The 72,089-nt window shown below is 40.9% G+C and overlaps 2 protein-coding genes and 2 long non-coding RNA genes across 4 annotated transcripts; 2 read left to right on the top strand and 2 right to left on the bottom strand.

The window, feature by feature from the left end:
- The first annotated feature begins 26,827 nt into the window (after positions 1 to 26,827).
- On the top strand, positions 26,828 to 27,778 carry LOC143140290 (uncharacterized). The gene is made up of 3 exons (XR_012990628.1): positions 26,828 to 26,894; positions 27,514 to 27,582; positions 27,703 to 27,778. It is a non-coding gene; the product is annotated as an uncharacterized LOC143140290 (long non-coding RNA).
- Positions 27,779 to 35,095: 7,317 nt separating this feature from the next.
- LOC143141130 (uncharacterized) lies at positions 35,096 to 46,345 on the top strand. The gene is made up of 3 exons (XR_012990741.1): positions 35,096 to 35,529; positions 42,669 to 42,764; positions 46,261 to 46,345. It is a non-coding gene; the product is annotated as an uncharacterized LOC143141130 (long non-coding RNA).
- On the bottom strand, positions 43,565 to 45,820 carry LOC143141129 (uncharacterized). Its single transcript, XM_076302393.1, has 3 exons — positions 45,786 to 45,820; positions 44,936 to 45,595; positions 43,565 to 44,757 (listed from the first exon to the last, which is right to left on the bottom strand). The coding sequence occupies exons 2-3, from the start codon at positions 45,518 to 45,520 to the stop codon at positions 44,620 to 44,622; spliced, it is 723 nt and encodes a 240-aa protein (XP_076158508.1). The 5' UTR covers positions 45,521 to 45,595; positions 45,786 to 45,820; the 3' UTR covers positions 43,565 to 44,619.
- Positions 45,580 to 47,663, bottom strand: LOC143141128 (uncharacterized). Its single transcript, XM_076302392.1, has 3 exons — positions 47,071 to 47,663; positions 46,259 to 46,975; positions 45,580 to 46,145 (listed from the first exon to the last, which is right to left on the bottom strand). Exons 1-3 carry the CDS (start codon positions 47,353 to 47,355, stop codon positions 45,762 to 45,764), a joined length of 1,386 nt encoding a protein of 461 aa, XP_076158507.1. The 5' UTR covers positions 47,356 to 47,663; the 3' UTR covers positions 45,580 to 45,761.
- Between the last annotated feature and the right edge of the window lie 24,426 nt (positions 47,664 to 72,089).

The following is a 72,089-nucleotide window of genomic DNA, read 5'->3' as shown; positions in this document are numbered from 1 at the left end:
AAAGTGAGTAGAATTTAAACATGGCTGCATGTGACATTTTTTACAAATCAAAATGACATAATCCTAACAGCTGTTTTGAGTCAAGGCTATAGCCTATGCTTAGCCTATTGAATAACTTGATGATAGAGAAAACAAACCATTTTGTGGAATGATGCATCATATGGAATTTGTAACGGTGTGACTCAAAAACAGTCTCTGGTGGCCTATAAGTGACATCACACTCCGTCTGCCACTCATTGCTTGTCGCTGGTTATGCTTTGCATGTGTGGCATTCTGAGACGTTCTTTAATTCGGGACCATTATCGCTCGTTTCAATTTAGGACCTTGCAGTTGGAATTTTCGTGTGCTTATTCAAAGTCTAAAGACAGTCCAAAGTAGCCTGATCCATCATGTAGGCCTAAGTGACATCTCACACTGTCTGCCACTCGTTGCTTGTCGCTGGTTTTGCTTTGCATATGTGGCATTCTGAGATGTTCTTTACTTCAGGACCATTGTCGCTCTTTTTAATTTAGGACTTTGCAGTCCGTGGAGTTATCTTGCACTCGCTTAAGTTTTTGTGTAACCTACACTGATCCAGTTCTGCCAAAGCCCTTCTTCTATCCTCACTGGTAGCTTACAGTACAGTGCTGTGTGGGAGGGGGAGTGGCTACAGCGAAAGCCAATGTGCTTCTTTTACCGATATATTTAACAATTTCTTTTGCATTTGTTATTCAAACAATGTCAAATTTGGCACTGCACTTACTCATGCCCGTAGCAAGACACCCGCCAAGTTTGAAATCAGTCTGACAAACGGTCAGCGAGATATGCGTGCTACAGACATCCGGACACAGACACTTCTTGCTTTATAGATAGATGTATTGTATTATTTTATTTACTCCCCTTTACATTGGTTTTTGTAACATGATGGACATACATTGTTTGACACTGGTTTACAAAACCACTTTTGTGGAAACAACTTTGTCCACTTCTTTAATCTTGCCAAGAGATTCTCCATATTTCTGATGAACACAACTTCAAAAAACACTGAAGAAAACATTATGGAAAACAAGCTGGAGTCTGGATCCAGCTTACAGCTCGGGCCTACCGCCCATCGCTGCCAAGTGTCCTGCTAGCTAATGTATCTGGAAAGAAGCTGGTTGAAATGTAGGCAAGATTAAATTATCAGAGGAATAGGTGACTAATGACTCGTTTGAACTCAGTCAGTGCCAGACCATGCCGTTCAGCCTGCTTAAACTCTGTTCACTGAGTGGATGGAATGGTGGATTCTGGCTAAACCAGAAAAGGGTGTGTGCGTTATGATTACGATGTCCTGACATCTTGCTATTGAGAGAGAACTCATTACGGTCAAATGCAGACCTTTTACATCAATCATGACCACGGTTTGTATTCCACCCCGAGCAGACCCTTACACAGCACTGATGGAGCTTTACCTCAGTGGTTCCATGTTGGTGGAATGAGTTGCCCAGTGCTCTCTGTTCCAGTTTTTGGTCTTTCAAGAGGGGTCTAAAGGTCTATCTGTTCAACATGCACTTAATTCATTAAGCGCTTCTTATGCGTTATGGTTTGTATCGTATTGTTTATTTTCATTAGGCTGTTGATTGGCTGTTGACAATTTATTGATATTCTCTTTAATGTAGTCTGACCATGCTATTGTTACTGTTAGTACATTATTGATTGAATGGATATTATTGTTTATTATTGCTATTGTCTTTAATGTAGTCTGACCAACCATTTAAATAGTTCCCTGTTAAATTTAAGTATTATATTGTTTTGTATTTGTATGTCGCTTTGGACGTCTGCCAAATCCCATAACTATAACTACCATAACTATTGATAGTAGGGGAGATTATGTGAAAAATGGTTACGCGGTGGATAGAAGCATGACATTTGGTAGATATGTTCCTTGGGTGATCCTAAAACATCCTAGAAGGGGTGCCCAAAAATATCTCAAACAGGAAGTGAGATTTTTAAGAAATTGAAAAATGTTACGCTTCCCACCACAAATTTGGCAGCTAATTCAATCACCACCTAAACAACCTCTTAAAAGCTTGAAATTTGGTATACATGTTCCTTGGGTGATCCTAAGACATCCTAGAAGTGCCCAAAAAAATCTCAAACAGGAAGTGAGATTTTGAAGAAATTTAAAATGGCCACCCATATAATTGACAGCTGATTCAGAGGCCACCTAAGCAACCACCTAAAAGCTTGAAATTTGATATATGTCCCTTGGGTGATCCTAAATTATCCTGGAAGATTACTCCAAAAAATCTCAAACGGGAAGTGAATTTTTAAAGAAATTGAAAAATGGCTGCACTGCCTATCCACAATTGGCAGCTATATCAAAGGCCACCGAAACAACCTCCTAATCTTAAGGATACAATAAACACAGACACTCAAGCACCTCAGGCAGACCTCATAAAAAACATAACATTAAGCACACATGTCCCCTGAAACTTCTTAAGACAGTAAAACACCACACTAGATTACATTAATCCTAGTCTACATACTGCATATTTGCATCTCTTCACTTGCTCTGTGCAAGGCAACCCAGCATCCTGGCATCGGCACTTTTGAGAGCAGAGAGGCTCACCTTTGCAGCCACATTTAAGAGGTTCTCTACATACTTTGGTTGCCTCTGGTAAAAGTGTCCATAAAGGTGTCCAAAAATCACCTAATTTGGTCCATCCATATTTTTCAGGAGAAGGCACCGACTGGGTAGCCTGCAGACCTTTGGACCAAATGCTAGCTTGGTACACTGCTCTATTTGAATGCTGTATCAGTGCAGCCTGTGTGGGAGGGATATTTACCATTGAGAGACATATTTGAGAAAACAAGTCCTTCCTGAGATCATTGACTTTTTTCAAGATCCGTTTTCTTATCGTAAAGAACACAAGTGTACTTCTCCAGAAATGCAAACATGTTTGATTCCTGGCTAAGCAGTTGAAAATGATTTGCAGTCATAGCAATGAAGGCATCCATTACTTCTGAAAATGGTTTCCATGCAGCCCACCCTTTAGTCTGCTGTTCCAGAGGTAGCCACCCCAGCATCACATAGTGCAGTTGTTTAACTACTTCCATCTAAAAGTTATCCGATTGTGTTCCATAGAGCCATCTCTATGTGTATCTAGGTGCTCTGTCAATTGTTTTACAACATTCATGCCATGTCTGACCATGGCAAAGCTGGCAGCTTTTTCATGAAATAGAGGAAAGAGTGAGTTTATAGCAGGTGGGTCAGACAGTTCTGGCTGGAGTGAAGCATCAGTTTGATTGCATTGTCAGCCCACTTTTCCTCCTCTGTTATTGCCCATGCTAAGTTCACCACAGGTATTGGTTTGGTTAACTTTTGGCACTAAAATGGCCTTTGGTTGACAAGTAACAGCTGGAATTGTAGTGTATACTTCTCTGGAAGACAGAGCATATATTTTTGTGCTTTTTGAGCTGGCTGAATGTATATTTGCTCTCTAGCACCTTGGATCGGGAGGCGAGGCTGCTAGTTCTCTCACTAGCACGTCAAGGTAGGGGAGGTTTACTCAATGTACATACTGCACAGCTAAATACTAGCTGGCTACCGTGTAGTACAAATAAAAATTTCGTAGCTTCTAATGTTATTCCTGAAATAATGGTACAATACCCCCCAAGAAGCCCCACAGATTCACAAATATGCACCCCAGGTGATCATGGGGACACAATTAGCCTAGGGATGCCTTTGTTTGCCTAGATTTAGCTTGATAATTGGAACCCAGCTAGTGGTTCTACATTGGCTAACGCTAACACTGGCATAACATTTGGTCAATGAGTTGTGTCCCTATTTAGGGCTTGATCTCTGCTCATGTAGACATTTTAGCAATAAACTGTCTTGAAAATTATTAAGTGATTCTTCCAAAAGTTTTAAAAAATATTTATGTTCTGCATATGTAACGGATGCCAGCTAGCTTAGCTGTGCTTGTGGAACGTTGGTAAACCTCACTCCCCGACGCCTCAAGAGTATTACTGGCATGCGAGCCAGTAGCATGGGCTATTGGCTCAATTGTTAGCGCGCTCGCCTCCCGATCCGAGGTGCTGCTGTTAGCGGGTTCGAGTCCGGGCGTGTGCAGGGCTGAATCGCGCAGGTTCAACACAACGCAGGTTACATTGGTGCCATGACCCGGATCGGGAGTGAGGTTTAGGGGGGTGAGTGTAACGGATGCCAGCTAGCTTAGCTGTGCTTGTGGAACGTTGGTAAACCTCACTCCCCGACGCCTCAAGAATACTGCTGGCATGCGAGCCAGTAGCCTGGGCTATTGGTTCAATTGTTAGCACGCTCGCCTCCCGATCCAAGGTGCTGCTGTTCGCGGGTTCGAGTCCGGGTGTGTGCAGGGCTCAGGGTTGCCAACTTTGGGTGTTTGGCTGGAGTGAGATTTTGTGAAGTCATAGTGCGTGTGCGTTAAATTTTTCCCTAAACCTAATTTTAAAAATGTCTGTCCCCAGACTTTTTTGCTATGTATAGTATAATCCATGATTTAAGTTTCTTCAAAATGTACAATTATTGATTGCACTTGAAAACAAGACCAGTGTTTTAACCCTGTGGCATGGAAGGATTATGAGCCACTGGGCCTCTGGGCACAGACATGAAAAGGGCCCCCCTGCCCACCTGAAAAAGGTAGTAGCTTAGTAGAAAAAAAAATGAAAAATAACCCCTTAAATGATGACTTCTGGCGAGTTTTGTGGAAAGAAATTGACAGATTGAGACTTATGAATGTGTGTATGAGTGTACGTATGTATCAGGGATGCAAATAGCCTAAAATATTTTTTTCCACCTACCATTGTGGCTGGTGGATTCCAAAGTCTACCAGCCACTAGAGATATGAACATTTGATGAAAAATCATGACCAAAATGATCACGGTTATTGGTATTGCAATATGATTAAAATGTGGTGACTTTTCTTCTAAACCTACCATCAATGTTGGACAGAACTCATAACTGGCCTGCCCTTCATGCCCAGTAGCAAAAAATCTAAAGGTCAACAGAACAGCTATAGTGTCATAAAAGTCGTGTGGCTCCTTTAAGACCCAATCCACTGGTGTGAGTTCTGGAGCCATCCAACTTTATCTAACTCTATACTATCCTACATCATCTGATTTTAATATTATGTTTAGGCTACAGTATATTTAACATTTAACATTTATTTTCTATTTGGCCTGTTATGAAATTATGCATTGACCAATATAAGCACACTTTTTAAGACACTTAAATACATGCATGCTTAGCATTTTGTGAAAACAAATCATTATGGCTACATCCACAAACTCTTAGCCATGAGCTATATATCCTCTGATTTTAATATTTACACATATGTAGGTATTTAAGCACAGCTCAGTTTTAAGACGCTTAAAGCCCAAAATTGGAGACCATATAGAAATTTGCTACCATTTCAAAACCGGATTACTCTGGAACGGCTTATTGTACAGGGGATTGCATTACACCTTTGTGTTCGGTAAGGTCTGCTGTTTATGTTTACGGTTTGTCATGTGTGGAACGAAAAGTTTGTGAGATATTCCTCCTATAGGAATTGAAATGAGCGCAGAGCTATAGTAGCCTAATATGATTATTTCTTGAAAGTTAATTTATTTTTCTCGCGAACCGTTTATCGCAGCAAATAGCGGCTATAGCACCTTATAAAAGATGAGAAAAAGTTATTTCATGTGATGTCTGTGAGACATCTGTGATGTTCGCGAGTAGTTCCTATAAGAATGGGCGGCCACAATTTATGTCGGTCTGCCTCATGTCTAAAGCAGCATGTTCCGTGAAGGTGCCGCGGACCGGATTAAAATAGCCTGGTCAGCGAATCAACAATCAGAGAAAACTGCGCTGAGAACGTTGTAGGCGGATATTAGACCTACCTGCTGTTGGTCTAGACATATCTATGCCTTAAACTCGTATCCTGTCATTTAGAAACAATGCTGTGGTCTAGTCTAGTCATCAACAAAAAATAATGAACGGATTGTAAAAAAAAAATATGGATTTGGCGTGACATTTCTTGAGCGTGCGTGAGAGCGTGAGATTGGTGCTGAAAGCGTGAGTGTCACGCCAGATGCGTGAGAGTTGGCAACCCTGAGGGCTGAATCGCGCAGGTTCAACACAACGCAGGTTACACATACATAAATAATTAACTTCTCAGATGAGGATTAATTTGGGGTCATGTCATTCTGACCATTTTAAGCCTGTTTTCCCCCCTTTAAAGATGTATAAAAGGCATGTAAGATTATTTTCATGGGTTATCTTGCACATATTATTTGTTAACCATCTATATGTATATCAAATGTAAAATAATAAAATGATGAGATACATCATAAAGAGTGTCTACCAATTTTGGTGCTTCTATCCACCGCGTAACGATTAGGCCCTTTTTTGTTGATAATCCCCCTTCTCAACGGGGCGGTACCGCCCATCAGGGGGCCGTTCTGACAGTGTTGGGGGGGCGCTGTGAACGAGGTAGGCTAGCAGAAAGGGGGGTACTCAGGTACAAATGGGGGGCGTTAATCAAAGTTATTCATCACAACGTTTAAGCTTGACAGCAACAGACCTGCCAACCTGTATGCATTTTGCATATCCGAGACGCATTTTTACATCAAAATACACTAGTACGATTTGTTATTGGGGAAAATTGATTAGCCTACATGCAGGAGTGAGAAAGAGAGAGAAAGTTATGAGACATAGTGAGAGAAAATGCCAGGCAAATAGGCCTAATAGTGAACCTCTCTGTGCTATTTTGCAGACCTACCTATCAGTTGCTTGTTAGGGCATGGCTTTAGTCTCTCTCTCTCTTTCACTATGCAAAATAGGCCCTACTCATACACTGTAAAATCTAACAGCTATCCTTACTTAAAATGTTTAGTAAGTATAACTCAGTTTTTGTCTTTTGTTGATTATGTTGATTTTGTCTTTTGAGATTACTTGCCTAAAATGAGTGTAATTGTTGTAAGTGGAAAAGTAAACATGATCATTTAAATCAAGTAAACTATACTTGAATTGCTGAAGTTTTGCTACACTGTGACGTTAGTTACTTAACCTTACTTAACTGTTAGTTAACCTTAGTTTAAAAAAAACATGCAAACCGATTGCTTTGAAATTACAGAAAAACTCGCACACCATTGTTTGCCGTTGAAAAATAAATAAACGAACGTATAGGTTTATTATATGTATACGTATACGTTTATTATATGTATACGTATACATGGGGAATACGAACATTCCCCATGATTCTGGACTCCTAGAGTTCTTTCTGAACACACGCACAGAGTGCTGTCCTCCCACGTCTTTCTTGACTGAAATGGCCAGATTGGTATTGACTAAAAATGACTTCTTGTTCAACAATGATTATTTCGTACAGATTCGTGGCACTGCCATGGGTGCCACATTCGCGCCTGATTATGCTAATATGTTCATGGGTTACATTGAGCATCACCACATCCATGCTGACAATACATTTTCTGACAACATACTGCTTTACAGGCGCTATATAGACGATTTATTTTTTATTTGGAAGGGCACAAGCATATCTTCATGAGTTTCATGACTATCTTAATGGTCTCATTGACTCCATTAAATTCAGTCTTGAATTTGATCACAAGCGCATACATTTTCTTGACACCTGGGTAGTGCGAGACACCCTCAATCTACACACCACTTTATACAAGAAACCCACAGACATGAACAGCTATCTACATGCGTCAAGTTTCCATCCTGCACGGAAAGAGAAGGGACTCCCTTATAGTCAGTTTTTACGCATTAGACGCATTTGTCATAGAGATGACTACTTCGAGGTTGAATCCAGAGCACTTTATATGGATTTCAGTGCACGAGGCTATACCTCCGAGGTTCTTGATAGTGCCTTGGAACGAGTACGCAAGCATGTACATCTTGATCGCTCCATATCGAACACCCAGCGTATAGCGATCCACCTTTGATTTGTTGCACAACCTACACACCCTTCAGCTAACAAATTAAACATGTCATTAGACAGCACTGGCATGTTCTTCAGGCTGACTCCAAATGTGCTGAGCTTTTTCCCAACCCACCCCTTTTTACTCACTCCAGATCTGCTAACTTAAAAGACAGGCTGGTCCACTCGGACACCTTCAATCACTCAATGCATCCCCGCGAACGCTTGGGTGATCTGACGGGCTTCTTTCCCTGCCGCAATTGCATGTCCTGTACTTCGATCACTAAGACCAGCCAATTCACTAGCTACTCCACTGGCAAACAGTACAACATCAGAAAATTCATTACATGCAATTCCACTAATGTAATTTACTTGCTATATTGCCCTTGTGGTTTGCAATACACAGGCTGCACAAGGAGACAGTTAAGAGTCCGACTCAATGAACACCGCAGTGCTATTAACAGACAGGACCCTAAATCGCCAGTTGCGCGTCATTTCGCAGAAGCTAACCACTTCGTGTCAGAGCTTAAATTTCTAGGAATAGATAGAGTCTCTTCTACACGTAGGAGGAGCTGTACAGGACAGATGCTCCTTTAGTGTGAAGCGCGCTGGATCTACCTCAAAACATTACATCCACATGGGTTAAATGATGACTTTGATTTGACTTGCTTCCTTTGAGCTGGTTTATCTGAGAATGTTCAATCTGCTGATTATATATCCGAATATCCATCTATTTTTTTTTTTTTGAACTTCTTTTTATTTTGTTTTCATATCAGTCATACAGTGCATCAAAACAAATTCTTATATGACAAAGTTGAATAACACATGTCAGTTTTAGCGGGTTCAGATAGGTAAGTCCATGGTTTAAGGGCATAGCCCTCAAGGATCAAATACTTAAAGACTGATTGACATCATTCAAGTTAATACATTGCTATTCCTAGATCTGCCTTCAGGCTCCAACAGAGAAGACACAAAAACAAAGACTAAAACAAACACAGGTAAAGAGAGAAAAAATGCAAAACAATAGAGGTCCAGTTATTGAGGAATGCTTCTGACTTTAGCTGTAAAACTGCAGTGATATGTTCCATGTGATACACCTCTTGGACTCTATCCCTCCATTGGACTATTGTGGGGGGCTGTGGCTTCAACCAGGAGGCCGTTATGACTTTGTTTGCAATTAGCAGAGGTGTCCTTAACAATTTTGTATGGCTATCCTCCAGGAAGTCCTCAGGTACTATGCCCAATAAAAAATGTATTGGTTCCATCGGCAGGTCTATAAATAAGCATTGCTTTATTTCTCTTTGAATATTTTTCCAGTATTCTAATACTTTTGGACAATCCCAAAATATGTGTGTATGGTCCCCCAGTGAGCCACAGCCTCTCCAACACACAGGTGAAACATTACTCCACTTTGAAGAAACAAGTGGTGTTCTAAAATATCTCATTCTTAGCTTCCAACCATATTCCCTCCAACTGAGGCTATTTGTTACCTTATGCCCTTGTTCAAATGAAGTTTCCCACTGTTTGTCAGATATTACTGTATTCATCTCCAATTCCCATTTTTCTTTAATATCCAAATTGTTCTCTCCAAGATCTTGTAGTGCCTTATATAAATATGATATACATTTTTTTGTCACTGTTCCCTGTATAATTGAAATGAAAAGATGCTCTATTTTAGATGGTAGGGAACAAATCTTTTCCCATTCTTTATGTTTCTTTAAATAGTCTCTTATCTGTAAGAACCTGAAAAAGTCTTTGTTTGCCAAATCGTACTTTTCTTTAATTTGTTCAAATGATTTTAACACCGTTCCCTCAAATAACTGGTCCAAGACTTCTAAACCCTTGTCTTTCCATCTTTCAAAACCCTTATCTAGTCTTGCTGGAATGAACTCTATATTTTTAGCTATGCTTATGGCTCTGGATATGGTCGTAGGTGATTGTATTTTTTTTCTTACAGTAGACCACACTTTCAAAGTATTTTTAACCCATATGTTTGTAAGCTTTTTCATCCTAGCCTTATCTAAGTTGAGGAATGGGAGAGAGTTCAATGGAACATCTAGACATTCAGACTGTTCCATCCCTACCCAAACAGTATCTTTGTCTTGAGTTAACCAGGAAACCATGGATCATAATTGGGCTGCCCAGTAATATTGTTTCAAATTAGGTAAATTCAGGCCTACATTGATCTTTGTACATAGTAATCTTCTGAGTTTAAGTCTAGGGGGTTTGCTTTGCCATATGAATTTAGAAAACCATTTTCCTATAGTGGTGAAAGTAGCTGAGGGGACAGGAATAGGCAAAGATTGGAAAAGAAAAAGCAGTCTGGGGAGGATGTTCATTCGAATAGTCTCCACTCTTCCCATCAAAGAGAGTGGCAATATTTCCCATCTTATAAGATCTGCTTTAATAAAGTTCATCAACTTCCCATAATTGGCTGTGAACAGTTTTGATAGATCTGTAGTTAGAATTATTCCCAAGTATCTGAATCTTTGTGACCAACGAAAATTAAGTCTTCCTGTTAATTGTGTAGGCCACTGCCCCTTTAACATCATAGCTTCTGACTTGGATTCGTTAATCTGATATCCAGAGAGTTCACCATACTCTTTGTGTTCATTAGAGCAGGTACAGAAACAATAGGATCACTTATATAAGTTAAAATGTCGTCAGCATATAGTGATATTTTATGTTCTGTATTTCCCATATCCATTATCCCCTTTATTTTCTCATTCTGTCTAATAAATGCTGCCAAGGGCTCAATGTTTATGGCAAAAAGCAGGGGGCTAAGACAATCTCCCTGTCTCACTCCTCGCTGTAGGCCAAATAACTCTGAGCAGCATCCATTCACTCTGACTCTTGCTTTTGGCTGTTTATAAACAGTTGTTACCCATCTTATAAATTTTGAATGAAAGCCCATCCCAGACAATGTCTTAAACATTAATAAAGTACTTATAAAATTCTCCAGGGAGACCGTCAACTCCTGGGGATTTATTATTTTTTAATCTCTTTATTGCATTTCTTATTTCTTCATCTGTTATGGGTGATATCATTTGTAATGACTCATCCTCTGATAATGTGGGGAGCTCTAGATTTTTAAGGAAGATGTTGGTGTTATCAGTTGTGAAACCTGTTTGTGACTTAGGTTCCATATATAAATTATGATAGAAAGTTGCAAATGCCTCTACCACTTCTTTGGGGTGTGAAACTGTTTTACCATTTGTTGGATGAACTACTTTGGCAACAGTTCAGTTAGCCTGGGCTTTGCGAAGTTGAAAAGCTAAAAGACGGCTAGCTCTGTTTCCATTCTCACCTCTGTTTAGTAAATCTTAGAGCTCCTTCTGCCTTCAGTGATAACAGTTTATCTAAGGCTTTTTTTGCTTCTGTAAGTTCAGTAATAACATTGCTTGAACCTTTGAACCCTTGTGTTGCCTCTCTAACACCTTTATTTTATTTTCTAGCTCCAGCTGTTGTTCCACTCACATTCTCTTCAGTTTGGATGAAACCTGTATGATCTTCCCTCTCATAACTACTTTTGCTCCCTCCCATAGTATTGTAGGGTTGACTTCCCCATTATCATTTGTCTCAAGATATTATTTTAAATGTTGCCTCAACTCCTCAACAATTTCAGTGTTATTCAGTATTGATACATTCATTCTCCAGTACTTGAAGAAAGAGTGCGTTCCTAAGTGTAGTTTCAACATGACTGGAGCATGGTCACTTATGGTTATAGGCTCAATATGACAGGCAATTACCTTATACATATATTGTGGGGGAATATAGAAAAAGTAAATTCTAGAATAACTGTTATGCACATTGGAGAAAAAAACTGGTCTTTCCCCTTGGGGTTTTTAACTCTCCATGGGTCTACAAGGCCCAATTCAGACATGAAATTATTTAACATATGTGTTTTAGGACTTGGAGGCCCCTTTTCCATTGGCGTCCTATCCATCTTTCCATCTTGTACTGCATTAAAGTGTCCTCCTACTATCAACATTCCTCTGGAATTATCTGTTATGATATTTGCCAGCTCTTTGAAAAAATTTGGGTCATGCTCATTTGGAGCATATACATTTAGAATTGAAAATTCAAGTTCTCCCACCACCATTACAAATCTTCCTAATTTGTCCTGTACCACCTTTTCAGTACTGAAAGCCAAAGCTCTGTTTATTAAGATGGCCACCCCTCTTTTCTTTCCATGTGAAGCACTATATACTAGACTAACCCATTCTCTTCTTAGTTTCATATGTTCATTTTCACTTAAATGAGTCTCTTGTAGCAGAGCAATTGAGCAATGTGTTTTTTTCAACTGATTGAATATTTTTTTCCGTTTTATAGGGTGATTTAAACCATGGACATTATAACTGACTATATTTAACTTATTCATAGACAACTGTACCCCTTCATACCTTTTAAAATAAACATCCTTTCTTCAATATAAAATGCACCTTATATGACTGCACAGGTATACCGTTTACATGTAAAATCAAACAATGCAAGAAACAAGAACACACAATCAACAGGAAGAAAGAACTGACTTCCAAAAGCCCGACTGATTTAAAAAACATCAGTCTCAATGAGGACGGAGAGTTGTGACCGGTCTCTCCGGGGGTGTGCACTATTAGACTAGGCAGGATTTTGGAAAATGTGCTTATTTAAAGTCCCGAAGGCAAATCATGTTAATTTTTGGCATACAACATTTTTAGGGGTTTTGAAGGGTGCTGAATTCAAATATTTTGTATGCCAGGCTCAAAAATGTCCCATAATGCCTCAAAATGGAGAAATCCAATATGGCCGACGCCGCCAGGTCAAAATCTAATTAATCACTTATCTTTTAGACTGTACAAGGTAAAAACTTGAATGTAATGTGCTTTTATAAGTTTTCACATATAGGGAATTCAATGCCATGCTCAGATTTAAGATCAAGACTAGAGAAAATGCTTGAAATGAATGTACATGGTTAAAATTGTTGTCTCGGATAATGAATAATTCATGAAAAAAGAGGACCACGTCTTTTGAGAGTGCCGGTGGAGCCTAGGTCCATGTTCGGCCCACAGGCAACCACCCTGTTGCAGCAGGCGTGTGACAGCTGGCCCTGTGCAGAAGAGGTGACCGGGTCTCTTGGCAGGCGTACCAGGGGCGCTAGGCGCCCTTGAGCATTCACGCCTCAGCCAACACCTACCTTGGGGCATCCGTCTTGGGGGCCGACTGATCTCATGCAGCGGCTTCAGGCATCCCAGGGGCGGGGTAGCCGCCCACAACCTGGCCGGGGGGGCCAGCGTGCTAGTGCCCGTGACCTCTCCAGGCGCCCTTGTCGTTCCTGACAATCTCCGGGCCAGCAGCCTCGCCTCTCAGCTCGATGCATTAAGGCTTGGCTGGCCTTAGGAGCAGATCCATGGGTGTCATGAACCACGCTCAGACCTTACGTGCATAGCTGTCCACCCTCCTGGTCAAAAGGGCGATAAGAGAAATCAGGAGTTCAGACCCCCAGGCGGGGTTCTTCTCCCGTTATTTTCCTGTACCCAAGCACACAGAGGACCTTCGTCCTATTTTAGACCTCAGGGTACACCTCCGGTCTCTGAGGTGCAGGTTCATCACAGTTCCGAGGGTGCGGCAGGCCATCAATGCAGGGGACTGGTTTGCTACCATCGACCTACAGGATGCTTATTTTCAGATACCCATGGCCAGGGCATTGGCAGTTCCTGAGGTTTGTGTTCGAGGGTCAGGTCTTCGAGTTCCAAGTCCCTCCATTTGGAATCTCTCTGGCCCCCCAAACCTTCAGCAGGTGCATGGATGCAGTTCTTGCACCCATGAGGCAGAGGGGGCTCAGGATATTAAACTATCTAGACGACTGGCTCATCTGTGCAACCTCAGAAGTGCAATGCCAACTACACGTGGCCTTGCTGTTAAAGCACATTCAGGACTTGGGCTTGCGCCCCAATCCCAAGTAAAGCAGGCTCCAGCCTTCCCAGGTCACCACCTTCCTAGACATGGTCCGGGACTCCAGGAGGGCATCCGTCTCAATGTCTCAGTTGCTTCACGTTGCACGCCCAGGTGGAGTGGAAACACTGCCTTCGCCTCTTGGGCCTTATGGCCCTTCACATGCGCCCAGTCCAGAGGTGCCTGTTGAGCCTCGGTCTGTGCCCCCAAGGGCCCTCCCAGGCCAAGGTGACTGTGTCCCGCAGGCTTCACAGGGCCGTATACTGGTGGAGAGATCCCGCCAACACCGAGAAGGAGAGTGCCATGGAACCAGAGATTCGTCAGTGGGTCGTAATTTACAGATGCATCCCCAGTAGGCTGGGGCGCTGTTCTCGATGGTCAGGGCATCAATGGTCTCTGGACAGACCCTTGGCTATCCCAGCACATCAATGTCCTGGAGCTGAGGGCTGCTCTCCTCGCCCTCCGACACTTTCTACCGTGGCTAAGAGGCCAACATGTGATGGTGAGGACCGACAGCACGTTGACTGCGGCCTACAACAGACAGGGGGGCTTGGGGTCTCTAGGTCTTTGCAGCCTGTCGACAGACCTGTGGCTCTGGGCTCACCCCCTGTTCAGCTCTCTCAGAGCAGTTCATGTGCTGGGGACCTTGAATGCTGCGGCCGACATCTTGTCAAGAGGGGGCCCACATCCCGGAGAGTGGAGGCTCTAGTTAGCTTCTTCCTATTCACAAAGGCTAACTAGTTAACGTTTTTTTAGTTTCTTACAATATATTAATTATTCAGTTAGCCTATACATAATCCTCACATAACAATCTTCACATGCTATTATAGATGTATTACATGGTCCTAAACAAATTGTTGTGATATTATGTTATAGTTTACCTGTTACTGCTGAGCATCATGTGAGGGGAGCGACATAATTGCTAAAAAGCGCCTCCTCAGTGTATAGGTAGAGGGTGTGGCCTCATTCAGGGTTACATATGGGTATTTGTGTGTGTAGGGGTACGGGTAGGGGTGGGATGGGCAAACATGTCATCATAGCACACTGACATCAAAACAATAGGCTCAGGTACAATATTTCATTAGTAGGCAAATCTAGTAGTAATAGCTTAAGAGTTTCAAGCATTTTCTTGAAATACTAAATAAATAGTTAAAATACAGATAAATAATATAAATAGATAGTTAAAATATGGTAATCAACCTTGCTTCTAAACATGTTTCAAGTTAATTCTTCAGAAAGCCATCAACCTGTTTCATGGTCCTCTTTTTTCATGAATTATTCATTATCCGAGACAACAATTTTAACCATTCATTTCAAGCATTTTCTCTAGTCTTGATCTTAAATCTGAGCATGGCATTGAATCCCCTATATGTGAAAACCTATAAAAGCACATTACATTCAGGTTTTTACCTTGTACAGTCCAAAAGATAAGTAATTAATTAGATTTTGACCTGGCGGCGGCGGCCATATTGGATTTTTCCATTTTGAGGCATTATGGGACATTTTCGAGCCTGGCATACAGAAGATTTGAATTCAGCACCCTTCAAAACCCCTAATAATGTTGTATGCCAAAAATTAACATGATTTGCCTTCAGGGTTAATTTATTTTAAAGGAACCATATGTAAGAAAAATATTTAAATTAATCATAAAATGGCCCTGATATGTCACTAGACATTAAGAAATCATGTTCATTTCAAATACTTATATCACTGACAACAGTAGTCCGGCCAGGATATTGTCATTTAAAAAGTGAAGTTGCAGCCCTCAACTGATGTTGATGTTGTGTTTTGTCATGTCATGTTGTGTTTTGGCCTGATGCGCCACCCTCCACCTATCTACTAATCACGAAGTCAGTAGTGTTTCGCCATCAGGGTTGGCAACCTCGAGTCAGGGGGGAGAGGGAGGGGATACACCGCTCTTCAGTATTTTGAAAGTGATTGCAGTACCAGTTTTGGCCACAATCTTACATATGGTTCCTTTAAAAATTGACCTAGATTCAGGGTGCGATTTGTGTAAAAACCAGAGGGGGGGATGATTTTGAATAAGTTTGTAAACCCCCCCCCCCAAAAAAAATAAAATAAAATAAATAAAAAATGAACGAACGATTCATAGCCTAGTAATGTCATGGCTAATAATACCCTATATTGTTTTTGCCACCTTTGTAACATTTTAGTTTTAGTTTACCGTGGTGTATGACTTCAAACAGCGAGTGTGCTTGGTATGATGATCAGCTCCTCTAATGCAGGGTAGGACTACATTTTGACAAGCATACAAATTCACCTTGTTCTTGCCCCATCTGAAATGACTTCTCTACTTTTGGTGCCTCCATCCTTTCTGTATTTGTTGTGTAAAAAAAACGTTGTATATGATGGCACTGAAGTCTTAGTGAATTGGCTAACAGTGTTAGTTGGTAACCAAATAGCCTTGCGCTACACACTGCGTAGGCTACGTGCATTCTCTCTCCTGCTGATTTGCGTTCAGTAGCCAAGTGCGTAATATTGCAAAAGTTGAAAAAATAAATGTGTTTATTGTAGCCTACAGAAAATAAATAGCCTATCATACTGTCAATTAATTGCCTACAGTGCAGTGAAGAGTTTGGAGAGTAAAGTTATAGGGCAACTTGGAAGTTTTATGAAAATAATTTACGAACCAGAACATAAAGACCATGAAGCTTCTATTTATTGCAGCTGTTAAAACACCCCCACCAACATTATTTTTTGCAGTAGCCTACAGATTATTTCTAAAAGTTATTTGTCTACTACTGGCTGATTTATCAAACGAGTGCTTTCTCGTTCGTCCTCCGCAAACTACAGGTGTTTCGGTATAGAGCCATTGAATAAGCGATGCCAAGCAATTTCTGTAACACTTTTTGTGACATTCAGCAAATATCTCCTCATTTAACTCTTTCCCGACAGCCCATAGAGAAATCAGTACGTACGTACTGATGACGGAAATTAATAAAAGTATCATTTTTCTTCACTGAAACCCCGTGAAAACGTCTTTGTATGTCAATGAGTGTCTAAGCCAATCAAATAAATAGGTTTTCCTTGGATATGTGTTGTATTTTTGCTATTGGTTAGATTTTATATTTTGTGATTGGTTGTCAAGCGCCAATCGCGATATTTCAACATGGCGAGTAATGACAATCGACCGAGGTTCAGTGGTAGTAATGACATACTGTTCAGCTGTTTTTAAAAGTACATATGCCCATGTTGTCTAGTGATATGAAACTGTGTGGTGTGAGAGGGTAGGGGCCAAATCTGTAGTGTAACTCCGTGTGGGAGGTATCTGAATCTGTTGGGTCATTTTCAGCAACACTGACTCTGTTGGGTCATTTTAACTGTTCATCTGTTTTAACAGTCTAAACTGTTGATGATTATTACACATTGACAAAAAAAAAACATGATTATTAACCAAAATAATATGTATGAGATGAAATTGTAAGTTATTTTTTTTGATACAAATGTGATATTGCAACTAATTGATAATAAAACTATATAATGGTTATTTAGGCTCGTCTGTATACATAATTTCAAAATTAGTTATTTAGAGTTCCTTTCACCCAATTGCTACCAAACTTGGTATTTATTTAGCCAACAGGTAAATGCAACTTTCTGCTATTTCACTTTTTTTATAACATGCTGTGTTGAAGCTGAGGAGCTTCACAAACTCAAAAAATGTGCCCGAAATATGCAAATGGTATGCTAATTTATGCTAATTAGTATATATAAATAATACATAATTGTCATGTCAAACATATATTTGTGTAGCCTAACTATCTGGCTTCAAGAGAAAATGGATGGTTTCTTTGAGATATGCTTAGGTCACCCACAGCAGAATGAAATATCAAAGGAGTCATTTTTGGCCTGTTTCGGCCCTGTCGGGAAAGAGTTAATGTAAGTTCCTTCGGACAATAGGCCTACGTTCTAGCCTACTCTTCGTGCAGTTGTCCTCCATCTCAGTTGCATCAGTTTTCTAATTTTGAAGGTTCTAAAACATTATTATGCTTCACTGAATCCTTCTCGTTTTCTTTCATTTGTCCAGCTAACTTTTCCAATGAACCTAGCCATTTATGATGGATTACACACTCGACATTCTGAAATGTCCTGCACGATCAAGGCCAAATTAAGTTATCACGCAGCCACTGTGTCAGCAGCATCAGTGCTGACGGTGACGGTGCGTTTCTGATGTCAGATTATTATGTAGGCCTGCTAGACTGTTCTCACGTTGCAGCGCCTTACTTATATGAAGTAGCATTAATCAATATGAGGGGCAGAGGGGGATAAATGTTGTCCCCCCCGACGATAAAAAATAATTTAGCAGAGGTAGGGATAGGAAAACCAGAGGGGGGGAAATCCTAACCACCCCCCCCCTACAAATCGCACCCTGCCTAGACTATATGTGCGAAAGGCTACGCAAAGCAAACGCCTTTGCTATGGCCTGTAGGTTGCAGGCCAGATAAAACAAAAACAAAAAACCCAAAAGCTCCTCCGGTGAGAAGAGTCTATATTTACATATTTTACCGTAGCTTTCTATGAATACACTAGCCAAAACGTGTCCATCTTACAGCTAAGATAAGAATCATAACTTAACCAAGACCTACTTACTACACTGGATATGTTTACAGCAGGCGTTAGTCTTTGTGAAGTAGCCTAGGCTTTTCAGATCTGCGTTGGTCATCATGTTATGCCTGTGTGCTCTATCCATCCAGTTGTTCTGTAAAAGTTCGGTGAGAAGAGTACCCGTTCATCACGTTCAACGTGGATACCCAGGTCCTTGAGAGTTTCAGCTGCGTCTCCGAGGGTTGCGAAGGTCTTCACGCCGGAATCTAGATGGATCTTTAGCTTTGCTGGGAATGGTGATTGCGCTTTAATGCTCTTCTCTTTCAATTGCTTTATTATGTCCCCAACTTGTTTGCGTTTCTACTGAATGTCAGCAGTGTTGGTCGAAAAAAATGTTCTGGTCGTTATATGTCACTCCTCCACGACGTTTCCACGCTTCTTGAATTACCATCTCCTTAACCCTGTAGTCCAGAAATCGGACGATAATGGACCGGGGTGGATTCTTCGGGTCTTTAGGCTTCATGGTTAGAGAGCGATGTGCTCTCACTATGTTTAAGTCCTGGCCACCCGGCAACGCCAGTGATGTTCGGATAAGGTCGCTCATGAACTCCAACATGTTGCTGTTATTTTCTTCATCCTCTTTCACTCCATAGATGCGCAGGTTGTTCCTTCTCGCTCTCGATTCCAGATCCTCACATTTGGCAGCCACATTAGCCTCTCGATGGAGTAGATAGCGGAGGGCTCTTTCATTTCGTTAAGTTTTTTCCTCCGAGTCAACCAGTCTCTCTTCATACTCTGTCATTCGTTGTTCGAGTTGTGTCGTCCTGTCTGCCACTTCACTAAAAGCAGTTTCAAACCAGGGTTGACAACTCTCACGCATCTGGCGTGACACTCACGCTTTCAGCACAAATCTCACGCTCTCACGCACACTCAAGATATGTCACGCCAAATCCATTCTTTTTTTTGCAATATTCATTTTTTGTTTATGACTAGACTAGACCACAGCATTGTTTCTAAATGACAGGGTACGAGTTTAAAGGAACACGCCACCCAAAATCAGTAGTGATATATGTTCTTACCGTAACTTTCACGAGTTGAGTCGTACCTCTCCCGCGTCGGTAGGTGCACTCAAACGCTCTGTCGCGCAGCGCGAATGTGTTAGCATGTTGCTATGCTAGCGGGCTCTGCCGTGGCCGTAGAGAGAGGCACATAGCAGTATTCAAACACCTCCACGTTTTACCTACTTAAATACAGTTGCACGAGTAGTTGATGAAAAACGTTAGGGCACACAACATGAAACGTGACGATTTTCCAAGCGAATAAACATGAGAACTACAATGTGTGGCGCAATAGCACTTGGGAGTACTTCGACCTAGCGTGGTAATATTATTAACACCTAATTGTAGATCCTATCCACCACAGAGTTTAGAATCCATGCTGGATCGACCCTCAGCCTCTCCCTCCCCTCTGAGCGAGAGAGAGGCACACACACTAGAGATGCGCTGATGGGCTATTATTTCAACCATAACTGCATAGCAAAACTTATCATCCATCAGCCATCCATCAGCACCAAAGTTTGTTGACCAATTTTCAAAACTGCACCTGCCCACCATCCGCTGGTTGTTTTAATGTAGGCTATATGGGTGATGCAGCGCTGCTGACGTGAGGCTAGAAAGCCCTTGCCTGTTCTAGAAAGACTGATCTAATGCAGCAAATATATTAAAAGGCAAAAGTCGTACATTGGCTAGGCCTATCCCCAGAATATCAGCAGCAAACTCAGTCTCTGTCGCGCAAAACAGTCTCCAAATAAAACGCACATCGGCCTGTTGCCTATTCTGCCAGCTTGTGACAATATATCGTCCAAAATGCTTGATTGCATTGCATTCTCCACATTTTTAGCTACATTTTCATGTACCACATCAGCATTTTTGTTCAGTGAATCTTTTGTAAATTGCTTTACAATTACCGTCGGGCCCTTGTCAGCAGACTTCGGCTTGCCTCTTGCCATATTCACTCCTTGTCTTCCGATGTCATTTCTGAGTCATCTACAGATGTTCACCTCCCTAAATAGAACCAACTTCAACCTGTGTTATATCCTAGATGAGACTGGTTATTTTGTTTAGATATTAGCCTATATATAAAACACATAATTGTAGCCTACCATTCAGGGAATAGGCATTTAAAAGAGAGACAGAGAGTGATATGACTAAGAAATGACATCGGGCGATGGCAGTGCGAGATGTTCAGAACGTAAGAGCTAAAACTTCTACAAACTCACTAACATCCACAGCGGAAAAAGAAGGTAAGAAAAATAGTCGGAAAACTTAGATGTGTAAGGCAAGCAAGCAAGTTTGGCGGTTGTTACTAAAAATGTGAACATGCACGTTGCATTGTTGTGCGGTGGACTTTCAGAATGAATGGAGTCGGAGTTTCTTTAATATCGAGGCGTCATATTTGTCCGATGGCCTGCTATAAAATGAATTGCGATGTCTGTCTGAAAAAGACGCGCTCGTGCAGTCAAAATGAATGGGAGTCTTCAGAACAGGCTTGTCAGTCAACCTGACATAACAGTGTGTAAAGTAGCCTATAATATGAATGACTTGTTATTTTATCAAGGATTTCTTTCTTTTTGCAAAAAATAAAGTACAATAGGCATTAATTAGTAGGCCAGGAGCATGCTGAAATTATGTGGCAAATTGCGTTTTTTATTACAATGATAAAATTGTAAAAGGACGTGACCGAAGCTGAGGCAAGCCAGGCAATAGGGCTATAGGCCCAACGGTAATTGTAAAGCAATTTACAAAAGATTCACTGAACAAAAATGCTGATGTGGTACATGAAAATGTAGCTAAAAATGTGGAGAATGCAATGCAATCAAGCATTTTGGACGATATATTGTCACAAGCTGGCAGAATAGGCAACAGGCCGATGTGCGTTTTATTTGGAGACTGTTTTGCGCGACAGAGACTGAGTTTGCTGCTGATATTCTGGGGATAGGCCTAGCCAATGTACGACTTTTGCCTTTTAATATATTTGCTGCATTAGATCAGTCTTTCTAGAACAGGCAAGGGCTTTCTTGCCTCACGTCAGCAGCGCTGCATCACCCATATAGCCTACATTAAAACAACCAGCGGATGGTGGGCAGGTGCAGTTTTGAAAATTGGTCAACAAACTTTGGTGCTGATGGATGGCTGATGGATGATAAGTTTTGCTATGCAGTTATGGTTGAAATAATAGCCCATCAGCGCATCTCTAGTGTGTGTGCCTCTCTCGCTCAGAGGGGAGGGAGAGGCTGAGGGTCGATCCAGCATGGATTCTAAACTCTGTGGTGGATAGGATCTACAATTAGGTGTTAATAATATTACCACGCAGTACTCCCAAGTGCTATTGCGCCACACATTGTAGTTCTCATGTTTATTCGCTTGGAAAATCGTCACGTTTCATGTTGTGTGCCCTAACGTTTTTCATCAACTACTCGTGCAACTGTATTTAAGTAGGTAAAACGTGGAGGTGTTTGAATACTGCTATGTGCCTCTCTCTACGGCCACGGCAGAGCCCGCTAGCATAGCAACATGCTAACACATTCACGCCGCGCGACAGATCGTTTGAGTGCACCTACCGACGCGGGAGAGGTACGACTCAACTTGTGAAAGTTACGGTAAGAACATATATCACTACTGATTTTGGGTGGCGTGTTCCTTTAAGGCATACATATGTCTAGAGAGGTAGGTCTAATATCCGCCTACAACGTTCTCAGCGCAGTAAATCCCTGATACATCTGTACACTCATACACACATTCATAAGTCTCAATCTGTCCATTTCTTTCCACAAAACTAGCCAGAAGTCATCATTTAAGGGGTTATTTTTCATTTTTTTCTACTGAGCTACTACCTTTTTCAGGTGGGCATGTCTGTGCCCAGGGGCCCAGTGGCTCATAATCCTTCCATGCCACGGGGTTAAAACACTGGTCTTGTTTTCAAGTGCAATCAATAATTTAATTGTACATTTTGAAGAAACTTTTCCATTCTATTAGGTTTAAAAAAAAAAAAAAAAAAAAACATAAATCAGGGATTATACTGTAGCCTACATAGCAAAAAAGTCAGGGGACAGACATTTTTAAAATTAGGTTTAGGGAAAAATTTAACGCACACGCACTATGCACTCTAAAAACAGATTGGTTAAAAAAACGACTAATATCGTTGGTTAAGCATATATTAGTTAATTTAACAAACATATTGGTAATTATTAAACCAATAGGGTGATATCAGCTAAATTGGGCCACTTTTTGGTAAATCAGTTGGGAAAAGAATATAATACTATATATGCCTTTTCCAAGTGTTTTTATGATTACTAATGACTGTTTTTGATCATTTTGTGTTGAAATTATGTCATAAAATATAATTATTTAGGCCCTACAGTTCTTGAAACATCAACTGTGCCAACTTTTTTTGCATAAGCAGTTTCAGGTAAAATGGGCCAGCATCTAAGGTAAAATGGGCCAGCTGTTTTAGGTAAGCATTCGGCCAGTCAAAATGCAAAGGGAATGGTAATTTATCATCAATTTTAATTTCAAAACACAATATTCATATGTGCCATTAAAAAAAAAACACATTTTGGGTGCAAACTCACATATTCAAATGTGCAATTAAAAAAGACCATTTTGGAACAGCACAGATCAGTGAATAGATCAGTGACAGATCAGTGTGTGTGTGTGTGTGTGTGAACAACACATTTTGAACGAAATGCGCAAATTACAAAAATTCATACAAAACTGGTAACTGATATATTAAAAATTAAAACATTGATATCATTATTCTCCTCTCTGCTTGTGTCCTCTCTCATCTTTCCTCCTCTCATTTCCTCTCTCTTTCCTTCATCCTCTCTCCTCTCACTTCATTCGCATTTGCCATACTCACTGTAAATAAAATATCAACCACCATTATTACTGGGGGGGCGGGGGGGGGTCATGGTGAGTATGTGTGTGTACGTGTGTTTGTGTCCGTGCATGTGTGCGCGTTGGTTGGTGTGCGAGTGTGTGGGTGAATGCGTATGTGCATGGGTGTGTGTACACACACACACACACACACACCCTCACACACATGTGTATGTGTGTTTGTGAGTGACACAGAGGATGGCCCATTTTAGCTGAAACCATGTGGCCCATTTTACCTCAGTGGGTTAAGGTAAATTGGGCCGCTAAGAAAAACATCACTTTTACAAAAAATAAGTTCATATACCAAACTAACAGCATTATTTCTGGTGGATGCCATCAAGACAGATATTATGCAGTTTTTTTTATGTGCATGTTTGTTTTTTATAGATTTATCATCCTTATAATAGTTTAGTTAGATTTGATATGCCAGGCTACTTACCATGCAGATTTCTGGTGCAGTCTTGATTTGAACTATTGCCCCGCCCACCATAGCAACCATAAACCAATCAAATCACCTGTTACTTGTCAAGTACAGTTATGACAACAGTCTGAAATCCTTTGCAGTCATTGGCTCTAAATTCCAGAGGGGCTGGGACCCCCAAACCTTAAATGGCCCATTTTAGCTGATGGCCCATTTTACCTGATATCACCCATTAGTTATTCATTAACCAACATCATTAGTTAAGCAAATATTGGTTAATTTAACTAAGACATAGGCTATCCATTAACCAATCTCATTTGTTCATGGATTTTTTTTCTCAACAACCAATTAAATTGGTCAGCACTCACTTTAAGAAAATGAAATAACTAATATTATTGTTTAACCAGCTATCTGTTAATTTAACCAAGAGTTATCGGTTTACATTGAATGTACCATATCCAGGGTTTCCGTGGGGTCTTTGAAGTCATTTAAAATATAAAATAGGCCTAGCCTATATTTGTGAAGCTTCAGGAGTTTTGTCTACACTTTACCTTTCTTAGGCTATATTGAAATTATTACAGAATTTTCTTGATTAGGGTAATGCCCCCTCTGTGAAAGTATAGGCCTATAGGTCCTGTGTACATGGCTGCCATTTCTGCATAGCAGGTTAAAGTGGATGATTTGACTGTTGATTCACATAGACTTATACATAGTTTTCTTAAAGGCGCTCAATGCCTTCAGCCCTTCCCCAGGGGGACCCTGCAGTTTGGACTGTGTCGTGCTCCCATCAAGCCCTTGACTGAAGCGGAGTGGTTCACAAACCAAATAGGCCTAGCCTATATTAAATAGCCTATATTAATTTAGGTCTTAAATTGGCAGATGCACCAGTGCGGTGCATTTTGTGCAGACCATGCCACTTGCTTGAATTGTGTCTTCTATTTGAGGGGAAGTGAACTTTTTTTCATGTGAAGTTGCAGCCTGTATAGGCTAGTCCTAAAAAAGTGTAGGCTATACCCTACCCAGCGGGCTCCTTGATGTCAATTTGATGTCAAGAATTAGTCAAGGCTTTGACCACCATGTTGAGCATAATTTCATACTATTTTAGCTTTACAAGCTGGCTTGCTTGTGATTGTAAAGAGGTCCAACAGGGACATGTAGCCTAGTCACTATAAAACTTGGGTCAATATGATTAATGTTAGAACTAAATCAGTCAAATTGATCTGAAATTGACGTCACACCATAATATGAGAATCATAATAATCACAATAATAATAGCCCACTAGGCTAATGTTACTATTGTTTGTACACTTCTATATTGATAGAAGTGTACAAACAAGCCATTAGTAGCCATTTCAATGTAACAGTCTAAAATGGCAACAGTTAATCATTTTCACATAGGCTACGATTGTTTTTAACGTTCTTGATAAGCACCGCACACACAGTAATTCCCATCCCCCACCTCTGATTGACATTTCAACTCCAGCCACCAGTGACTTCAACCATCACTTTTCTGTCATGCAGCTGACTACATGTGTAAGCTGTACAAACTCTGCCTGTCCTTATCATTCAAGGTAAGAATTACAGTACTTTTTATGTCAATTGAAAACGGGAATTTATTAGAAATATAGCTTTTATTGTTTTCATAATGGAATGTTAACCAAATATGTTAGAATTAGCTAGCAATTAGCTAGCGAGCTAACATCGCTAACGTTAGCGATGTTAGCTGTGAATGTTAGCTTTTCCAGTAACTAACTTCACCATTATGTGGAATATCTGGAATGATAGTTAATATCATATCTAGCAATAATTCTGTCTGAGATGTCGTTATGAATGTAGAGTTTTAGTTTGAATGAAATATCTGGCACAAGTAGGTTAGCTCTAGCTAACTTAGCTAGCTGCTACATTTAAAGTGTCTGTTACCATGAAGGCTAACATTACAGACACCAGACACTGATGAAAGTTGTTAACGTTAGCAGCTACCTTGCTAACTTGGGGTGTGTGTGTGTGTGTGTGTGTGTGTGTGTGTGTGTGGGGTGGGGGGGTACTTGCTCTGAGGCATGTGTTTATTTAACATGCATGTGAGTGTAGTAGTGCTTCAGTGATGGTCTTTTCATGTTCTGTGTGTTTTTCCATTTATTAATCTTAGTCTCCTTCTGTTCCCTCTGTTTACAGACTGTGTGTTATGAGGACTGCTTCCCTGAGAATGCTGAGTGCATTCTGGAATATTCCAAATGTGTGCCACCTCCATACGGACGCCCGCAAGAGAGTTCACTCATCAGGTAGAGACACACACACACATACACGTAGAATCGCATTAGGAAGCATGGATGCATACTGTAAAGACTAACTGACGACTAGGTAATTACTATTAAATTTATGCTCTGCTTAGCATCATTATGCTACACATATTTGTTTGAAACTCTTGCATTCAAGTTGACTGAGCATCCCAATACCAATGTTTCCCAAAAAAGCCTGTCCCAAGGAGAACAAGTATTACCTTGAAACTTAAACACACATGGGGAAACTGAACAGTCCAATCAGTAGACTATGATAAGCTAGCCAACTATGCTACTTTGTTTACAATATGTCCAAGCTTCAACCAGACAGCTGAATTAAAGAGGTAGAGTTGTAATAGAAATAGTAGGCCTAGGCTATAGGCTAATCTGCATGAAGTGTACTGTCATAAACAAATTTAGACAAATTTAGTATTCTCGCTTTTTATATCAGGATACATTTACAGATATCAGGATATATATATACAGATATGTTATATTATAGTATATTATATTATAATCCTCTGGTGTTCCAAGGTAGGCTATTGCACCCCCCCCCCCCCCCTTCAAAAAAAAAAAAAGTCGAGGTTTGATCGAACTGTGGGTCAAAAATCGTAATGCAAACCGAATCGTGTGGTTGGTGTATCGTTACAGCCCTAAATCGCATATAACATTATAATATTTGAGGATGTATTTGTGTCTGTAACTGTGTTTAGTTTATCCCCTGTTTATGTGTCTGTTGCTATGTGTGCACCATCAACTGTCTAGGTCAAAGTTGGTCTGTCCTGATGGCACTACCTACTACTTGATGATGTCTAGTAGCCATCGCTGCTGCCTTCAACGCGGTGTAAGTGTTTGTGTTTTGAATATATTTTTTTTCCATGGTGAGGGCTATGGGGTATGTCATTGTGCATGCTCTAATTTGTTTGACATATGTGCTATGTAATGCATTAAAGGTTGTATCAGCGATTTCAGGCCCAAAAAAGGCCCAAACATAAATTATCACATTCATCTAATCTTTCCTAATGATCCGCTAGCTGTCTGCCCCATAAGCAGGCCGTCAAAAAAAACGCGTCTCTGTAGGCAGCCTAGGCTCTGAGATCTGTACACAAAAACAATTGCTACCAACAAGGGTTGGCAAACTCTCAGGCAAAATAAAGTATTTCAACCAATAACCGACAAGATGCGCGTTTAGGAGAGTTTTAATTGAAAGGGAGTAAGGGGGAGGGAGTAGCGAGCTAGCTATCGCTGATACAACCTTTAATACAGAAACTAATCATGATTATTGCAGCTACTTAAAATGGTCTTGAATTTTGCAATTTAGTCACGTTTACCATTGTGTTGGTGGTAATGTGAGCAGTGAATATCTGCCAAACTGATCATAATCATTATTTCAAAAATTGTACAGCAACTCAATTTATTGTACAGCATGCATAATTTGGTTTAATCCTATCTTTTATTGACAGAGTCCTCACAAATAAACTGATATCAAGAATTAACATAGATGGTGATGGTGGCAAGTGTGCCTTCAGAAGGTATTTATAATTTATTTTTGTACACCAGATTGACTTACCTTTCCTTTTTTTTTAATGCTATGATTTTTATCTTAATCAACAATAACCAGATGTATGACATGGTGTTTTATTTTTTTTTAGGTGCCACCCAGCAGTCCCAGCCTGCTTTTGCAAGTCCGATGGGGGATGATCTATGTTAAGGTCCTGTAAGCAAGAAGACAAGTGCTGCTGCAGGCAATGTTGCGATAAGGTATGATATCACACAGACATACTACTGCTCAGAAGTGTAGGGTCACTGTGAAATGTGACCCTGCAAGGCAAAACCAGTCGTTTTGATAAAATTTACAAAATTAAGTTAATGTGCTCACGGCCATTGACTAAGCTTTCCAATGATATGTATATCAAGGGTATGGCAAAAAGTATCGCTAACATAACCGCATCCAAAGTTGGCATGGTTCTCCTGTCACAATATGCCAGAAGAAGAGAAAATCACCTTTTTAAGTAAATTGTCACGTGCGATAGTGTGAGGACACAGCAATTATTAGCCTTACGGTAGCGTGACTTTGAAGTGGATGACTGACTATGTCCAGTTTTATCAACCGAGTGAGTATCTTTTTCTGCCCCCTAGTTAATACCTGGGACGGTCATACGGTGTCACTATAGAATAGAATTAATGTATTTTGGGGGAAGTAAGGGGAGAAGAAGTTCTGTGTACACAGATTGTGTAGGCTATAGGCCCACTTTTAAAATGTGCTACGTTAATGGAAAACTTTTCCTGGTCCGTAAAATGACGCCAGGATATTTCTAAAAGTTTGTGCTTTTGACCGTTAGTGCCCTGAAAGGCAAGTCTTTCACATTCATATTCGGTTACATCTGCCAAGAACAATAGAGAGCTTACACATTGAGTAATGAGTAGCCTAATGAGTAAATTTTAGCTCTACTGTAAAACCTTATAGCGGTGTGAACAAATGGAATGGCTGCTAACTGTGTTGAATCTTCACCTAAATAAAGTCAGGGTTTAACAGTCAAAACGTATGTTTATCCGTGAAATTTGTTCACAATATGAAAGTGTAGACTGTATACTGTCAAATTATGCGAAAACGTGAAATTCAACATTTTAACCCGTACGTTTGTTTGTCGTGGATTTTCTCAAAATAGCAATGTGCGCAAAGTGACTGGTTTCCCCTTGCAGGGTCACATATAAAGTTTGGGGTACACTTAGAAATGTCCGGTGCTTTTCTTTTGATGAAGAGGATATTTGTGACCCGGCAAGGCGAAACCAGTCGTCTTGCGCACATTGCTATTTTGAGAAAATCCACGATAAACAGACGTACGGGTTAAAATGTTGAATTTCACATTTTCACATAATTCGACAGTATACAGTCTACACTTTCATATTGTTAACAAATTTCACGGATGAACATACATTTACTGTTAAACCCTGACTTTATTTAGGTGAAGATTCAACACATTAGCTTATTCTCTTTGTCCACGCCGCTATAAGGTTTTACGGTATAGCTAAAATTTACTCATTACTCAATGTGTCAGCTCTCTCCATCATTCTTGGCAGATGTAACCGAATATGAATGTGAAAGACTTGCCTTTCAGGGCACGAACGGTCAAAAGCACGAACTTTTAGAAATATCCTGGCGTCATTTTAGGGACGTTTTTCCATTGACGTAGGCCTAGCACATTTTAAATAAACAATCTGTGTCTCACAGACTTCCTCTCCCCTTACTTCCCCCGAAATACATGAATTATATTATATAGTGACACCTTATGACCGTCTCAGGTATTAACTAGGGGGCAGAAAAAGACACTCACTCGGTTGATGAAACTGCACATAGTCAGTCATCCGCTTCAAAGTCACGCTACCGTAAGGCTAATACTAGCTGTGCCCTCACACTATCGCACGTGACAATTTACTTAAAAAGGTGATTTTCTCCTCTTCTGGCGTATCGTGACAGGAGAACCACGCCATCTTTGGATGCGGTTATCTTAGTGATACTTTTTGCAATACCATCGATATACATATGGTTGGAAAGCTTTGTTTATGATTGTTCATGTAAGCACAATAACTTAATTTTGTTAATTTTACTAAAGCGACTGGTTTCCCCTTGCAGGGTCACATATTCGTGGTGTGTATATAGTGCACATCTGCATTACTTCTAACTATCACACCTGACTTCTAAGCTGCTAGTGTGGGGTTGCTTTTATTTGTCAAACAAGCCGAGTAGTTTGCATTAAAGGTGCTCTAAGCGATTTTGGGTAACGTCACTTCTGTTGACATTCAAAGGAAACAGAGAGCTAGCTCACCCCTCGCTCCCCCTCCCTCCAATGCAACTGAAACTCTCCTGAACGTGCATCTCATCCGTGGTTGGCTGGAACAATATGTTATGTTTTATGGTCCAGGCTGGACCAGGCTGTTTTTGTTGGCCGTGTTTGGAGCCTGGGCTGTCCAGAGACCGTGCTTTTTTTACAGTGTATTCAGGGGACAGGTAGCTAGTGGATGGTCAGGTGATATTTGTTTTATGTGACAAAAAATGTTTTCGCTTATAAACATCGCTTAGAGCACCTTAATTATATTCATGGACACGGTCAATTGTAATATATGCTTACTTTCTTTTATATTCATGTTTTGTTTTTTTGTTTTTTTCTGTCGCTCCAGCCTGCAACAGATATAGCCGGCCTTCTAAACTCCAAGAATGAGGAATGCCTGAAACAAGGAACAACTCGGCAGTGTATGTGACCGTGTTTACCTGTGTGTGTATGTGAGGGTATACGTGTGAGTATGTATGTGTGTGGGAGTGTATGAGTGGTGGGTGGGTGTGTGTGTGTGTACAACTTGTGCTCTGATTGTGCACCAATTTGCTCATGGTTATGTGTTAGCCTGTACACTTTTTGTTTTGTTTTAGGTGGGTGAATATTTATATACAGTATGTATGGGTGTGTGCTATAATGTATGTGTTTGTGTGTAAATCCGTTGAATTCATATCAGATGAGGGCAACACCATGCCAGTTTGATCATGGTTATGCGTTTAAATGTATGTGACTACACCTGTATGTATGCTTATGTATATTAGCCTGTATGCTTTTTGTTTCGTTTTAGGTGGGTGAATATGTGTATGGGTGGGTTGTTATGTTGCTGGTTGTCTTTAAACAGTAAACTTGTTTAAAATACCTTAAGTCATTGGTTATTTGTCAAGAAACTATTTAGTTATCAGTTAGTTGGTTAATACAGCATAGTTATATTGGTTAATTTTACTACTGAGAAAGATTGGTTGAAAATTAATCCAATCTGCTTGACTAATATGTTAGTCGGACACATATTACATGATCTAATGGTTAAAACAATGTAGTTATATTGGTTAATTTTTCAACTGAGAAAAATTGGTTAAAAATTTAACCAATCTGCTTGACTAATATGTTAGTCGGACACATATTACACGATCTAATGGTTAAAACAACCTAGTTAGATTGGTTAATTTGTCAACTAATGAAAATTGGTTGAAAATGTAACCAATCTACTTGACTTATATGTTAGTCGGACACATATTACACGATCTAATGGTTAAAACAACCTAGTTAGATTGGTTAATTTGTCAACTAATGAAAATTGGTTGAAAATTTAACCAATCTACTTGACTAATATGTTAGTCGGACACATATTACACGATCTAATGGTTAAAACAACCTAGTTAGATTGGTTAATTTGTCAACTAATGAAAATTGGTTGAAAATTTAACCAATCTACTTGACTAATATGTTAGTCGGACACATATTACACGATCTAATGGTTAAAACAACCTAGTTAGATTGGTTAATTTGTCAACTAATGAAAATTGGTTAACATTTAACTAAGTCAGATTTGTCAATTTGACTAATAGTTAGTCGGACACTTAATACACAATCTCATTGGTTAGTGCAACCTAGTGAGCAGGGTAGGAATTTCACGGCGGCCACGACGGCCATGGCCGTCGTAGCCCCTTGCATTGGCCGTGAGGCCCCTTTGAAAATCAGCGGTTTACAGGCCACGGTGGCCTTGGTGCCCCGTTATTTCAATATTCTGCTTTGCGTCCTACTAATAGCGATTTTTATTTAGCCTGTGGCCTGTCAAAATAATCTTAGCATTCACAGCGCAAATTAATTTAGTCTTTTACGCAGTGGAGAAAGTGACAGCGCAAGAAAGAAAGTGCGTCCAAATTCACCCATTCTTCTCAGTTGAACTACTCGCGGAGTAGCCTATTCATCACACAGACATCACAAGTATCACATGAAAGAGCTTTTTCTCAGCTTTTAAACGATGTTAGCCGATAATTGCTGTGTTGAACGGTTCGCGAGAAAAGTAAATAATATAATTCAATTTAGTCATACATTCTACTGAAGGTTTTGCGTCCCATGATCTCCCTACCCATTCATCTCGGTGGAATACTTCACGAACCCTTCGAACCCTTCTTTTAACACATGACAAACCATATATCAGAATAAACAGCAGACCTTACCGAACACAAAAGTGTAAAGCAGTCCCCTGTACAGTTAGCCGTTCCAGAGTAATCTAGTTTTGAATTTGCAGTAAATTTCGACATGCATGCATGTCTCCAAATTTGGGCTTTACGTTTTACAATGTGTTTAAATTGTTCCACATGATTTCATAACGGGCAAAATACAAAATAAATGTTACAAATATCGCCTATATTGTTAAATCATAGGACAGCTGACTAAGAGTTTGTGAAAGTAGCCTTAATGATCACAAAATGCTAAGCATGCATCTAGGCTATTTGAGTTTCGTAAAGCTGAGCTGTGCTTAAATTGTTCAATACATGATTTCATAACAGGCCAAATATAAAATAAATGTTATATATAGCCTAGATATCTGCAAATATTAGATGATCAGATGATTTACAGTTCTATGTAATATGTCATGTTTCATGTTTTTGTAATGTTTCATACAGTGATGCAGGTCTACTGCAGTGAATAGGCTAAATACAACTTTGATCATTTTTATAGCCTACTACTGTATAGTTAACTTTGGCCTTGGTGCCCTGACATGTGGCCTCCGTGCCCCCCACCAAATATGCCCAACTGAAGGCCAAGTGGCCTTGCCCCCAGAATGGTGAAATTCCTAGCCTGCTAGTGAGATAGGTTAATTTGTCAACTGACGAAAATTGGTTAAAAACTTAACTAAAGTCCAATTTGTCAATCTAACTAATTTGTTATTCGGACACATATTACACGATGACATTGGTTAAAATTGATTGATTTCATGGTTACTCCAACTAATCTGTTTTTAGAGTGTGACTTCACAAAATCTCACTCCAGCCAAACACCCAAAGTTGGCAACCCTGAGTTTCTATCCTCGTTAAGGATTCTTTGGTAGCCTTTGAAGCTTCAGCATGTTCCTTCCTCAACGTATGCAGTTCGGTTAGCACTGCCGCCATGCTTTCCTCACTTAGTCTTTAGACGTCTTAGATTGCTTGTTGGGCCTCTTTTCTGATTCTTTTCGAAGGTTCGCCATTATGATTTCTTGGTATGATTGTTTTTAGTTTAAAATAAAAATAAAAGTACGCTTTGGCTAGTTTTTTTAAAGACTCTCCTCAGGAGCTCTGAAATCAGGCTGTTGCCTTGGTCATGACGTCACCGGAAGTCCTTCATCCATCTATTTTTTAATAGAGTGGTGAAGTCCCGCCCCTTCCGTTTGCCTCCATGGGACCTATCTTTCAAAAAAATTTGAACGGCAGTCTATGGCGAAAAATAAATTATTTTCTGGTCCCGGTTGACTTGTGCCTTGAATTACCCATATGATGTTTGTCAATTTTAAAGACACATTTTCATGTAAAGACATTTGCAGTTTGTTTCGTAACTATTGAATTACAACATTGTGAAAGATCGTAATTCCAATGACTACAAACCCATCAGTCGCGCTAGTGACGTTAGCTCATTCACAGCCACACTAGATTGTACAAGCATACCAGCAACAGGTCTTAATTGGGCTTTCCTTGCCGAAGAAAATACCATGAGTCAGAGTATTAAACTCATCAGGTAAGTTGTATTCGTCCATAGACTGTACATTACATACTGTTAAGTGACATAGCAGGCAGCAAGATGCAACCGTTAACTAGCATAACAGCTCTTATCGTTTCATTACGTTGGTGACGTACATCGTTCGAGACGAGAGATGTAGTCCACTGAGTGGATTCGCACAAAACCAACATAACTTTTGAAGTCTATCGAACAACAGTACTTTCTTGACGTGAAAAATTATCTTTTAAATTCACACACATCATATGTGAAATTTGTGGCACAATTCAAACTGGACCAAAAAATAATTGTTATCTCTCCATTAACTCCCGTTCATAATTTTTTGAAAGATAGGTCCCATGGACCGGAAGTAGAAGGGGCGGGACTTCACCACTCTATATCCACTTGCTTATAGACCTCTCCAGAATATATCCCGCCTCCTAACTTCCGTATCCATCCAACTTCCGGGCGTGGATTGTCTATGGGAAATAACATGGCGTTTTGAAAGATCGTACCTGTCAAACTCTGTAGGTGACAAAGTAGAAAAAGCTGCTGGGCAGATTGGCCTACACACTTCTGCGATCTAGTTTCCACTGGATTTTTTGATTTTCGGTGCCGTTTAAGTAGTATAGTCTATAGTATACTACTTAAACGGCACCGACAATCAAAACATCCAGTGGAAACTATATGGCAGAAGTGTATAGGCCAATCTGCCCACCAGCTTTTTCAACTTCGCTACCTACAGATGTTTTACCTGTATGATATTTCGAAACGCCATGTTATTTCTCATAGACAATCCACGCCCGGAAGTTGGATGGATACGGAAGTTACGGAGGCGGGACTTATTCTGGAGAGGTCAATAGACCTCTGAAGTTCGCCTACAAAAAAGCTGCCATCTTTGACATCCGGTATCTGGCGATTTTTCCAATGGGAAAATAACATGGGGATTTTGAATTATCGCACCTGCTAAACTCTCGCGGGGATGAAAAAGTCTGAAATGCAGACGTTTTCCTGAACACACTTTTGTCCTCTGCCTTCGAGTGGATATTGTGATCTCCAGTACGTGAAGGCGGCACACTTAGATTTTTGCTACCCCAGAGCTAACTTTCAATGCAACTTGCCATAGATAGTTAGCTTTAATTAAGAACCGGATCTCCTTATATGGGAAAAGATGGCCGTTTTGGTTCTTTTTTGTAGGCGAACTTCAGAGGTCTATTGTTAATCTTGTTCAGTGACGGACTGGACGGTCTGGCATTTGGGCAGGTGCCAGAAGGGCCGCGGCCCCTCGTGGGCCGTTTGGGCCGGCCAATCACGGAGTGGCATGCTTGTCGGTTTTGCGCGGCACATTTATCGTAAAGACGGTTTTACAATATCTCTCGGCCCTCTATCAAGCATCAATAGTGTTACATGGCTTCGAATAAGCCATTTATCTCTAACTCCCTTTTCCGCCTTCATAGTAGGAACCTGTATTTATGAGTCTCTACACTACAGTCATGGTGACCCACATCAGTCTACATTCTTTTGTAACCTTATTCAATCAAATGATTTAAAAGTGCATTGTTTGAAATTGGAATACAATAAATATGCTGCCTGTATCTTTTATTTTATTATTGGTTTACAAAAGTTAGGCTACATGAAGCAATGACTTCTGGGAATTTCAAAACCGAATGCGTCTACTTCCTTCAGCACGGGGAATTGCCGATCTAGCATGCCTTGATCCTCGGAATTTTCCCCTTATAAAAGCTAATAAACTGCCCCCAAATGCACTTCGAAACATAAGAGAATGTCTGCTTAAATTCAGTGAAGGTGCTACGGTTGAAAATCTACAGTCGGAATTGACACATCTCGCCACGCACTGGGACAGCCTGAAAAAGTCTCCTCTAAACGAGTATACAGTCTACGGACTTTGATGATGCCGCGGAGATATAGGAAGATACAGAAATAAACCTGGTGAGCAAGAAATGTGCTACCTGCAAGAATTGTGCAATCTGTTGCTATTTCCTTCTCCAGCAGTTAAACCTCTTTACCTGTGCCTACAACTATATATGGTTAGCAAATGAACTAACACTGTCATGTAGCCTACTCAAGTGGCATGCAAACGGAGTTTTTCCACTCTTAAATTCATCAAGAATCGCCTAAGGCAGTGTTTCCCAAACTTTTTTTCTGGGGACCCACTTTTTAAAAATGACAGACCATCGCGACCCATTTCACTTCAAATACCCTGCAACCACCAATATTGTTTTAGGCCACAGGTTCTCCTACTTTTCTATGCCTTCCCCAACCATACATAGGATCTAGATAGATAGATCCTGCTTTGAACACGGTTGTGTTGCATTTTGAGCACCATCAGCGTGAAAAGTTGGAAATAACTACTGAAAAGATATGATTTACATGTAGGCTACGTTGCGTTGCAGACAAATGGGTCCATAACACTGTGGACGTCAATTCCGATGTAAACAGCAAATAACTCAAGTCTTTATGTTGTATTGTTGTATTATATTATATTGTATAGTCGTTATCAGAACAAGAGGCTTTTACGCAATAGCTGGAAGAATGCACCTTTACTTTGGAGTTAGAGTAGAAAACGAGAGGAATAGTGTTTAAAATATCCATTTAAATTGTAGCCTAATATAATGCACTGTTGTGCATTTTAAATCAGAAATAAGAATGTGAGGAGGTTGCTATTAACTTTAAAGATTGCATCTACAATCGAAACTATCTACATGCAAATTGAACGGCCTTATGTCCGGTCGATTGATGTCTGCTTTAGTTGACAGCACGGTCACTAGATTTTAATCGGTAAAGTTGAGGAGCTGGCATCTGTTAATGTTCGTGCAAATAGGCGGATTCATGTCCCTTAGTTTGCAACTGCGAGGTAGGCTACATGGCAGGCGCCCACATAACGGTTTCATTTTGAGAGGTAAATATCCATGCTCTGGCACCCCCTCTGCGATGCGTTCGTCCCCCAGTTTCATGAGCTTTTATGACAAAAGCGTGACTGTGGTAGTTAACAAACTACATCCTAATAGAAAACTGTTAGCTTTCCTGGTATCAAATGACAAATGGTATCACAACATAAATTGTGCTGGCGACCCAAATAAAATCTCCTGCGACCCACCCGTGGGTCGCGACCCAGACTTTGGGAAACACTGGCCTAAGGACACGATTGTCACAGGATAATTTGGAGGCCTTTATGCTGATGGTCCTATAATGAACTTGGATGCTGATGAGCAAGCTCCTTAGCACCTTGTTAACTGCATGACGTTACACGTTTGTGGAGCGGCTGCTCAAAACTAGGCCTACATTCGCGCGCAGCCGTGGGGCAGAAGACGCTTGGTGCCACAGTGTTATAAACTTGACTTAAATAGTCGGCTGCTGTAAGCTACAATCGGATTTTTTTATATACCCCTGGTCCCCTGTTGTCTCAATGATAATAACATCTCATTTCAGGCTATATTTCAGAGTTTGCCGTTCATTTGCATTAACATTATCATTAACATCATTTTTGGCGAAGACATGCATTCCTTTAGGGATATTGAACATATTGAACATTCTCTAACCATCGTGATTTCGAATTGGTGCAGTTTTCAGCACAAAAACTAATTTTGTTCTTTTCATGGAGAGCACTGCTCTATGCTGTTCTATGGTGCTTTCTGACTCTTGCGCACGCATGTTTTCGTGACGTTGCATAGAAATCCATGTAGCCTATTCTAGGCTATTCTTTTTTCAATTTCATATTTTTGGAGTTGTTCATTGATATATCCATGTTCTTGGTTCAGTCTTTATGCATATTAAAGTTAGAGTTCATCACCAATGGGGCTACAAACGTGTTATGTCCGTGCATGTGTTATATCTGTGTGTTGCGGGCACATGCACGCGCGTCCCCGTGTGGGCCGCTGGTTGGTGAAAATGCCAGGGCCGTTTTTTAATCCCAGTCCGTCACTGATCTTGTTTCCTTATGTTTCTCTTGTTTTTCTATTTTTCATGTGATTTTTTTATTTTATTTTGTTCATTATCTTGACTACTGTCTATGACGATGTCTACTGTACCAATGAGCCTGAGGGCCTTCTTATCTCATGATTCTCTGAGTCTACACTTCAACCTACCTAACTAGGGGTCAGGTTGATTGACAGAGCTGCCACCGAGTAGATGCAGACTATAAATAGGCGTCAAGTCGTTGTGTATGGTTTGCACTGATGAAGGTCTGAGGACCGAAACGTTTGTACATCACCTCACTTGGTAGCACATTGGTTGATGGATTAAACACTTTGTTTATTTATTTTTCAACGGCAAACAATGGTGTGCGAGTTTTTCCTTGATTGACTATACGTTGCCCAAAACTAACGCACCCGCACGGCCTTGAGTATTTGGCACGAGACCCTACCTGTCTAACTTGTACGGAGCCCCTAAGGGGACATAAGCAAAAGTTAAGTTCATGTGCTCACGTGAAACTTTCATGTGCTCACCTGAAACTTTCATGTGCTCACGTGAAAGTTTCAGGTGAGCACATGAAAGTTTAACGTGAGCACATGAAACTAAACTTTAGATTTTTTTTTGCTCATGTCCCCTTAGGGGCTCCGTAAACTTGAAATTACAGAGTAATCTGGAATAGAAATTGCAAGTTGTAAAGACAAATGCTTACTTGGTGTAGTGCACTTACACTAATGAGAATTCCTATTTCACCTAACTAGGTCATTACAAGTAAAGTATACTGTGTGTTTATTAAACCCAACAGATGTGTTGAATTTGTGCTAACTAATGTTACATTTCCCACAATGCATTTCCAGAATGCCACAATCCCACTGCCCACATATTTCTATCACATATTAATCCTTACTGAATTCAACGGTTACACTAACACTAACGGTTATATACTGTTGTTGTGTAATTTATGCTGATGCATCACACCATCAAGTAGATGACTATCCAAAACACCCTAATGCTGTGGGTAGAACAATAACAACATGTTAGTGCTTTACAATACTCTGACAGTACTTCAACAAGCACCATCAATATGTAGCACACACCTGGTGATGCATAGCAGCCATTATATGCCAGAATGCTCCACGGCCTGAGATGGAGAGTGAGGTAGCCATGTAGGAAATTTGTCCTGTGGTTCAGGGACCTCCATAATCTTTCATGTACATACTGAGTCAGGACTTTGTTTGCAGTTAAATGTATTCATAACATCACAAAGGCAATAGGGGTTGATATTATCCTGACCAGAGAGGAGAGTGCCATTTAGTGGACAGCCACGAACACCACCATTTCCAGCATCAACATACGTTTCAAAGGAGGTCTTCCATCAAAGTACTAAAGAAGGCCACATTTGCTTATAGCCTCTGTAATATAGCAGACAGGATACCTGTATACAGTATAAGCCCATGGTTTCCAGCTATAGATCTGTGTATGTCTACAACTCTATCAGCACTAGTTCTACTCACAGGAGGATTAGTGTGTTTTGGATAGCCATCTACTTGATGGGGTGATGTATCAACATAAATTAGCCTACACAACAACGAATTTTAGTAAAGATTAATATGTGATCCCTTTTTTTTACAATGGCCGATTTTTTACAGTGCATAATTATCAATTACAGGGCCAATAAATATCTTATTGCTTATACTTTGACATGTATTGAAGCTTTAGTTATGTAAAAATTTATAAACATAAATACACATATAAAATGTTAACTTTGGGATTCATTTGAACACTTTATTTTGTGCAGGAACTTGAATATCGCTGTGTTTTTAAGCATATTTCAATGATAATATGCTTCTAATATGACAAAGTTTTTTTTTTCCGAGGGCTCCTAGGCAAAACTTACACTAGACCCTAAAGAAACAACATGCAAAATTCGGTGCTTTTATCACCTTGTTAACGGTATTTTCACTACGCCACCGGACTACAAAGGTTGGAGGACATTTGATCACTGCTACACTTCCTCAAAGCTAAATCACTTCCCCTAACCAGGAAATCAGACCACACTGCAATATGCCTCATGCCAAGATATAAGGAAAAACTTGAACCTCCAGCCATGTGCAAGATCATGCTCTAGTCAGAGCAGCCTGAGGTCGTTCTGATCTACAAGATTTGCTGAGCATTGTGGATTGTGTTCAAACGCAGCTCTGATGAGAACATCAATGTGTTGACGGAAGCAGTTTATTGGAAAGATTGTGGCTAGTCACCATCAGGGGTAACAGATTACAGATCCATAATCCACCTGTTCTCTCTAAGATTTTAGACATTTTGGGACCTCCCCTAGAGTTTTGCCATTAGAGAAGGGGCTGCATTTATCCCCCTAAAGACTTAATGCTCTTAAAGTGACAATGCACCATTTATAAGTCAAACAGCATTTCTTGGTCAGTAAATGATAGGCCCTTTATTTTACTTTAGGTGTTTGCATTGTCATAAATGTTTCAACAATTTAAGATTAATTACAATCAACTAAAAAACGTTTTTTTTGGCACCACAGAGCAACTCGCTTTAGAGCACCGAAATGGCCAGTGGCACTGATTTCACTACATATTGTACTTTGAATAAATCTTAATAACAAATAACTTCAACTTGAAGTAGACTGGCAGCATTGTTAGTTTCCAGATTTTGATTAGTAAACTTAGTTAACTAATGTTAAAATGGCTCAATATTTCTGGTTACAATCTCACTTTTCATGTAGCCTAAGTTAAGCTCTGTTGTGCCCTTTTTAAACATATAGATCTACATGTGGGGAAAATATATACAGACTAATTAACCATGTAGACAATATTACATCCACTACATTAATTCTGAAAATTAAACCATTTTAACACCAAGTTAATGTAAACCAAATGTGACCTTTAGTGACTGCTATGGAATCTCTTGACACAGCAAATGAAACCAAACTAGGCTAAGTCTGAGCTATAGGTTAAACCACAGGTGTATATTACACAGTAAAGGGGCTAATGTGGGGCTTGTTATGAGTTTAAAACATTGCTCTGAAGCTAATGAGCAATAGCCTCATTATGCGCAAGAACACTACATCAATGTTCATTTTTAGGCTTATTTGAAAGTAGATAAGAGAAGCAAGTCCTGTGAAGACTGGTTCAGATTGGCTCGTAATATTAAGCAATAAATCAAGTTAAAACTACCTGTAGCTGTAACAATAGACAACCCTGTTTTATAGCCAGAGAACCAAAGTGTTTAAGCATTTGAACTTACTTAGGTTTGTAGTAATGAAAACATTTTTAACTTATGTATATTTCCAACACCCAGCAATATGTTTACCAAATGTTTGGCTTGACACATAATATTTTTCAGAACTCAGAAATGGTAGCTAATACAAACATTGTACCAGAAAGACTTCACATAAACCATTGATGTCATTGACCAATCATACTTGAACTTGAGAGGATGGAAGTCTAGGAAGTTCCATAGCCTGTCGTCTATTCATTCAGTTACAACTAATAAGAAATTTGTGCATGTTTTAAAACTGCTAGGTCTAATACCCCTCTGTTGCTTATAGCTGACTTTGACATCTTTTCCCTCACCAATAGGTCCCGATGTTCTGTAGGGGCAGGCTCCTTGCCCATGTCTTTTTCAGATGAGATCTGCCCACCGCACCAAAAACTATTTCTATACTCAAAGACTGCGTATCATATTCCTCTGTATAAATGTACCCTATTCAGGATTAAAACATTTAAATCCAATCTGTCTGCTTGTTTCTGGTATAACTTACATTCTGATGATGCTGAAAGTTTACCATGGGGAAAAATGTTCCAAATGTGGAAATATGGTGCATAACACTCTTGCCTTTAAAAAGCTTGATATTTTATTAGCAGCCAGATGAAAGTTCTGAAATTATTACACAACCATACTGTTACACAGCAATAATAATAATTTTAAAAATCCATGTCACCTATATCAACATAGTTTTGAATCTTAATAATGCTTGGTCTGTTTAATTAAAAGTCAGCCACAAAAAACAAAATAAAATAAATCAAAATAAAATCTACAACAAAAAAAAGGAATTCGGTTGACTTAGATCACAGGGAGAAGCCTAAAAAGTATTGTCTACTGTCAGGAGTGAATGCAAGTGAGTGGGCAAACATAAAGTCCATGAACAGTAACAGACAGTGATCCCAAATGTATTACCATGGCATGGACAGGAGCTGCACTGCATATAAGGTGATTCATACAAGTGCTGGGTGAGCTTCAGTCATTTTTGGGGCTCTGGTGAATCTCCTCCATTTGTCCCATCTTACCCCTAGACTGACATATTAGGTCCTGAAGGTCCATTCTTCTCTTTATTAGCATGCCTGACGTGGACGTATGGACGTGACTCTGTTCCATATTGGGTCTGTGAGGTATAGATAATGTGACATTAGATTACAATTACAAGATTGTTAGTATTCAGGTCACATTTCTACAAATGTATGGCCTTATCTAATTCACAAACTTGTTTCCTAAGCCTGCACATCCACAAGCTCAACAGGAATTGGGGATTTGGGGTGTTTACAGTACTCTCAAAGTGTTGTTTAAATGTTTTAGGATCTGGCATCTGGGTCTAGATGACAAACCACAGAAAACTTTGTTTAGTAGTCTAGTCGTGATTTCATGAACCCAGAAATGTTGAGTACCCTAAAGTTTTATTGCAGAAATGTCATCTATAGGCCTAGTGGGTGGAATTCAACTTGGTTGCCTAAAGTTGCACTTTGGGCAATTTGCATAATTAGCATAAATAGGCAATTAAGGCGAGGCAGTACAGGTGAATAGGGTAAAAAATGTAAATAATAGATATCACCATGATTACTTATGTAGGCTCAAAATTGTTTTTCCAAGGTAAACATGTACTGTATACTTGGGGGGGTGAGTTGGTGAAAACCTTTAAGAAACTAGGTAAGGAGGCAGTGTTGACCTATGGACAGACAGATTAAGAAATTAAGTGTGCCATGCAAAACTAGAAAAGCTCTCCGAGAGTTCAGACCTCTGCGAATGGGGGTGCGCAGGACTGAAGTGCAATTGATTAGACAGGTAATTGGAAGAGAGTCTACAGATGTGAAATCGATGCTTGTGTCAAAATCCTGATTAGCATATCTTATGCCTTCCCCCAGGTTTGCTGGACCAGGAAGTATGAGGAATCCCACAGGGAGCGCTACACGTGGCTCTGACATCATCCAAAACAAACAAACTTGTGTCAGCGCTGAAAGGTGAACCCCGTGTGTTTTACTGAACATCACCTGAAAAGGGTGCTGTTGCAAATAGGATTTTTATAGCTCTAAACAACACAATCACACAGTTTCACCAAGCATAAGCCCCCCCCGCATTCATTTTAATGCCTTTTATTCACCTTTGTTGTACACAAGTCCCAAGCTATTGAAAAGTTTTTTAGTAAAAAAAAAATTGTAGTTAGTTTGCTCCCTTTCTTTCAATAAAGTAGCCTAGATTTATCACAAATGCCAGCTTGTGTGAGATGAGTTTTTTTCCCCCACCCTATGTCCTTTATGCTTTCAACTATTATGAAAAGTGTTTAAATTTAGGTTTGAAGAAGTTAAATGTAAGACTTTTGAAGACCTTTTATGACCATTATGATTGAAATTTTAAGCATATGCTTTTTGGTATAGACAACAAATACCAACTTGATTTCTCCTTAAAAACCTGAAATGACAGACACTAAATGTATTTTGACCTAGTGCACAATTAAAGACTTTTAAGGCTTTAAACTAATTTAGATTTAAGATTTTGACCCTTTAGAAACCTAGTTCTAGTGTGTGTGTATGTGTGTGTGTGCGTGCGTGCGTGTTGTATACATTTACAGACACTCAACAAAGCATTGTTACTGATTGACCATTTTTATTCAGTAAGACCAGCAAACAGATAAGTCAGAAAGTGCATAAAATAGGAGAACACTGCAAAACACAGCAAACGGTGCCAAGACAACAGGCATTTGTAAGACCAGAACATAGATAACAAGTCAAAAACTATTTTACAGTTTGTACAGTCAAAACACTGCAAAGCACAGCGAAAGGTGCCAAGGCAACGGGCTTTTGGAAGACCAGAACATAAATCACAAGTCAAAAACTATTTTACTGTTTGTACAGTCAAAACACTGCAAAGCACAGCGAAAGGTGCCAAGGCAACGGGCTTTTGTAAGACCAGAACATAGATAACAAGTCAGAAGGTGCATAAAACAGAACAGCGCACAACAGAGAAAAACGTGCCATGATTACGGGCACTTGTAAGACATAACACAGATTACAGGTAAAAAAGTATTTACAATTTGTACAGTGTCAGTCCTCCAAGCCATCTATGACGGCGACAAAGTGGGCAAAGTTTCTGTAAATCCTGTTGTCCAGGCCCTTGGAGGGTGACATGTCTTTCACAGGGCAATACGTTTTCTTTTTGTATTTTTTATGTCCCTGTATAGGCTGGCCACACACCTTGCAATTGGGGATGTGCTGGACCCTGAAAAGCTTTGCCCTAACTTGGGTGGCTTTGTCTGCCACCAGCTTCCTTTTGTAATGGGTCGACCTGGACCAGGAAGCTGGAGCAGCATGGGTCTGGCTGGAGGAAGTTCTGTGGAAGATACGGAGGTGGTCTTTGAGATCACCGAAGGTTGCCTCGTGGCGTGAAAGTTGACCAGCCTCTCTTGCTGTCGGATAAAGTCCCTCACCGTTTTGACGTTGATCTTGGGGAGAGGGATGCCCGCCTTGGACAGCACCGGATCGTCCACCAACACCCTGTGTTGTATGAGTTCATAGGCCTTGAGGATGCTGTGTTGTATGAGTTCATAGGCCTTGAGGATGCTGGCCTTTTCCGGGCCGGTTCGAGAGGACTGGGGGGCACTCAACCAAAGCAGCTTGACCAGCACGTACATGAGGCGGTTGTGCTGCGCGCTGATGTCCTGCTGGCCCGGTCGTACCTCCTGGCCATCTTCACCCGCTGGATCAGGGCGGCTTCGCCGAGGTCATCCCTCTTTGTACGGCAGTAAAAGGTGTTGCCCCAGTGCGTGCGGTACAGCTGGTGGTACTTCTGTGGCTGCATGTCATGCTCCTCTACCGCATTCTAGGCGTCGAGGATGGCGTTGCGCTGGTCGGTGGTGAGCTGGAGCTTCTGGTCAGCACCGCCAAGCTGCACTAGCGTAGCGCAGAAGGCCTCCAGCTCCTGGAACCCAGGGAGGGGATTGGCACTGCAGGCGTCCTCCTGAGAGAGAGAGAGAGAGAGAGAGAGAGAGGGAGGGAGGGAGAGAGAGAGAGTGTAAAACTTGAAATGTAAACAATGTTCTTTCTAAAATAAATGTGTAATATGAATGTCTATATATGTCTATAAATGTGTATATAAAAATGTCTTTGTGGTTCAGTAGCATGTTGGGGAGACTCACAAAGGCTGGCGGATGGACAGTGGCCGTCTCGTTGTTGGTCAGCGTGATGCGGGCAGCATCTATGTCTTCCAGGTCCTCGTCGCTTTGGTAGGCTTCGTCTGCCTCGGCGCCGGGATCATCCTCACCAGGCTGATACACCTCCTCGGGGGCCGGGCCATCGTTGACGAGACCGTCGAGGGAGAAAGCCTCAGACTCCCCCGTGCTCTGGCGAAACAGGTATTCGAGCCCGAGCAGCTCGTCGGATTGAACGTTGAGGTGAATGAGGCAAAACATCTCATGGGCGCCGAGGGTGACCCGTCGGACGTGGTGCTTTAGCTGCTCCCGTGAGATGTAACGTCGGACCACATCTTTGTCCGACACGGCCTCCATGATGGACGAGTCTCTGGCCCTGACGGCCGCGATGAGCAGATCCAGGTCCTGGCGGTTGTAGGCCAACACCGCCCCGGCTTGGAGTGGGCCTCTGTCCGCAGAGCGGCGTCGAAGCGATTGAGCCAGTGGAAGATATCCAGCCTCACCACCATCCCGTTGTCCACCCAAGGCTGGAAGAGCGTCTCCACAGCCGTCGGACCCTGCGCCCTGCAGCATCTGGGAGAGTTTGTTGCCGATGCTGGTGAACCACTCGGCCGAGCCCTTGCCCTCCCCAGAGAGCTTCTTCACCACCTACGACAAAATAAACAAACAAATACGAGTACAGTTTAGGTTTGCATGATTGCATGTATTTTTCCTTATACTTATATGCGTGTAACACACTCTTGGTTAACTTGCACCTGAGAGAGAGGAAATGTCACAATTACAGTTCGGCATGGGCCAGACGTGCACATAGCACTCACGCGAAGGGACCAAAGCTTACCCGAATGTGGTAACCCAATTTGGAGAGATGGGTGTTGCGACTGGCCCCCGCGCACGCGTCACCACGTGGGCAGCTGATGGAGCACCGCCACACGCCAACAGGGCGCCAGAAGAACAAGCGGCTCCGGAAAAAGGGCTGAGGAGAGGGTACACCGCCGCCGATGTAGCCAGGTGGCTCGGGTGGGTAAAACCACATGCGGTCTGACTTCAGGACCCGCCCCTTGATTTGCCCCCTGATGTCCTTGAAGGTCTGCACCGAAGTGAAAAGCCCTCGCTCGCTGTCCTCCTTCAACCAGGTGACGTCTGCCACTGGGATGCCGCTAGGGTCCTCCCATAGCCTCACCCAGCCTTCCAGCTCCACCTAAAAGACACTCAACACAAACAGCATATATATATATATAAACAGTGCATAATTAGATTGTGACTGAGGTATTTTGTAAGATGCATGCATCACACTGTCATTTTTACACTTACAGGAGAGTCGCTCTGCGACAACGTGGTGGCAGAGGCAGGCTGAGACCGAGAGGCAGGCTGAGACCGAGAGGCAGGCTGAGACTGGCTGTTGGAGGGCGATGTTGACAGCTGCGGCTCAGGGCGAGTGTCAGGAGCAACCTGGCTGGTGGACGTCTTGGGCTGCTGCGCTTCAGGCTGACTGGGCGAGGATGGCGCTGGCTGCTGCGTCTGACGCTTGGAGGACCTGGAGGGTGGTTTGGACGCAGGCTGCTCGGTGGATGGCGCTGGCTGCTGTGGATGGCGCTGGCTGCTGTGTCTGACGCTTGGCGGACCTGGAGGACGGTTTGGGCGCAGGCTGACTGGCTGCTGTGTCTGACTCTTTGCGGACTTGGAGGCCGGTGTGGTCTTCTGTGTCTGACTCTTGGCAGACTTCTTGGCCCGCTTCCCAGATTCAGTGAGGAGTGGAGGCCCAGGAGACGCAGGAGGAGCAGCGGCAGCAAGAGGAGCAGGCTGTGGCTGGCTGGTGGACAGCTCGTCAGCTGGCTTCCCTTGACTACTCTCAAAGGTGACGAGGGCATCCAGCATGAGGTCATCATCATCACACCACGACGCGCAAGATGGAGCAGCGGCAGCAGGTGCAGCAGCAGACGGAGTGGCTGTAGGAGGAGCAGACGGAGTGGCCGCAGCAGCAGCAGACGACGGAGTGGCAGCAGGACGAGCGGCGCCCGACTGAGACTTCTGTGAAATACAGGTAGGTATCAGCTTTATGTTTTCTGTTATGCATCAGATGTTACAGTGTTATTAGGAGAATTAGGACAACTCAACAAGCATACCTCTTTCTCCAAAATGTACACCCGGAAGCGCTTGAGGGACTTGGTGGTGATGTCACCCTCCTTTTTAAGCAGCCACTGCTTCACAGCGGCATGAGCATCCCGCGCCTTCTTTCTTTCTTGTTCACTCCCAGCTTGTGGGTCAGCCTGGTGGCGTTTATGCAGGCTGTACCAGCTCCACATTTCAAGGAAGGTGAAGGACTTGAACTGCCCCTGGCTGTAAATGGCCCGATCCACGTTGACCTCAACGTGACAAGAGACGGGGGGGAACAGCGTCACATAGCTCATCAGGCTGTCCTTCAGCCACCCGTCATTGATGGGAGTTTTTCTCTTTGGGTCCTGGGTCTCCTCCAAGTGGCGGTCAAGAACACTGAAACACACACACACACACAAACACACACACACATCATGGTTAGTTTAAGAAACGGACAACTGTATGCTGTTTGGTTTTCTTCAATGTTTTCTGCAATGTACTTACTATTTGATGTAGCCGACATCATTCTCGACCAGCCACTTGAAGCTCCTCCCAAAGTACCAGCCGAATGTCAGGACCAGTTGTCCCAGGTACTAAGCCTCCGTAGGGTTGTCAATGTGACAGCGCTTTTTTGCTGGAGACAAAAAAAAAAAAAAAATTTATTACCTTACTGAACAAGCCAGCAAAAGCTCTACTGCACTGCATTAGGTTGTCATTATGCCATGATGTTACCTTCTCTGTAGGCCGTCTTTGGCTCCCGCAGCAGCTCGTTAACACTCAGGCTTTTGCCCTGCGCGGCCTTGGCCTCTTTTGAGGCCCGTAGTATGCATTGTTGCCTCTCTACTGGCACGCTAGTGTCCAGTATCTCTAACACTGGCAGCAGTGGATCCATATCTGACATTGGTAACAGTCAATTAACATTAAAACATTAAAACCATTATGCTTTACTCGTCATTATGCTTTACTCATCACTTGGTAACAGTCAACTAGAATTGCGGTTCCGCAACATCAAATAAGCTAAAACGCATAAATAACGTGGTTGCTATGCTGGTTGCTAGGGCAATCATGCTGCTTGCTATGGTGGTCGCTAGGTTAGAAGGCCAGCGCCTCCTGATAGGCCTGAAGGGTCAGTTCTGAGGTTGTTGGCTGCTGGAACCGAAAAATGGACTGCATTTTCTTAAAAGACAATGTGACTGAATGTGACTGAAGTGCGGGCAAAGTTTGCACAGAAATGTACGATTTTTCCCACCCTCATCGACCTTGTCATAAAACTTGTTTAAATGATCACACAACGCCTCCTTGCTGCTTTGTCGTCTACATCAGCCTTTCTCAAACATCTTTGACCTGAGGCCCAGTCAAGGCATACTTTGGGGTCATAGGGCCCACCTACATGAACCCACCCCTCCTCCCACCCCCCATCAAATTATAATATCACAATTATTATTATTTTTATACTATATTGCTATACATGCACTTCAAAATAGTGTTAATTTTGTCACCTATTTTTAATTTAGTCTTAGTCTTAGTCTTGTGACGAAATGTCCTTTTTAGTCTTTGTCATATTTAGTCATTCAAATATAATTTTTGTTAGTCAAGTTTTAGTCGAGGTGGTTCAGTGAGTAGGCCTATTGTGTAGACTAATTATAGGCTACTGTTGAAGTAGGTCTAATCTTTTTTTTTTTAGCTAGGGTTAGTTAAGTGGTCCTGAAACTGAAAAAGTTTGAGAAACACTGTCATAGGCCAAAGTATTAATGTTTTACTCCGCCTCGCTAGATGGCGATATGCGCCCAAACACAACACATTCCCCAAACAAACTCTCCATCTTAGCCATAGCTAACTTGCTAGCGAACTTTCCATATTAGCTTACTTGCTAGCAAACTTTGCATCATCAGTCTAACTAGTTAAATAGTTGACATTACATGATGAACATTTTCGTATGGACATTCTGGGGGATGTTCATTTGTATGAGAGAAGCTTCAACTTCTGGGTATGTAGCATTGTGGCATAAAGCTTAGGTAGTTAGCTTGCTAACTCTGGCAGAAATCTCCAGTGTTCTTGTTCCATGTAGTTTCGTGTTGCAGCCACAGGGTTGCAGCAACAGCACGTAGACTAGCCTACAGGAAAGCTGTTGCGTATGAACTCATTCGGAATATTTTGAAAACATAACAGCTAGATATTCTGTCTTCTCATTTTGTAGACGAAAATGAAGAGAGATTTTATCTTAGTTTTTATTTCATGCAAAACATTTTAGTCTCGTCTTTTTTCGTCAACAATAATGCATCTTAAGATAGTCTTAGTCAGTGTTTCAGGACATTACTGCCGTCTCGTCATCGTCTCGTCTTAGTCATGAAAAAAAAGGTCGTTGACGAACATATTTCCTCTCGTCTCGTCTGACGAAATTAACACTACTTCAAAACAATGTTTAAAGTGCCAAGATTGTTCACAAAAGTTTGTGAAAGCATGCACATCAGAGTACTGCTTTACTAATGTAAAATATAATTAGGCCTACAATAGTTTCATTGTTTTCGCATTGTTGCATGATGCTTGCATGAGAAATACTTCTCAAAACAACAGCAATTATATGGGTGCCGTTGTTTTGGGATGTTTCCCTCATGCAAGCATCATACACTGATAGAGTATATATATGCTATTTAATTACATTTCATTTGAATGCCTGAATGTAAGAATTCAGGAAACACAATACCAGCTTTTAACATTTCTGTTGTTTACTAGTTTATGTAAATCACATAAAACATGAACTGTTTACATACTACTGATAGCCCATTACTGTACACAATAATACTGTGCCCATTCATTAACATATTTTAAACATCAGGCGTGTTGTTTACACATTTAAACCATATTTGCACTTCGAATTTCGACTCCAAATTGTAGTAACTACATCTACGAAGTCTAAGGAAGATAACCAGGTAGTCTTTACAAAGATTACATCGATTTTATGAGAACTCCAGCCCTCAGAAAAGCAGTAACTATTCATTCATTCACTTCCTTTTTTCTAGCTCGCAAAATCGCGGTTGTTCTGTTTACAAATTAAAACCATATTTACACTTCGAATTTCGCCTCCAATTGTAGTAACTACATCTACGAAGTCTAAGGAAGATAACCATGTAGTCTGTTCAAAGATAAGATACATTTTGACAAAACTACAGACCTCGTGAAAGTAACGTTAGTACCTAAAATTCACTTCATTGCAAAATCACGGTTGGTCTGTTTACACATTAAAACCATACTAACAATTCACATTTCGACTCCACATCGTTGTAACACCATACCAAGGGTCTTAAGAAGTGAGTCAATTTGGCTGAATTCTGATTCAGACTGCCAAGTAACATCCAAACAGTGTGATGAATGGCCATCACGTAAAGCATATGACACCAGCAAATAACGTTGACGTTAGCCTAACATACTTATCGTTGACATTGACCCATGTTGACCTGACACGTTCATAAGTTAGACCATAGACTGATAAGGACGTCCATCAAACTAAAAGGGTTCGTTCTTCGATGTCTTCAAATTCGTTCGAATTCCGTGTGTATCCTGTTTATCTTTCGTGTGTATCCTGTTGCCTCTTCCCTGCTGTTCCGGCAACAAGGTTTCACGCGAGATTTACGCCACATCCCAGAGAGTTCTGTTTTCCCAAGATGGCGCCCGTCTGTATTAGGGCAGACTTTTTTACAGTCTATGGGCAGAGCCAGAGAGCCGGATCACTTCCTATTAACTCCATTGTACCTGCAATCTGCTGCAGTTCCGCTAGGGGCGATCACGAATAAGTGCAAAAACAATGGGGGTCTATGGAGCTAGACGGCTAAATGTGTCTCTTTCACCTGGTTGTCGTTGAAAAATCGAAGATTGGATTGTGGTTTCTGCAAGATCAATATGGATTATAGGTCAAAAGTTGAATGAACGAGTACTTAAGTCCTTTCGATTTCTTACAGGTTGGGTCGTTGTTGCCCACAACTCACTAGCTTTCTGCTAATGAATGACGTCATTGACGCATTTGAAAGGCTTTTTAGAACAAATAAGTGACTCAAAAAGTATAATACTCAGCGGTGTATATTTTCTCTGCCCCCTCTTTCGCATGCAACATTCCAATTTCTGGCCAAAAAATTATATCCCGAGAAAAGTGGATTTGAGGGGTACAGCTCCATAGACCTCCATTCATTCTGCACTTATTCGTGAGCGCCCTCATGTGGAACCAGAACAGGAACTACAACCAGTTCAGAAACCGGAAGTTTCCCGAGAGTGGCGGTTTGCCCCTTATTAGACATTCTCTGGCAGAGCCCTTATTAGACATTCTCTGGCAGAGCCAAGCGGCAACGTTCTAATTTGAACAATGAAGCCTACCCGGAAATGCAAAAAATTGCAATACATCGAAAATCCGCTAGGGGCAGGGAGCAAATGTCCATAGACCCCATGTTAAAATGTCCGTTTTCACAGCATAAATTCATGCTTTTACAGGTTGGTCCCATGGACTTTTATTGTATTTGTTGGTAGTTCCCGAGTGCCTGACAACTGTGAGGGGGGTGAATTTTTTTCTAACTCGTTAGTTTAGATCGCATAAATGTGTGAATAATTAAGGGCGTGGTCAACTTGATTGACGGCTGGTGTCGATGCAGCAAATGACGTCACTAGCTGAGTGGAGGAAACTCCGAAATTATGTCTTGGCTGTGATCCTACACACCACATCCTTTCTGAAAATGTTTATTCAAATATCTGACATAAAATGGGTTGCTATTAACTGAAGCCTACTAACCAACACTTTAAGAAGACTTCGCTCCAGTTTTTCAGGTAAGTGACATTCCACTACTATTTCACGTAGATGTTAGCATTATAGCATCCATGTTAGTGGGCACTGTAGCAGCTATAGGGAGGGAAAGTAATCTCATCGCCATCTAGTGGTTGCGTTCCTAGAGTTTTCTTAGAAAAAATATATCTCGGTGCACATTGGGATCTTAATTTAATGCCTTCCATATGTTAGGCACTGGGGTCACCTCTATTGCTTCAAGTGGTCATACCTTATTTTTAGGATCAGTTGAATTGTTTTGAGTTTTTGTCGTAACATGGTGATAACAAACTACAGTTGCATGTGACGTCACAGGTTTGGGCGCTTAATCTCTAACTGATCAATACGGCAATTTGCTTAACTGGCTTACATATTTTTGTAATAACAAAAGGTGATGTAAACCGCGTGGTGATAACCTTTATGTCTGGATAACTGGTGTTGTGCTTCTACTCACATGAAGAGCTGGCAGTAAGTGTTAAGTGGCAATGCTAACTAGGCTAATAAACAAACCATGCTACCGTGAGTAACGTCGAAGGGTAAAGTCACGTGGCTTTTTTGTAGTTCGTTTATGAAACAAAAGGAGCAATTTCGATTTTTTTAAATAAGGCAAAATAGGGTCTGACATTTTCACAGTTAGAAGATTATTACTGTATAGACACTGAAAAATATTTTTGGTGGATAAGATCGCTGATTTGGCTTCACAGTATTTTTTTTAAAATAGGTCTATGGGACTTAAAGGTGCGATTTGTAGGATTGTTAACAAACGTTCTGTAGGCCAAAATCAAAACACTGGTGAACGTTCTCAAGACTACCAGACGCGAGCCTCTTCTGGGTTGCCAGATGTAATGAAGACTTAGCTAACGTTAGTTGACCTGCAGCTGCTTTAACGTTTCTCCAACCATGACCCAGCTACACATTACGGAAACAGTGAAAACAAAAAAATACCTCTCTAACCAACGTAACATATTTAGCTGAAGTTAGCGATGCAGATGAAGTTTAGCATAGGCTACCCATTGTGGAGAAATATGACCAGACTTGATATTCTTAGTTTGACGAAGACGTCACCATCTCAGGAAGCTCCTCCGATGTCCACTTAATTTGTTTCTTGTTTTAATTTTGGAAATTTGCCTGCCTCTTGTAGGCGTTCATGACTACAACTGACAGCTGTTGACAGTTGGCCTTTGCTAATTTGGCAACCCAAATAGGAGGACGCGCTAGCCCATTATTAATATGCTATTCTAGAATTAATCGTTCAAAACATAAACGAAAATTCCAAGAGATTCCGCCCTGTAACTGATTTTTTTTCATGGGTTTTACGAGGTTTCACGGGTTAGAGTAATGTTGTCAAATAAGCCATTACTTCAATTCATCGTGTTTCCTCACTCTCTGACAACATATGGTGATCATTTTTGGAATGGTTACAGTTTATTTTCCATTATTTCCTACATACTGGACCTTTAACATTGGAGCTGCTCTTCGATAGGAACGCAACCACTTGGGGCGCTGGTTTTCACTTTCCCTCCCTATAGAGTGTGCCAGTGACTTCCGTTTTACTTCCGCTACAAGGGACCTGTCTTTCAAAAAAATATGAACGGGAGTTAATGGAGATAACAATTATTTTTTGGTCCCATTTGAATTGTGCCACGAATTTCACATATGATGTGTGTGAATTTAAAAGATAATTTTTCACGTCAAGAAAGTACTGTTGTTCGATAGACTTCAAAAGTTATGTTGGTTTTGTACGAATCCGCTCAGTGGACTACATCTCTCGTCTCGAACGATGTACGTCACCAACGTAATGAAACGATAAGATTAGAAGCTAGCTGATAGCTGTTATGCTAGTTAACATCTTGCTGCCTGCTATGTCACTTAACAGTATGTAATGTACAGTCTATGGACGAATACAACTTACCTGACGTGTTTAATCCTCTGACTCATGGTATTTTCATCGGCAAGGAAAGCCCAATAAAGATATGTTGCTGGTATGCTTTTACAATCTAGTGTGGCTGTGAATGAGCCACGTCACTAGCGCGACTGATGGGTTTGTAGTCGTTGGAATTACGATCTTTCACAATGTTGTAAATCAATAGTTACGAAACAAACTGCAAATGTCTTTACATGAAAAGTTGTCTTTAAAATTGACAAACATCATATGGGTAATGTGGTGATTTTATCTGGATATAATGCTCGTGTGTGTGTGTGCGTGTGCATGCTGGTTTATTAGAAACATATGTGTGCATGCTGTTATGCAACATTTACTGGAAGTCATGAGACTGGACTGAAGGAGACTAAGAGTGAAACTGGCAGTGAAAGTAGAAGCAAACAAGGCTTAGGAGAAGTGGAGGGATTTACAAGAAAAGGAGGCAGAACCAAAAGTGAAAGTACACATAGAACTGAAACAAAAGCATACTCTGCCTGGCAACAGATTACACATAGAACCTGGTCACATGTATTCTGCCCAGCAACACATTTTTTTTAATGTTTAAATGGGAAAGGTTTTCCACCAATATCTTAGGTTCCAAAACGTTCTGATTGGCTAAAAGGGGCCTGGTGACGCCCCTGGTAATGGGACGCCCCTCGGGCCCCTTGGAGCATAAAAGAGAGAGCTCAGACACATTCAGATCAGATCTCATCGGGGTAGCAGCTGCCACTCATCACTCTATTGCCTGACGGTCCAGTCCTGACGCTGTTTGGATTGTATTTTCACTGCAATACGGTGAATAAAGGATCAACAGTCTTCAGCATTTCTCGTCTTGGTGTTCTCCTTCGGGTCTTTGACTTCAAAGTGCTAGTTGGATTGGAGGTTAGGGAAAGTGGATAGTTTTTCCACGACAGTAATTCAAGGCACAAGTCAACCGGGACCAGAAAATCATTTCTTTTTCGCCATAGACTGCCGTTCAAATTTTTTTGAAAGATAGGTCCCATGGAGGCAAACGGAAGGGGCGGGACTTTACCACTCTAGCTACTTTAGCGTCAAATCATTTCAAATAAGTTTATGTCGAAAATGATGACCGAATGGCTGAAGCACACACATAAATTTAGTTAACTTGAATAAAGTTAACGTTAGTGAAAACCGATTGAGCTCCTGTTGTGAGTTAGCTTAACGTTTGCCATACTAGCCAGGTGTTTGAGTCAATGATCAGTAACGTTAACGTTAGTTCACAAACATATTGGGGTAACAAAGCATGTGTTCTCGTCAAAAAACCTTTTGTAAATACTCTCTGTGTGAATGCTTAGTCCGTTGTCAATTTATATAGTCTTTGGGTTGTCACATTTAAGATAGAAAAGCGTTCGTTCAGATGATAACTTCAGCCGATCGTCAGGAGGGGGAGGGCCTAAGAGAATTTTTTAAGCCTTAGGGGAAGGCCCAGGAGAATTTTTTTGGCCTGGGGGGAGGGCCGAGGAAAATTATTTTTTCCTGATCCATGATATTTTTTCCCCTGATCAATGATCCGTTTTCGATATTTTAAAAGGTTTGTAGGCCAAAACATGATTCACGTCTCTTTGACAGAGTGGGCGAGTCCAAAAAGTCGCAACCCTACCTGAATCTCCCACAACTCCCCTCGTAAGCTTGCAGGACACCCGCGGTTATGAGTCATAAACCAAATATTTTAATGATATTCGGGTCATTTGCGGGCGGGTCAGTTAAAATTAATTAAATATATATTTTCTACAAATAGGCCTACTTAAAATATCACGAGAAGGCTAGCATCAATACAGTAAAGCATCAATACAGTAAGTCAACAGTAAAGAAGACGCGAGTAAAATAATAAAGACACCCCTTCAGGAAAAGCGATATAGGCTATGGGAAATATTGGGAAAAGTTCTTAAAGAAGATGACAGTAGTACAAGTTATGGTCTATGTAGGCCTACTTCTTGCGAAGCCATTTAAAAGTATGACAGCCGAAACAGGCAGCCTGCAGGAATAAATCTTATGGCACAGACTACACAGCCATATCTATCGGTAGGCTATGTATAGGTTCGCGCATGCATAAAAGTTACCTTAGTTCGTTGTGTTTGTGACTTTAAACAGTGGATGTGCTTTAGTAAAGCTTTGTGCTTCATTCAGCATTTTAAACCAGTTCTTACGCTAACGTTTTGACCAGCAATGTATCTCTCTTGCCTACCTTGCCTCCCCATTTCTATTTTCAAAAGAAGTATGTCCATGGCCAAATCGTGTTCTAATCCTTGGTGGTTGCGTGCGTGCTTGCGCTCTTATTCTCATTCTCTCTCCTGCGCAAACATTATGTCCTGCATATGCCTGCGTGTAGTTCTAGCCTACTGCATAAAGTTTCGCAAATAAATTAGTTTTACAGAAATGGACTACTGCATGCAGGCTATAACCAAAAGCACACATTTTGTAAATAAGCGGGTCGGATCGCGGGTCGGGTATAATTTTGTCCTAATTAATATTCGCGGTCCGAGTTGCGGTCGGGTTGATTAAAATATCGGGCGACCGCGGGCCGCTTGTGACCAAACCCGCGCAACACTGGTTTGTAGCCCCGTGTGTGCTTATGACTGGCCGTTTTAACCTTGTAAACGTCATTTTTCGACCAGTTTTATTTGATTCACGTAGGGGGGAGGGCCTAGGAGAATTTTTTTGACCCGGGGGGAGGCCCCTGGGAAAAAAAAATTGACCAGGGGGGAGGGCCAGGCAGAACATTTTTAACCCGATCGTCTGGCGACCGGCCCTCCCCCCCCGCTAAATATCGTACAGTCCCTAAGTCTTCTGTGAGTTTATTCATTATACATATTGGGAGTATTTTTTAGCTTAATTTGTGAGCACTTGTTCATAGTTTGCAGTAAGTTCAAGGATGTGACATATACCAATATTTCTGTTTTCAGATCTGGAACATTTTTAAATCCTACCAGATGGGGCACAAGTCATTGAGCAGTGGCAGCTTCTGACTTCAAAGACTTTGTTCACCAGCAGACCCCTTGATTACCTTTATTTACAGCATTTGCATCTGTCAGTCTTTAAAGTGATCTAATATGTATTGACTATGTACTAGCTTAGTACATATTCGTTTTTGTTATTTTAGTTTCACAAATTCAGTGGTTACCTGTAATGCTCAAGATATACAAGTAAAAAATCACCTTTACTTCTGCATCTGGGTCTTCAATTCAACCTACTGACTGAAGCTGACAGATTTGTATAAATGTTTTTGAGAGCACAGGCAAATTGGTTTGATCGATAGATAGATAGATACTTTATTGATCTCCAAGGGGAAATTCAAGGTCTCAGTAGCATACAGACATCACACACAACATGTACTTACAGCAGAAATGGTAAATATAAGTATAAACATATAACAAAACTCCACTGTACAATAGACAGTTGAAGATAAGAAAAACTAACAAAACTAAATACTGGCATGAGTTTTAATGTAATTCACAGTTCAGAAAAGTTCCATAAACATTTCCAAGTTCAAGTTCAGTGCCATCAACAGTAAGTTTGCTTTCTGATATTTAAAGAACAGAAATGGGTTTGGCATAAGTAAAGGGTAGGTGTAACATTCATCAATAGACATAAAGACATCAATAGACATAAAGTGAAATGTACTGTATAGTCTCAATGGGTTCAATATCACCACACCCCAGCCAAACCACTTCACCTGGACCTCTAGTCCCAGGTTAAGAGCCCATGGACCTCCTTGCCGCCTCCTCCCCATGGTGAACTGCCAAAACAGAAAGGTAAACATTAGTCATACCTACTTACAAGATAATACAATAATGCAAACCAACACCACTTGTTGTAATCAACAAAAGTACAGTTGTTGTACAATGCTGTAGTACTATTGTGCGATTTGAAATGGGTCTTCAGTGACAAAGTACACTAATATTGGCATTGTTATGCCAAACACCGGACACTGTAACTGGATTTAACGTTTTGATAATAGCCTGACAAGGGGAAATAAGGCAAGCTAACCGAACATGAACGCTGGATCGTGAAATGGCCACCGATGAGAAATTTCAATGTCATCTTAGACCAAACTACCACTGACAACAACGTGATATTAAGAGTTAATCAAAAATAATTAATGATGTAAAAGTTAACTAATACCCTACGATTTTGTTATCAATTCACACCATACGTTGACAGAATGCAGCGAGCTGGCTGATGTTATCGTAAATTAAAGGGACACCAGGCAACGTTTTCGTGTTAATTACTCATCTTCGTAAGTCGGTATATGGTTAAATGACTCATTACAGGGCGAATTAAGACTCTCTCGCCCGCCCCTACTGCCTGTAGGAAGAATATCCCGCTTGCAAGTTCAGTGTATCGTACCCGGCGACCGAAGCTGTTTCAGTTTCCATCCTGCATCCACAGCACAGAGGGAGGCTAACGAAACGCTAGCGATTGTTGCAAACGTGTGTATAATGGCAGAGCCGGCGAAGAAGCAGCGAAAACCCTTGACGGAAGATGCAAAGAAAAGGAAAAGAGCTTCAGACCGAGCGAGGGGGAGTTTCGTAGAGAAAAAGCATCAGGCTTGCCTGGTGTCCCTTTAATTAACGTTACAATGATGGCTGCCACTGAGGATATGAGATGGATAACGTTAATTACAAAACAATAAAGGCAAAGATAAATTTTTGTCAGTATGAGTTGCTGAACCTGTAAACTGCTAAGTTACTCTACGTGAGTTGGTGAACCTGTAACGCTAAATTACTCTACGTTATTTGACCGTAACTTCAGCAAGGGAGGGATAGCTAACGTTAGTTTATTTTACCTAGAAGCTAGAATCTGCAAACTCAACTCTTCATTCTCAACTTTTCAACCGTTCACCCGAATATAACCTTTCAGCATACAATATTAAAAAGTGTCTGAACATGGCATTAAGAAACATACATAAACTTCACGTTAGCAGATCAAACTTACCAGCAATGTTACAGCAACGTCTGTGCCAGTCCATCTTGTAGGCCTAACGTTAGGCTGCTCGGCTGACGACGAGGCGGGTTTACCGGCTTGCTCAGTCTCATACAAAGCCCCGCCCTTTTACCCATATATGGATTGGCTAGGAGGTAGGCGGGGTTAGGATTTCCCAAGGTTTTCCAAGATGGCGCTGCCCATACCCCCCATAAACGGCTTCATAACCGTTCTTCAGAAAATCTATGGGTGACGTCACAGACGCTTTGTCCATATTTTTTACAGTCTATGGACAGAGCCAAGGGGGCAGGCGAATTCCCGGAAGTAGAAGAATCGACGTAGGCTGGAGGGACCACCTCTCTGCTAACTCCCATAGAAGTCCATTCATTCTAGGATTTTTTTTAAATACCATAACTTCATATAACATATATCCTGTGCTGATATTGTAGGCAAAACAGACTCCACTACCTCGTCCGTAACGTTGGTTACCCGTAAGAAGAATGGTTAGCTTGTTCGGTTGGAGGGAAGCTAGCTTTGACGTAATCTCTCTTTCGCGCCGTAGGGAGATAACCGTATTGTTTGGATAAGAAGCTCAGTCCACCTTACTGTCTATGACGGTAACTCATAAGCAAAACCTAGCATACACGACCGTATGTTAAGGTGAAGCATTACACTGAGGCAACCTAATAATAATAAAAAGTAAACCTAATTTTTTTTTAAAACGGCAGTAATCATTTCAGAGGTTTTCGATGGATTGACCGTAGGTCGGAAAAGTGGAAAGAAGATTAGCTTCAAGGCTATAACTTTTTTGTTTTGTTTTAGCATGACTGTTTTTGAAGATGATCATGTATGGTAGCTTCAACATTAACACGACTTGGTGAGGATGATGTTAATAATAATAGCTGCTACATAAATAAATGTTTAACTTTGATGACTTTGAAGGCGAAGGAAGTGTGAGAAGAATTTCTGTGTATCTATCATATGAGTTACAAGATTCAGTTCTATGGCTAACGTCACGAAGTTAACTGTGAGTCTGCGCAGTACTGGGGGGACCAACTGAAAAATCGTTCTATTTGACTCAGTGCCCTCCCATTGAAAACGACGGAGTCTGTTCGTCCATTTCTTTTACTGTCTATGGGCAGAGCCCGTCTACGGAGAGCCTCTGTCACTCCCAAGGGGGCAGGCGAACGTTCGGAGAGCGTAGACACTATGGCGGATCTGAGGCTAAATAGTAGTCCAGTTCACCAAGCCATCCCCATTGAAGCCCATTCAATTTAGGCGCCACTTTGACATCAAATAACGTTACAGCTGAAGCGTTTTAAGCCTTTATATGAACTTTTTCTATTTCGGAGTAATACAACATTGTGTGATTAACGTCATAACCTCATAACTGACTTACAGACTGAGTAATAAACTTTTTTCCGAAATCAATGCTAAAGTGACGTAATAAGCATATAGCCAGAGCGGGTGAATGCGTCGCACAGGAGCAAAATAACTGTATTCTCTGGATAAGAACGAAAGCATCGGAGCACAACATTTCAGCTCAAGTTTTGATGGATTGACAGTAGCCTAGGCTATGAATGTGGCGAGTGCTGTTTATATTAAATCACATTTATCTACGAACTAGGACATTTAGAACAGTAATGTACACATGGTGGTAACGAAGTAAGTGGCTACATACCCAATCTCTCGGTGCAGCTATCACAAGAGTTACACAAGTCAGACTACGTGCCTACGTTACATTTACGTCCCCTGAGCCTGCGCAGAAAGCCTCGTCGACCAACAGGAAACGGTTGAAATTTGCTTCACCCGCCTCGATTGACGTCTACGTGATGACTCTGTCCATATCTTTTACTGTCTATGGTCACTCCCCGATGTGAGTCGCTACCCGATGTGAGTCAAGCATGCTCAGATTGATAGGTTTTACGGCATAACGCCAAGGGATCCGACTGAAATCTATAAAATAATTAACTTTTCTGTTTAAAAAACGTTTTAGGTATCTAAGGTTGTTTGGTTGCTAACGTTAGCAAACGCCATTCAAGTGACAGCCTTTGTTGTGCTTGATTGCTTACTTAGCCTAGCAGCTACTTGCTTACTTGCCAGCAGTGAACAAACTTCATTATGTAGGTCAATTTTTATTGATATTACAGAAGTCTCTCGCTAGCAGGCTACTTCAGCCTCTAAACTGACATTAGAGATCATGCCGTGAAAATGTGATGCCTTACGCTAAATAATACATTACTGCTGTGTTAGGCTAATGTCATTATTCTGTGGCTAACAGCACTGGTAGTCGCAAAGTAGCAAAGTGACGCATGCGCGACTCACATCCGGTAGCGACTCACATCGGGGAGTGCCTCCCCACTCTATTAATCCCATACAAACCGAATTTGGCTGCAGTTCACCAGAGTTCACCTAGATGGCGATCGCGGGCGAGTCCAAAATACATGGGGTCCTATGGAGCTACATGGCTACATTTATTGTTTTCACCTATTTAACAACTGAAACCCTCAGATTTTATTTTATTTTTCGCAAAATGGATATGGGTTATCAATCAAAAGTGAAATAATCCGGGAGTCATGTCCTTTCGTTTTCTTACAGGTTGGGTTGTTGTTGCCCATAACACGCTAGCATTGATGCTATGCTATGCTATGATCATGCTAATGAATGACGTCATTGACACGTTTGAAAGGCTTTTTAGAACAATTAAGTGAATTTTTAAAATATAATACTCAACCAAGTGTATTGTCTTTGTCTCCCCTTTCGAATACAATATTCAAATTACTTGAAAAAAAATGATATCCCGAGAAAAGTGGATTTTGAGGGGTACAGCTCCATAGACCTCCATTCATTCTGGACTCACCCGCGAGCGCCCCTAGATGCAGTACCACACCGGAAGAGTTCCGAGAGTGAAGGTTCTCCCCTCATTAGACATTCTCTGATTAGGGGCAAAGATCCTTGATTACTAGCGAGATAGAGCAACGTAATTCGTTACTATGGGAGCAAAACGGGACAGTTCCGGCAAAGATTCTATAGTTAACTAAGATGAATCATAAGACGATTCACCAATGGAACGAAATGGCACTAGTTCCGGACTCCTAAATAGGCGTGTCAAAACATAAACTTTTCTCTGAATAAGCAATAATAACATATACATATAATGTTGTATACTATTTTACATTCATTGTTTGTGTGTGATGCCAATGAAACACTCTTTCGGACACGGAATAAATAATTTCATTTTGCCCTGTTAACCGAGCTAGCTAGCTAGCTAGCTAACGTTAGCACAGTAAACGGAAAGTGAATGGGAATCTTCGCTAGCTAGCTAGCAGCTAAGAACTTTGGTTAAACTTATATATTGTTGTAAACAAACCTGAAATAACATATGTTCAGCAACTTTTTATTTCTATGGGTCTGCATAAGTGGGAGTGTCACCTTACGTCACTAAATAAACTTTCTCTCTTAATAAGCAGTAAGAACAGATAAACATAATTGTGTTCACAGTATTATTGTCTACAATCATGTATGATACCAATGAATCATTCTTTAGGACATGATATGAATAATTTAATTAGTCATGTGAACCGAGCTAGCTAGCTAGCTAACGCTAGCTTAAAATGCTATATAAGTGGATGGGAGTAGCTATGGCAATACAGCTATGCGCTAACAAGTGACTAGTAGTTGAAGGACTTCGCTTAAACTTAATATACTGTTCCAAATTCACTTGAGTATAAACTATCCATTTTAACTAATGTCAGTAATGTTATTCAGCTAGTTGTCATTTCAAAGAAATGACACTTCTCCGTTTAAAATGTTACCTTAACTAAGAGGCTAGCTAGCCTGCTAACTACCAGACAGTAACTGGCAGCAGCATGGTCTAATATTAAGTTATTTTATTACAAATCCAAACACTAAAAAATTACACTTTTAGGCTTGAAATGATCCCAAACACTTACAGATTATGACAAAATTTTCCAAAAAATCCTCAACAAATCCAGAAAGACATAATGAGCAATTTATTGGTAAAATTCCACAAGTCTCCATTGACATTAGTGCAGCGAGGGTTTACTGTGGTCTGCATAAAGGGGGATTTTCCCCCCTCCCCCTTGCAATAATCGAACGCGGAAATTGTCGAACGTTTGCGCCTCTCGCTCCGCTTTAACCCTCTCTGTTAGGGGTTTGCACCGGTTTGCACGGACGTCTCGTTCTGGCCGGTAACTATGGTAACCCAGCACGCACGGCCATATTGGCGATACTCAGTGAATGAAGTACAATGGAGTATTATGCACTTTGGATATCTTACGTGATTGTAGCAGTGTCTAAACAACAGAAAAGCTCATCAAAATGCGTCTAAGATGCAAAGGCATATAGGGCAGGACTTGGACCAGAAGAAAAGGTGCGATATTTCGAGAAATTACGGATTATTGCAAGGATTAAAGTTCTCCGTCATAGGACGGATTTCCGTCAATTTGATTTTAGAAATGTCATATTTGAGATCGATGCAGATCCGATGAGAAAAAAAATAGGAGGGGGGGGGGACTGTCACCTTTGCTTTTCCTTTTTTAAGGCAACTACAAATATTAGGTAAATGTTTAAAGACCTAATAGTGTTCTTGAGAACTTTCTGTGTCTCAATCCGTGACCGCTCAAGAAGATACGTCCTATATGGCCTACGTCAGCCATGAGTTTCGCTTTGTATGTTGTAGCTACACACTTGTATCGGGCGTTTGCTTAAAAAAAAGAACACGTATGGAGGACTATAACGGTCTAAAAGTTGGATTATAGTGACACAATCGAGACAGCTGATGAGGTTGGCCAATCCGTTTAACTTTTTTGGATATGATATTGTGAGCTCTATGTGCGAATTCGGAGGCTTTGTTCTTTCCGTGCATCAATGTAGACACTTACTATCGCGAACTCTTGTCAGGGGAGGTCATTCATTTTGGGTGTCACCTATGACTTGAACAGATAGCCTGCTATGCCACCCGATGTAGGCTACTATTATTGTTACAGTTTTTAATCAATGCAACTAACATTATGTGTAAAGCGACGCAATATAAACCGTAGCCTATGCAATTTATTATCCCGTCTGTTATGACATACAACAATGTTTTTCACAATTTGCGACGGAAGGTTTTGACTGAGCGTGTCGAGTAAGGGGGTCAGTCGTGTTTGTGACGCACAGACAGCCTTGTAGCCTATTTTGCTTAGGCCTCACTTTTAACGACAATAGGTTGTGAGTGTATGTTGACAAAAAATAACCATACAATTAAAATAGTCAACTTAAAACTTTGCTATAAAATATTATTAATTTATAGCACAAAACCATAACCAGTGGGCCTACCAGAACCTCGCATATTAGCGTCATGATTTGTGTGCGTCTATTTGGCAAGGCCACTAGCTGTCATGGATGCGTTGTTGCTAAAGGAAGGCAGGTGTCAAAAGTTAAAAAATAAATGCAGATGGGCAGCTGATGAAAACGGGGGAGAACTAACAAGCCATGGTGTAAAGAAATTAAAGTGCCAGGAGTTTGCTTTTGCGCGGTTCGCTGCAAGAAAATTGTTTATGGATGCAATAGGAAAACGTTTTAGCACGCCACCAATCAGAAGACCGCCATAAGGTTAACGTTCGTGCACTTCAGGACATCTTCCCTACCTGGTGCAACTAGCCACCACGACAGATGTAGGCTACGTTTATCTATGGCTGACCGTTTTTACGTTTAGAAAGTAGGCTATGCATGTTCTTTCATAGCGCAACACGACCTGTCCTTAACCATATCGCAACCTCTTGTCAACCTTATACAATCTGTTGCTGAAGACAAAAGCGCCGTCTCCAGATTGTCGTTACAAATGCGCAGACCTCCTGCATGAGCACACACAGTATTGCTGCTCATTGGAAAACTGAGTTGTCTGTAAAACTCAAAATTACCATGTTTTCATTAAATGCGGATGAGGCAACAAATGGAAATATGAACAATATCTAGAATGTTCTGATTTGTTACTTTGATGAGGAAATGGGAAGTCTTGCAAACTTGATTTTATAGATTTTACTTGGTGTTGAATTGCATATTAACAAGAAAAAAATCTCCCCTTTAAACACTTTTGGCCTGAAGTAATTAAATAAGAGTGTGTTAAAGCCTTTCTACAATATTGCTGCAGTAGAAAAGAACAGCAATGGCTAATCAGCAATGGTCAGGGATGGTACTAAAATATATTTTTGTTCATCAGGAAAACTCAATCTCAATCAATTACACTCTCAATTCGCCTTATTCACATGGCGGCCATTGGCGGCTAAAACGAGGCTACAGGGTACACAAACCATAGGATTGTTATGTTCTATGCATTCACCTGTAGGTGGCATTAATTATATAGTAAGTGTACCCTGTAGCCTCGTTTTGGTTTAAACAATGGCCGCTGTGTGAATAAGGCGAATACTCCCTTTACTTTGCTGTTTGCATCTTTTTGTACATTAAAAACCAATAGGTCGCGACCGCAAAAGGGGTGCTATCTCTATAGGTAGATATGAACAACGTATGACTTATGGCCTGAAAAAAGTTCAGTCAAACGATTTTTTTTCACTTTAATCCCTGTTATTGGCAGCGCAGATCCATATGAGTTGGGTGAGGGAGACGAAGTACCAAGTTCAACCACAAGCGCCCCCCTTCCTCTGATAACTTCTGGCATTATTCTCCTTTCTCCCTGGTTTTTTAATAACTTTTGGAAGTCGATACCTACATTAGATGTTTTTCTCAGCCTGACCTATTGGTACAACCTAAAACGCGGCATTAATTAACCATTTTCCTTGACGATGTTAGGGATTTACTTAATTGCCTAATGCTTTCTAATGAGGCGAGTATCTCCAATATGGCAACGTCCAGATCTGATGACACGCCGTGCAAACCCCTAATATGTGAACGAGACGTGAACGGTACTGTTTTTCTTTTTAATAAACTGCCTGTAGACTTACACAGTTCTCAATGCTTCGGTTTACATGTAGATATCCTCATTATGCTACGGTGTAAGTGTGTTGCTATTTGGAGCCTTGGTAGCGATTTATTTTTACTCTACGTTTAGTTCAAGCATTGTTGTTTGGTGGGTCAGGTGACGAGCCGTCGAATCACAGCACAGCACCCAGAATGCATTGCAACACACCATCATGAAGGGACTCATCGTTAGGTCGGCTTTAAATAGCATACAGAACCTATAGTAATTTAACGTTGTCTGTAAGCTCCACAGATCGTGGCAAGACAATTGAATTGATTGTGGACTTCTTGCCGGGCAATGATGAGTAACTTAACTTGAATAGTAGTGTTGCGTGGATGTGCATAATATCTGTATGAATGTGTGTTTCTCAATGTTATAATCTATACAACTGTATACATGACTAATTTTGAATCGAGCTAGCTGGGCATTGAACTGGCCCACCCAGCAAAATTAAGTTGAAAAGATGTCTTTTCAAGTCGTCGAAACAGCGTTCGAGTTTGGTTGAAAAGTGAAAGGTAAAACGTCCTGGTCGTTGAAAAGACGTCTATATTCAACGCCTATATTTGGTTGAAACCACATCTTGTTTAGGTGCTGCCATGGACCTATTTTCGACTAGAATATTGCTGTTATGTATTCATTTATAAGCCTATATTATCCTATTATAGGCTGGTAAAAAACTCACCTGTTGATTTAAATATAGCCTACCATTGTTGTGCTACACGGTAAGTGAGTGCATTATTTCCACGATATTCATATTATCACGTTTTAATGATCACAAAACCGGTAGGCTATATCGCGACACCCAGCTGACTTGTTTATTTACAAAAGCCTTGTATTCGATTATGTATTTATCATCTTATAGATGATGGGTTAAGTTAGTAAATAGGAAATGCATAATGCACATTATCCTCCAGTCTCGATACTGCTCTGCCCCGCAGCTAGAAAATGCACGTGTGCACATGCACGTACGCTGCGCAGTAAAAGGCGATATCAAGAGATTGTATCTAATTCTATTAATGAACTAACTAGCCTAACTAACATAAACATGGCCTATTGGAAATGTTATGCAAAGTAAGTAGGCTGTAATGTAACTCCCATCTTGCATTCGTATGATGATGCCCATAGCCTATAGCAACACTATGTATTTGAAGATCATGCTAAATGTTTCTTTGTAAAAAAAAAATAAAAAAAATAAGTAGGCTTAAAACATACCTATGTATAGTGATATTTATGAGCTATCAAAGCGATAACAGCATCACCACACGTTATCACTAATTAAGCTGCTCTGACAGGAGGTAAGGCTATCGTTTGTCCATGAGCTGTTAGTTTGTGCAACCATGACAAGTCTCCTGCCATTCCAGATAGCCTACCTGCAATTAGAATTATGCCTATAGAAACAATGAAACTACAGGTATTTATAAAGTGAATATATAGGCCTAGTTTCAATTTCATGTTCAAATTTGTCTTTTCAGTCGAAAATAACTATTGTTGTTGACCTGGTTTGGGAATTTGGGAAAAAGTGAGAGTTGTACTGTAAAATGTTATGTTTTTGAATAGAGAGACAATTAATAAGAAATGTAATATACTTTAAGTGTTTGCTTTCTGATAATGATTACTATTGATATCACAATAATAATGTTATTGTGATATATTTTGTCGCGATAATCGTATTCTGAAATATTGATATCATTACAGGCCTATAAGTCAAACAAAACATTTTAATAACTGATTGCTTTCTTTATCCCTTTATTAATTGTTCTTAAAGCCTCCACCACCGGAGCGTCCAGGCGCATGTTTTAATTGGTCTGCCACAGCTCTCCCTATGTCATGGTCGGTGGCCCTTTCACTCCATTTTTTAACAGCAGCTGAAATGACAAGAAAAACATTTTCATTAGACTAGGTGTGCTGAAGTGGCAATATTGCAAAGACAACTCAGATAGCAGATTCAGCACTTGAACATGTGAAACTGCTCTAATCGAGACTTTAACAAACTTGAGAAATGAATGGACAATGAACAAATGTGTTAATGCAGAGTGTAGCCCGTGCTGTGCTCTTCCTTGTTCAAAATATGTTTGTGCAAGTTGAACAAACAAATGAAAGATAAATAACCCAGTATCATAACCCAGAGATCCATACCTGTTAGGACGCCATAGAGAGTCATTGCTTTAAAAGCTGTCTTCCCACCATGGCCCATCATATTGAAATGGGACATCAGGCCATTCGTCATCAACCTGAAAAGATTAGCACATAAAGTTACATTTGTATATACAAATTCAAAATGAGATTACTTTTTCCACTAGATTTTTTTAAACTGTTGTCTCTATAATGTGTGCAGTGCACTCCCGGTAATCGGATTACAAATTCATGTTCATTCTTTCTACAATAAAACTAAAATTAGGGGCAGCCATGGCCTACTGGTTAGCGCTTCAGACTTGTAACTGGAGGGTTGCCGGTTCAAACCCCGACCAGTAGGAATGGCTGAAGTGCCCTTGAGCAAGGCTCCTAACCCCTCACTGCTCCCCGAGCGCCGCTGTTGTAGCAACCATGACAAGTCTCCTGCCATTCCAGAATCCAGACTGTTGTAGCAGGCAGCTCACTGCGCTGGGATTAGTGTGTGCTTCACCTCACTGTGTGTTCACTGTGGGCTGAGTGTGTTTCACAGATTGGGATAAATGCAGAGACCAAATTTCCCTCACGGGATCAAAAGAGTATTTATACTTGCAATAGACCAAGGCACACAAGAGAGACTGAAACATCAGAGGCCACAGGCCAAATAAGGTCAGCATAAAGGTTAAACAGCAAAAACTACATTTTCAAGAAGTACTGTACCCTGTATCTGAACATACCTGTTCAACATTTTTGCAACACAGTCTTTTATGTCCTTGCCACCAACCTTGCTTAACTGTGCCAACTGTGAAAGAAGTAAATAGACAGTAAATATAGAATCTTAAGCCAATTATTAAGTCAATAACCTACTGATGAGGGCATAAGACAACAACACCTCATCAATGCCCTCATCAGTTTGCATTGGTTGTGGTAAGTGGTATATGATATCTTACCAGAGCCTGTCTCTCCTCCTCCTGATTGAGTTTGTCTTCTAACATGAGGACCTCGTCCATGGTCGACATGGTTTTTAATAGGTATGTCCCTCCCCTTTGGTGGTCTGCCTCAATCAGGGCCGTAGTCACCATAGACATTGAGGGGGACGTGTCCCCCCCAATATTCAAATATTACCAAAATGTCCCCCCCAATATTCGTAGACGATGTATTTTGTGTGTTTAAGGGGTCTTTAGAAACATTTAATGACTTTGTATCTCACTTGAATAATATGGTTGAGTCCATTAAATTCAGTGCTGTTTTTGATGCTAAATCTGTCTCTTTCCTTGACACCACAGTCTCTTTAGAGGGTGGAAAGCTATTGACTACCTTATACACTAAACCGACCGACAAAAATAGCATTTTACATGCCTCGAGCACACACCCTACATAACTAAAGAAAGGACTCCCATACACACAGTTTCTCAGAATAAAACGGATTTGTACACATGCGTCTGATTTCGATATGGAAGCTAGAAAAATGTATAAGCAATTCTCTCTAAGAGGCTACCCCCCCATCTGGCTCGACGAAGCCCTAGAGAGGGTCCAAAGCACTAAAACTGCCCCTAAGAGGGATACGCATAAGTCTATAGCCTGCACTACTACGTACACTAGACATAGCCGACAAATTAAAGAATGCATACGCAAACACTGGCATGTTCTCAGTAGTGACCCCATATGTCAAACGCTGTTTTCTGAACCTCCCCTCTTCTCCCACTATAGGGCTAGAAACATTAGGGATTTTTTGGTTAAAGCGGATTGTCACACCACACAGCGGAACAAGGAGGGACGCTTAAGGAACATCACTGGTTTCTTTCCGTGCAAAGGGTGTGCTGCGTGTAAAAATAACACTAAAAAGACCACCTCGTTCACAAGCTCCATCACAGACAAGACCTACAAAATTAAACAATGCACCACATGTAACACTGCTGGGGTAGTGTATCTGATTACGTGCCCATGCAATAAACAATATGTAGGCAAAACCAACAGACCTATAAAAACGTGCATCATAGAACATAACAGCGCTATTAGACGCAAAGATGAGAAATTGCCAGTAGCGAGACATTTCACTGAAGCCGGCCATCAGCTGGCCACACTTGTCTTCACTGTTATAGAACAAGTGAAACCCACACGTAGAGGGGGGGATACTGAAAGAAGACTTTTACAAAGGGAATCCTTCTGGATTTTTACACTTAAAACTAGTGCATTAATACCTAGTGGTATTAATGATGAATTTAGTTTAACATGTTGGCTGTGATGAATATATTTAGTTGAATAATGAATTAGGCCTACATGGATGCAAGATATCCAAAGTGAGATGTTGATGATAATGATGAGAATATGTACTTAGATTAAGATATGCCCTCTGTTCTCTAAATATTGTGCTTTCTCTATTTGCAAATATGGCACAGCCGCTTAAAACATTTTTTGTGACTATGTTTCTGTATATGTGATTATATCTCCTGTACATGTTTGTATATGTTTGTATATAACTGTAATGATTTGTGATGTAATTTTGTAATTTTGGTGATTTGGATATGTGACCCCGAATGCACTCTTATGTCTTGGGGTTACTGGGTGATTGGCGGGCGAGCCTATAAATGGCCGCTGCGCCCTTTGACGCGTCACGCACAAGGAATACTGATGAAGGGGCTAGACCCGAAACGTTTACCCCTTGTTGATGTGGCCTGTAACTGTTTTTTCGGCTTTTTAAGAATACACTGTTGGAACTACTCAGCCCCTGTGTGCGATCTCCCCTTTATTCATTTGAGTATTACGTTTTTTGGAGACTATACGCACCGGGCGACACCTCAATACTAGACGAAAGGCGCAGACGCCACACTTCACCTTCCCACCCAATATTCGGACATAGAAAAATAAAGAAAGAATAAAGCGCTATACTAGGCCTACAGGAAACCAACACGTATCTGAAATGTAATCAAACGTAAATAACGCACAAATTAGTGACCTATGGTTCCAGAGTAGCCTACACCCCTGAGTGGTTTGTCCTGGTGATTTTCCGTTTTTCGTTAGTGGCGTGCGCTATCAAAAGCTTCCATTTACTGCACCCTTCTGCGGTGAGGTAGGGCTGTCAACAATATCGCAAAAGCTACCGGTACAATTTTCACAAAACTTCTTGGAAAGGTGTAGCACAGGCTAAGGAAATCCCATACATGTTTGGAGCCGATCAGACTGAAAGGGAACATTTTCCATATTGTAGCCTATTCTCGCAATGATAGCGAAAGTGAAACATTTTATTTTAAATTATGAATTTGTGCAAGCCTGTGTCATTTCTTTCACATCTTTCAACATAAATAATGCATTCATATGCTAGTAGTAATGCCAGAAATTACCATGTATAGGCCTTTTATAAATTATTGTTGCATCTTGCATATTATTTAGATGCGCACTCAATCGCGCATCCATGCAGGCAAAACGTGATCAAATGTGGTGACGTTTACAATACGTGATAGCCTACAGTTAATGTGAATCGCGGACAATAACCAAAGAAAGGAATTTGCACCTCCATTCACCAATTAAAGGCTGTAGTAGGCCTAGTGTTTCTACATGTTAGCACAAAACGTCATTTCTGTCAGAAGCCAGTCTATAATGCATACAGGGGTAACATGAGGTGAGTCAGACAGAAGAGGGGCCTGTCTTAGTATCTGTGTCCGTCAATTGGCCTCAATTCTTTTCACCACCTCCATGATCTCCACCAATTTTTTCATCACACATCTCTGGAATTCTGAAATGTGACATTTTCGGATTAGTTATCTTCTCATCTATTCAATCTCTTCCTATAGCCTAGTGATTTGGTTATACATGTAAGATAAATCTAGCATCTAGATCTAGTGCCATATTCATAGAATTCAAAGACTATCTTTCAGGATCATGTCTGATATGTGTAAACATACGATTACTGCATGACACTGGTATTCCAGAATATCTTCACTTAGGTTAACTGCAGTGTTTTGTATTAAATTGTGCAACATGAACATTCCATCTTTTCAAAGATAAAATTGTATAACATTCAAGTCAGTTCCTTGGAGCCATACCTGCCCCTTTAAAAATGGCATGTTTTCAGGCCAATTTGCCCTACTGGAGACAGTCATTTTCGTTGATCAACCACTATATGGGGCTATGGCCAAGCTCTGTAGTGGTTGATCAACGAAAATTACTGTCTCCACGGCTTATTTGATGTGTTTTAATGCAGAAAAACACCCTTGGGTCAATTTTCGCCAGAATTACACTTTAATGCAACAGATTGACACATTTCCAATTTGAACTGATGAAAATTAACAAT

This window comes from Alosa pseudoharengus, unplaced genomic scaffold (genome assembly GCF_046254945.1).
Source record: "Alosa pseudoharengus isolate Yale_2024_CS ecotype anadromous, Long Island Sound unplaced genomic scaffold, YU_APseudo_1.1 YU_APseudo_1.1_scf_23, whole genome shotgun sequence".
In the NCBI taxonomy this organism is placed as follows: domain Eukaryota; kingdom Metazoa; phylum Chordata; class Actinopteri; order Clupeiformes; family Clupeidae; genus Alosa; species Alosa pseudoharengus.
This window is presented reverse-complemented; position numbering and strand designations above follow the sequence as displayed.

Coding starts and splice junctions, on each gene's coding strand:
- LOC143141128 (XM_076302392.1), bottom strand. CDS start 47,355: ATGAGCTATGTGACGCTGTTCCCCCCCGTCTCTTGTCACGTTGAGGTC. Junction 46,976..47,070: donor TGTACATTTTGGAGAAAGAG/GTATGCTTGTTG, acceptor TGTATTTCACAG/AAGTCTCAGTCGGGCGCCGC. Junction 46,146..46,258: donor TGTCGCAGAGCGACTCTCCT/GTAAGTGTAAAA, acceptor AGTGTCTTTTAG/GTGGAGCTGGAAGGCTGGGT.
- LOC143141129 (XM_076302393.1), bottom strand. CDS start 45,520: ATGCTGCAGGGCGCAGGGTCCGACGGCTGTGGAGACGCTCTTCCAGCC. Junction 44,758..44,935: donor CTGTCCATCCGCCAGCCTTT/GTGAGTCTCCCC, acceptor TCTCTCTCTCAG/GAGGACGCCTGCAGTGCCAA.